The sequence below is a fragment of the Panicum virgatum genome, chromosome 8K, assembly GCF_016808335.1.
Source record: "Panicum virgatum strain AP13 chromosome 8K, P.virgatum_v5, whole genome shotgun sequence".
Taxonomy (NCBI): Eukaryota; Viridiplantae; Streptophyta; class Magnoliopsida; order Poales; family Poaceae; genus Panicum; species Panicum virgatum.
In genome coordinates this window covers 4,299,204-4,370,862 of record NC_053143.1, presented here as the reverse complement: position 1 = coordinate 4,370,862, position 71,659 = coordinate 4,299,204, and the positions used below count along the sequence as shown (strand labels likewise).

At 45.9% G+C, this 71,659-nt stretch overlaps 3 protein-coding genes, 1 long non-coding RNA gene and 1 pseudogene across 4 annotated transcripts; 3 read left to right on the top strand and 2 right to left on the bottom strand.

Moving 5' to 3' along the window:
- The first annotated feature begins 3,528 nt into the window (after positions 1-3,528).
- On the top strand, positions 3,529-4,450 carry LOC120646099. The gene is made up of 3 exons (XR_005664274.1): positions 3,529-4,020; positions 4,095-4,316; positions 4,421-4,450. It is a non-coding gene; the product is annotated as an uncharacterized LOC120646099 (long non-coding RNA).
- Positions 4,451-6,803: 2,353 nt separating this feature from the next.
- LOC120643625 (5'-3' exoribonuclease 3-like) lies at positions 6,804-17,560 on the top strand. Its single transcript, XM_039920034.1, has 24 exons — positions 6,804-7,114; positions 10,702-11,682; positions 11,762-11,867; positions 12,069-12,145; positions 12,256-12,447; positions 13,242-13,361; positions 13,450-13,512; positions 13,597-13,743; positions 13,812-13,976; positions 14,096-14,173; positions 14,259-14,369; positions 14,446-14,514; positions 14,605-14,691; positions 14,828-14,923; positions 14,986-15,081; positions 15,205-15,275; positions 15,490-15,618; positions 15,704-15,780; positions 15,861-15,901; positions 16,087-16,161; positions 16,244-16,380; positions 16,479-16,583; positions 16,668-16,743; positions 16,847-17,560. The coding sequence occupies exons 2-24, from the start codon at positions 11,479-11,481 to the stop codon at positions 17,213-17,215; spliced, it is 2,691 nt and encodes an 896-aa protein (XP_039775968.1). The 5' UTR covers positions 6,804-7,114; positions 10,702-11,478; the 3' UTR covers positions 17,216-17,560.
- A 10,595-nt stretch (positions 17,561-28,155) lies between these two features.
- LOC120643624 (protein SMAX1-LIKE 3-like) lies at positions 28,156-31,529 on the bottom strand. Its single transcript, XM_039920033.1, has 3 exons — positions 30,004-31,529; positions 29,687-29,873; positions 28,156-29,513 (listed from the first exon to the last, which is right to left on the bottom strand). Exons 1-3 carry the CDS (start codon positions 31,209-31,211, stop codon positions 28,434-28,436), a joined length of 2,475 nt encoding a protein of 824 aa, XP_039775967.1. The 5' UTR covers positions 31,212-31,529; the 3' UTR covers positions 28,156-28,433.
- A 22,432-nt stretch (positions 31,530-53,961) lies between these two features.
- On the bottom strand, positions 53,962-58,911 carry LOC120643623 (annotated as a pseudogene).
- A 4,686-nt stretch (positions 58,912-63,597) lies between these two features.
- LOC120646098 lies at positions 63,598-64,646 on the top strand. Its single transcript, XM_039922812.1, has one exon. It carries the CDS (start codon positions 63,760-63,762, stop codon positions 64,201-64,203), a length of 444 nt encoding a protein of 147 aa, XP_039778746.1. The 5' UTR covers positions 63,598-63,759; the 3' UTR covers positions 64,204-64,646.
- The last annotated feature ends 7,013 nt before the right edge of the window (positions 64,647-71,659 follow it).

The following is a 71,659-nucleotide window of genomic DNA, read 5'->3' as shown; positions in this document are numbered from 1 at the left end:
ATGATATCTGCTGCGAAGAAGTTCTTGCCCACAATCGCCCTCAACAATGTTTGAACAATGTGGGATATGCAAATCTAGTTCGGAAATTTTATGAACGAACCAAAAGGCCATACACTGAAGGGCAAATGAAGAACCGATGGGATGTACTGAAAAAAAAAGTATACACAATGGAAGACCTTAAACTTGAGAGCCACCGGATTGGGAAGGGATCCCAATACTGGTTGTATTGTTGCTGATGATGATTGGTGGAAGGAACAAGAAAATGTGAGCAAATTGTCTAATGAATGCATTAATATATTTTGTAGGCCATGCCAGGATGTACTTCTAATTTCAGATTTTTACCATTGGAGCATGAGGACCAAATGAGAATAATGTTTGAAGCTGTTATAGTTACAAATGAGACCTCTTATGTTCCAACTGGGCATGGCAATGATGATGAAATTGGGGAGGGTGATGTTGCCGGTAATGATGTTGCTGGTAATGATGATAGAGAGATAGGTGGGATTGGAACTAGTACAGAGAGGAGAGCAGAAAAAAGGGCTGCACATCACTCACCTAAGGGAAAGAAGAAGAAGACTTTCAGAGACCAATGCATGAAGCGTTTGGTTGAAGCATATGAGATTAAAGCTCAGAGTAGTAAACAGTCTGCTACTTCACAAGTTGTTGATCTTGTTAGAGATGAGATTGGAAGTATGTTGGAGCAAGTCATTAATGATGGGGCTGAGGAAGGGAGTGATGAACACTTCTATGCAGGAATGTTTTAATGGGCTTGTGGTGCACCTCAATCTTTTAGGCAATGCAGGAACAAGTTTCGTCGATCATTAGAAACTATTAGTAGAAAATTTGCACCAGTTCTCGATTCCATTATGAGATTAGCTTTTGATATTGTGAGGCCAAAAGATCCACATTTTGGTACAATCCATCCTAGACTGCAAGAAGCAAGGTTCTGGCCGCATTTTGAAGATTACATAGGTGCAATAGATGGTACTCATATACCGGTAACTGTGTCATTAAGTGAGCAACCCAAATACATTGGTCGCCATAAGTATGCCTCACAAAATGTGATGGCGGTATGTGACTTTGATATGCGGTTCATATTTGTTGTCACCGGTTGGCCTGGTTCTGTTCATGACACTCGTGTACTATTGGATACGCTAGTCACATACAAGGACCAGTTTCCGCATCCTCCTCATGGTAAGAACAAGTTGCGGGCAATTTATTTTTCGATCAATAATTCCTCATTGCTACGTAACATGACATAAATTTGATATACAGGAAAGTATTATCTTGTTGACTCTGGATACCCTAATAGAAAAGGATTTCTTGCACCCTACAAGGGACAAAGGTATCATGTTTCCGAATGGCGTCATGGTCACCAACCAGTGGGATTGAAAGAGGTGTTTAATCATGCACATTCATCCCTTAGAAATGTGATTGAGCGGTTATTTGGAGTTCTAAAGATGAAGTGGCGCATTCTCAAGAACTTGCCCAGTTATCCAGTTAACAAGCAGTCCAAGATTATAGTTGCTTGTATGGCCCTTCACAATTTCATTAGGGAATGTGACTTAGAAGATTCGCATTTCGAAGAAGACGTTGAAGATGATAGTCCTCATCCCACTTATGATGACGATGGTGGTACTGGAGATGATGTCGATATGAATGCATTTCGTGATGCGATCGCTACAGCTATGGTTTTGTGATTTAGTTTATAAATTAGTTGTATCCATCATTTATGTACTCAATGTTTAGAAATTAGTGTTGGTACATCTCTTGGGCTAATTGTGATATTAATCTATTTGACCTAATAGTTATATAATTATGTAGTCAAGATTGTAAAAAATTATAAGAATTATTGAATTCTACTCGTATTTAGCAAACAAATGAGATATCATCAGACTCAAGGGTATTTCAGACTTTATACCACTCAGCTCAGAGAACGGCTCAAAATAATCAGGATTGTCAAACACCCAGCTTATTCAGACAGCCGATTCTCCAGACAGCTGGCTTATCTCAGAATCCTGATTCTCAGAAAAGCGAAGTCCAGAAAAGCGGAAACAAACAGGGCCAATATTGTAAGTATAGACATATTTAGGGTCCGTCGGCTAATTAAATTAGTAAGGGAAATGAGGTTAGATAGATTGAATTTTTTATCAGTGAGTCAGATGATACGTATTTCTATCTCTATTCTTTTACTGTGTTTAGGCCACGACCACGAGTGAGCAGGCCTTGTATCTGGCGCTGTATTTTTCAGCCCGATAAGCCCTGCTATCCAGGCAAATGAGTCCCAAACTTAGCTGAGTAGCTGACGGCCAACCATAGTCGCTGATGGGTGCCGGCGGCTGGGGGATCTGCACGAACCAGTAGGCTGCGCGAGATCAAAGCGCTGAAGACTCCAGCAGATCAAGATGGAGATGCGATCGGGTGCGGCGGAGCGGCCTGCGTGGGCGCCCCACAGCCGGCGACGGCGGCGGCATCTTGGCGCCGGGGACCGCGGCCTCAGGGTCTGGTCTCGCCAGAGGCACCACCACCACGGCGCACCGTCCACTGGGAGCTCCGCCCGCCTGCTCTCGGCGCGCCGCCTTCCTGCCGGCCGGATTTGCTCGCCGTGCCACATCCCCTCCAGCCAGATCCGCCTCCTCCGTCTCTCTCCTCTTCTGTGGCAGGCTCGGCGCAAGGGGACAAAGCAGGCAGGAGTAGAATTTTTTTTTTATTTTTAACCTTTTTTTAATAATATTCTAAGTTTAACCCGTATTGGTTTTTATTTGCAGGGCGTATCCTGTTTGGTCGTGCCAGCCCACATGGCGCGACAGATAGCCTCTATCGTGCCAGTGCATGTGGCGCGACAGTGTGGCCACGCTGGCGGCCCGAGCCAGCGCTGCGCCGCGACGGCAATGACGTGGCCCTCCCTGTCGCGCCACATGCACTGGCGCGACAAGTCTGTCGCGCCATGCGGGCTGGCGCGACAAGGACAATGTCCAGGGCCCGCGCCGGCCTCTTCTCCCCCACCCTCCTTTTCTTTCCCTCACTCCTCCCCGACCAGAGCTGAAGGAAAGGCGATGCCGCCGGCCGCTGCCCCCCCCCCAAGGTCCTCCCAAATTCGGATTTTTTGAGGGGAAAAGTGGGGGGAATTGTTCCACATCCTTGTCCGAAGGTATTGCCCCTAATATCTCATCGTTTAACCGTGTGCATTAGTAGTTATTGGTGGTTTTTTTATTAGGGTTAGGTTTTTATATGAGAAATGGTGGTGTTGTTGATAATTTTCTCATGATTAGGGCTTTAGATGATACATAGATGATACTCTGCTCTTGATTTGGACGTGAGGTAGTACGTGCATGTATCGATTAATATGATTTCTAGAATTGAGTAGTGGGGATGTTAATATGAGTTACATGTAATTTTATTCCATAGTTTTACGAATCTACATATTCCATAATTTTATTCCATAAGTATTTTGTTTTTGTTTCCATAAGTATTTTGTTTCATTCACATGGCAATGAAATTTATTTATCTACAGTACACATGGCAATGAGCAATGCCCGGTACAAGCTGCTTGGTGGTGGACAGTACCCATCCGAGAGTGATGAGGATGCCCCAGTCCCTCCTGCCCTTCCAGTTCCATTCTGTCGATGTGAACCGGGCAATCAGGTGGCAGTAGTGAAGCAATCGAGGCATCCCAAGACGGCCGGTAGAGCATTCTACATATGCAAGTGGAATGATTCATTGAATCCTTGCCACTGTTTTTTCTTTCAATGGATCGATGGTCCGGATAAGTTCGATCGTAGAATTCGGCTGTTCCCTTATTATCAGTCAGAGTCGTGGGAGTACAATGAGTTTAGACGATGGGTCCCTCCCCCACCAAATCCACCACCTATGACAGAGGAAGAGAAGCAAGAAGCTGCTATATATCGTGTGAACAATCCTCCCAAATGTCACTGCGGTGTTCGTGCCAAACTTCAAAGGCTTAATATTGGTGTCCCTCCAAAGTTCACTCCCTTTTTTAGATGCTCGCTAAAGACTAGAGTAAGTGTCATGTAACGTAGAATTGATTCTTTAATTTTGCTGTAATTATGTGGCTAATGTTATGTGTCATGCAGGATGGATGGCCGGCATGTGAATTCAATGAGTATATTTAGGGTCATAGATCTCATTGGCCGACAGAAGAGGAAGTGCGAGAATTTGAGAGTGGGAAGAAGCCATGGCCATGTACAACTACTCCTAGTCTTCGATGCAAGTGTGGTATTCTGCCCACAAAAGGCGTAGTTCCTTCTGAGCTTGGCTACGGATATTACTGTGGCAATAGCTACGGAGAGTATTGGGTTCGTATATTAACCACAAAGTTGAAACTCTTTATGATTCTGTCATTGTGCTAGTACTTGGTATATTAACATTTCTGAATGTTTGGTTTTTAATAATTTTTCAGGAGGGAAGGACATGTGATTGTGAGTGGTTCCAAGGCCGGTATGAGCTAATGTTACAATTGGGCAGAACAAAAGAGCCTTGGAAATCTAGAGACACTATAAATAGAAAACTGAAGATAAGGAAGGATTACCAAGTTACTTTGCCCCTTGAGTCATTTCTGTCAGGGCCTGTACTCAAAGACCTATGGCGTGAGTATGGAAAGAAGGCAGCAGAAAAGGCAACTCTTGAGGATTGCATTGTTTATTGAAGGAGGAACCGAAGCAAGTACCCACGGCCCCTCACAGATAGGGAGCTTTTGGCAAATTATGAGAAGAAGGAGGAGGAGGAGGAGATGGAGAGGCAGAGGTTAAGGGAGGAAAGAGCAAAGAAAGGTTTTACTGTTGATACGGAAGCTAAATACTCAAAGGGTTCATGGGACTTTTGAAACAAAGTCCTCGAGCTCTACATGTCGTTATTAGGTGCGAGCATGGAAGGTGTAACAGCTGTGGTGTCATGCAAGTGCACTCGCCAGATCTGAGGTCCACTTTGTAATGGCGTCCTCCATGACTCTCTCCTCCTATATTTGTACCACCTGCACCTCTAACACTATAAATCATTCTTTCAGGGTCGTAAGGCGCTGCAAGTTAGTTCACCGATCTATCCTCAGCATCCTTCAGGTGTTCCTCCGCTATTAGTCCCCATTGTCCACCCTTATCCAACAAACTCCTGCCTTTACCCCATCTATCGACGAAGTACTCGTTCAACTTCTCGAAGGAGTACTCTACAATGCCTGCAACAGGTCATGATACCGTACTGCTTCCCCCATTCATCATAAGCAAGAGCCCATTTATCCTTGTCCACCATCTCACCTTTCAGCCACTCCATGGCCGTGTCATTCATTTCCTTTTCTAAATCAGCAAGTTTTTCTTCAAAAGCTTTCTCCGTGCGCATTGAACACAATAACTTTAGTTTCCTAATTAGTTCCTTCTTTTTCTGACGCCTCCACATGTTTGCTGCAAAATGTCGCATGCACCACCTATGCACAAGAGGGGAAAATCCATCCATGTGCTCTTTAACACAGTTTAAGAGGCCATGGTGCCGGTCAGAAATCATACAAACTTGTCTGGAGGGACCCAAGACATACTGCCTCACCAGCTTCATGTACCAGGACCAGCTATCGTTGTTTTCTCATTCGGTCAAAGCAAATGCTAACAGAACTAGTTGCCTCTCTGGATTCATGGCAACTGCCATCATTAGTGTCCCCTTGTATTTACACGTCAAGAATGTGGCATCCACGAGGATCACAAGTCGACAATGCTGGAATGATTCAGCACACTGGGGAAAGCACCAGAACACCCTTTGTAAAACATGTTTGTACACTCCATTGTGAGGAAGCATTATGTTTCCCGTGTGTATGAACCATGTAATCCCTGGATTGTATAGGGACATGCCCATCAAGACTCTGGGCACGCTTGCATATGACTCTAGCCAATCTCCCCAGCAAAGAGCTATAGCATACTGTTTTGCACGCCAAGCTTTCGAGTACTTCACCCGGTAAGAACACATGCTGAAAATTGACTCCATAAGCGGAGGAACGGATGTGTCGCTGTCCTTCCGAACAATACCAAGAATGCGATGTGCTAGGTAACGTGCCGTGCACTGTGCGTGAACTTGCTTCGGTCTGGAGGATGCACATGTGTGAGGCTGTCTGACTTTGGTGATTTTCCACTAACCCATGCCCCTAACAATCCGTGCCCATACACCCCATAGGCACCCCTACTTGCATAGCACATCGTACCGTACGCTCTTGTCCGAATGAACCACATTAAATGGACGATGATGGAGACTAATGTGTTTCTGATGATGGAGAGTAAAGGCTAGCTAGACCCATATCGGCCGACAAATTCTTCATCCGTCGGCTGTCGATGTGACTGACATGTTGACCCAATACTAATGCCAATGATGAATTAGGCTAATCCCAATGGGTGGTTTCATTTTGTTGTTTTCAAGAGTGTCACATCACCAAAACACAAATGAAACCATGGATGAAACTCACCCCCATAATGTATTGTTTAATATTTGCTATTTCATAGGCTCTCATCCTATTTAATTCTAAGATTCATCAAGTGTTGGTAACTGTGCATACATGGTTTCATCTAGATAAAACTCATTTTATCTCTCTCCTCATCAAATCAGTGCCACATCATCTAAAATGGTGACATGACATCCTACTTATTATGCATGAAACTCTCATAAAATCTTCATAATAAACACAAAACCGTTTTAACTGTTGGTTGGAAATGTAAAGAACCAAATCCACTAGCCTCTCTTTTCGATATAAGCGTGACCCGCGTTCCCTACCTCTAGCATAGATCTTCACCCTCCTGGCCTCCCTTTCCCCACCACAGCTGCTTTGCCAACTCGCCCACCATAGTCCATAGATCTTCCCCGTCGCCAAATAGAAGCCTTTGTTCTAACCCATCTACGACGAGAGAAGCCTCGCCCCTTGCTCCGTCTTCACCGCTTCAATCGTAGAACCGGTGGTGGTAGTAGTACACAACCACCTCTTTAACTCATCTCTGACACAACTTGTCTTGTTATCTTTGCTACTGCCGCCTTATTTGTGTCACCCTTGGTCTACCCCAAGCTCGAGCGTTCCACCTTGAACCCTTGCCGAAGATGATGGTGACTTCGCGCCGAAGAAGATGATTAGATGGTAAGCACAAATTACTACACTGATCTCATGGCTATAAATCCAGTTGGTATCATCATCCCTCGCCCGCCTACTATAAATCGAGAACATCAATTTCTATAATATACTATGGCAGGATAGCTTGATAAAAAGGAAAAAACTATGGCTGTATTTCTCCAAATTATCAACAAACAATTTGCACCTTAAGGAATCAAGAAAATGCTTTTTTTTTCACTGCATAAGAGTTCCTTGTCTATGCCCTAGAACTGTAAGATTTTTTTAGTGTATATATGCATGTGTTCTCACATGCATAGTGTGTAGTCTATAACTGGTCTCAGTTTTTACACCAAATGGTGTAAACCATCTCTAAAACACGAAAGGGCGTCCCAGCGCGAGCCATTCCTTGGCCTGGGAGCATGGCCACGTAGCGTGTGTTTCCCGGCCGTCTGATCGGCTATATGGATGGTTCAGATTGTTCGTTTCCAATAGTTTTGCAAAAAGCCCCTTAAACTTAGAGAAATCAACCCGCCATCCCGCTGCCTCGCGAGCTCACCGTCGTGCTCTCCGGTTGGCGGCTGCCGCTCCGCACGCCGGCCTTCACCTTTCGCTTCCCTCCTCGAGCTTAGCCATGCCGCTCGGTCCTTCGGCTGGCCGCGACGTCCCGACGCCTCCCGAGCCCGCCGTCCCGCCCTCCCGCCGGCCGCTCCCGGTTCACCCAGCCCAGCTACGCGTTGGCTCCCTCTGCTCCCTCTTCCGCGCACTGCGCCCCAGCGCGCAGAAGGCCGCGCGAGTGGCGAGAAGGCCTGCGGTGTCAGTTGCAAAGGCGCACAGGTGAGGTGACCAGCGACGGCGGCGTCCACTGCGAGCACGCGCGGGCGAGGCGGCCGTCGACCTCCATCTCCAAACAGACCAGCGGCCGCGTGCGGCGTCAGTTGCGAGGGCGCGCGGATGAGGCGACCAGAGACGACGGTGCCCGCTACAGGCATGAGCAGGCAACGCGGTCGTCAACCTCCACCTCCAAGCAGGCCGGCGCTGCGCTACGCACACATCCCATTCCACGCTTTTCCTAGGCTAGGGACGCAGAGAAGATTGTCAGCCAGCCTTAATCGCCACGCCTAGGCTAGCATGTTGAAATACAACACATTATTAGAGCCCAAAATCGAAGGGGAAAGTGGGAGAGATGGCAGTAGAACATCAGGGGGAGTAGCATAGAGATGGCATACTTCAAGATTTGCAGTTCCTGGAGGCCGATTTGGGCACTGGTAGTTGCTGTTCTATGTAGAACAGAGGACTGCTACGTGGGAGATGAAAGAGCACAAAAGAGTGATGTACTGATTTATCCGTCAGTGCCAAGAGAAAGAAACGATGAAGGAAAGAAGAGACACCTAATGTCTATGCTGTCAATAAGCATTGCAAGTATTAGCGCAGCCATCACTACCACCAGAAATTAGCTTCTCAAATTAATGTTTTTTTTGCGACCGTGCCTGAGCACGTTTTTCATTAAGAAGAAAGCAGTTACAGACACAATCTCGATGCGGCCCAGCAGAGCTTGACTAACACAAACGCACGAAGGACTAAAAAAAGAGAAACACTGAAAAAACGTACACACGAACAAAGAAACGCAAAACACCATGAACAGCAGCAAAGCAACACGGAGAAGACAACCCGCATCACCGGCCAGGACCCTACTACCGAACCTGCAAGCAGAAACAACAACGTCCAGGGTGCGAAGGTCAAAGACCTAAGAAAGTTGGCAAAGCATCCACCCGAACAACCATCCACAGCGGCAAAGCATCCGCTCGGAGCAAACTTCAACCAATCGCGACGACGGTGGCAAAGCATCCGCCAGACCGGAACGGCGGCAAAGCATCCGCCAGCAAACCGACGACCAAGCGCGACCCGAACGATGCAGAAGAAATGAAGCGACAGAAGGCGCAGAAACTCTCCGAGGAGAGCAGATGGCCACCACCAGCAAAGCTTCCAAGACAACGCCTCCAGGAAGGAAACGACGCCTCAGGCGTCGTCGTCGTCCGACCAACATGGTCTAGGTTTTCACCCGGAAAGCTAGCTGGAGAGGGAGGAAAAGGGCGGAAGAATGATACCTTCAAGAAGGTAAACGGCGCCCTAGGGCGTCGTCGTCATCGATCCGCAAGCGGACCCAAGGCTTTCGCCACCGCCCCTTTCCAACCCAAAGCCGACGGACGACAGAGCAAGCAGCGGCGCGACCACGGACCCCGACCACACCAAAGGCCGGTAGCGGCAGCCACGGCCAACGGCCACCGAGAGCGGCGAGGATCGGAGGCCGGCGGCCGGCCACCGGCCCCGACGATGACGGCGCGAGAAGAGGCCCGCCCAGGGCGGACGGCAGCGCGGCCACACGATGCGGCGGCAGTGCGGCCACGAGACCCCGGCCACCCGAGGCGAGGTCCGCCCAAGGCGAGCGGCACCGCGGCCACGGATGCGGGGGCGGCGCAGCCAGGAACCCCCGGGCACCCGAGGCGGGCGGTGTGGCCAGGGCCCCCGACCACCTGAGGCGGCGGCGGCGACGCGGCCATGGGCCCCGGCCACCGGAGGTGGCAAAGGCGCGGCCAAGCCCCCCCCCCCCCACACGAGGGTGGACGGACAGGGGCCCAAGGGCGGCGGCGTGCAGCGCGCCCCCACCCGAACCGGCAGCGGCGGCGCAACCGCACCAAGCCGGCGGTGGTGGCGCACCCCACCCGACGGCAGATCCGGCGAGGAACGGCGGAAGTGGGGCGGGGGGAGAAAGGAGGTGGGGGAGGGATGGGGGAAGACGAGGGGGTCGGCGCGGACGGAGTTGACTTCAGCTCGGCCACGGGCCGTCGCCGCCGAGGCAGACCGAGGTGGGGTGGTGGGCGGCGGCGTGGGGCGCCCCCCTGTTGCCAACGAGAGCGACGCGGGGGGATTTTTGTCATGAATAAAAAATATATAATTAGTGCACCAACCAATTCTTGACTACTACCCCTCAACATAACCACGCTGCCATAAAATAGGAAAACCCCTATGAGCGGCAGCAAGAAATGCACTAAACATCTTCCTCTTAATTAAAAACGTGGCTAGGCATGATCGTGAAAAAATGCACTAATGGTGTGTTTAGTTCGCGACAGGTACCGTAGAAAATTTTTTGGAAACTAAACAGGTCTAAACATTACTTAACAAAAGAAAAAGAACACATGGGTTCACAATTCAATATTAACATTAAAAATTTGAGAACAAAAACACGCGTGATAATCTTTTGTTATCAACATTTTATATAAAAAATTCGAGAAAGGGCCCTCAGGTGCGGCAATGCCGCACCATCTTTTCTAGTATAGGACACTAATTTAACTACCGTAATGCTACAGTACAGACGTCTAGAATTTTAAAAAAATCAGACGCTCCAACATATGTCGCAATAGTTAAACATCAATGTTGCAACTATTATTTATACATGTTTCACAATGAATGTTGCATGAAACATAGTATTCATATTGCGGCGGGAATTTTCTATCCTAGAGTTGAACGACATAGTTATTTTTAACATATCATTTTTTCATATTACAAATAGTGATATTTGATGTTGCACTAGTTAATTTTTAATGTTTTGTCGGAAGGTCTGATGGATCGGACGACGTCCGGGCGCTGCTAATACCAGGGGACTAGGGAGTGGTGAACTTTAAATCCTTATAAAGGATAGGATGTACTCTACACGTTTCTGAATCAGTTGATCTGATTAAAAGCAAAAAAATGGAAATGCAATGCAGCAAAGTATGCATGCAGACACAGCTTTTGCTATTGTATACACGGAAATAATATTTTCTTTATATATATGTGGCGCCACATCATATTTTCCATGTATATCTCTAGTTCCTGAGGTTGAGTGCAAGAGAGGGAGAAGAATATAAGTGCGTGTGCATGGCTTTTGCCCCCACATGCACTGCACACTTCACAAACACAAAAAGGGCAGGGCCTCGAGCCGGCACGCAAAGCTACCCCCTGCTAGCTCAGGTAGCCTCGTTGGCCATGCGAGGCGTCGGCGGCTAGCCGTGCACGCCTGCTCACGCGGCGGACGCATCGGGCCGCGCGCGGCTTGCCGTGCCATCTTCGTTTCACGGCCCGTTCCATCTCCCCACGCATGCGCACCCGATCAGATCGGCGACCAACCACCAAGCCGCCGCTTCGTCTTCTCTCGAACACCAAACCGCCAGCGGCCAGCGTGGAGTGGAGTACTACTAGTACGAGCAGTAGCTAGCTACCACCAGCAGCAGGAGTCACTTGCAAACGCAAGAGCGGCCGGTCAGATCGAGCGGTGGTGACCACCAGCGAGCGCGCGGTTCTCTGGAGCAGCTCGATCGATCGAGCGAGCTGGCTGTTTGCTGGTTGCTGCGGCCATGGGAGTGCCTTCGTTCTACAAGTGGCTCGTGGGCAAGTACCCTAGCATCGTCGTCCCCGCGAAGGAGGACGACGGCGGCGCCGGGGGTACGTCATCGCCGCCGCCGCCGGGGGATGCCGGCGGCGGACCCAATGGCGTCTACCACAACCTCTACCTCGACATGAACGGCATCATCCACCCCTGCTTCCACCCGGAGGACCAGGTACGTAGCACACACACATCTCCATCACCCTCAGCTGAATCGATCTCTTGATCGATAAATAATGCAATGGATACATCAGGTGTACCCGCCAACGACGTTCGACGAGGTGTTCCAGGCCATGTTCGAGTACATGGATCGTCTCTTCCGCATCGTCAGGCCTACCAAACTGCTGTACTTGGCAGTAGGTTCGTGTGTATACATACTACTCCGATCCCAACCGTATTGTCCTTTTCTTTTCGTTTTGTCTTGGAGTTTGATCTACACGACCATCTTTCTCTTGCAGCCGTGTGTTAGTTATTTTTCCCCCAATTTTCCTCCACGTCGACCTTTTTACAATTTTTGACCAGTAACATTTTGGATGCGTGCGTGTCTTTTTTAAACTGCAGATGGCGTTGCTCCCCGCGCCAAAATGAACCAGCAGAGATCCAGGCGCTTCAAGGCTGCCAAGGACGCCAAAGATGCGGTAAACCCCTTCACCGTCCTCTCTTCATGCCTTTGCTCGGAAATAATGAAGGAAAAGGAACACAAATCGTGTGCATGTTCGAGTTCGACTGTTCATGCTCTGATTTGCAGGAACTGGAGGAAAAACTTCTGAGAGAGAAATTCAGAGCTGAAGGGAGGGAGGTGCACCCGCGGGAGACAAATGAGCTTTCAGATCCTAATGTCATTACGCCAGGGACCGAGTTCATGGAGAAGCTCTCCATGGCGCTTGAGTACTACATCCGTGCTCGGCTGAATAATGACCCAGCATGGAAAGGCATCAAGGTTTGGTAGATAGGTCACTCTGTTTTAGTTAGTTCCACTCTAGCAGTAGTGTGTCGCCTTAAACTTAATCCTGACAATCTCAACATCACTGTTTCGTTGTGTAAAATACGCCTGCTGTTTTCAAATAATGGTTGGCATTCATCCTTACTATTCAACCTTATGACACATTGGTTTTGGATTATTTATTCTGTAAAAAATGGAACTGATATTGCTATATATCTGTCTTACAAGTGTTTGATGAAAATATTGCACGTCTACAACCATTTCCTGTTAAAGGGTAATTTTGCTTCCTACAAGTCAAAATTATAGGACGGTTCCCGGAAGGTTATCCTCTGAATGACAATAGAGTATAGATTTGTGCAAATATCTATGAAAATATGAAATTTTAAATAAATACAGGTAAATGTCATAGAAGTACTCTCATGACCAATCTAGATACATTTATCTTAAAAAGTTGATTAAGTTTGACTGGCAGTAAAGTCAAAATCTATTTTTTAACACTGACGTTTTTTATGAGGGGCTATTAAACCATGAATTTTACTGAAGTAACTGAATTTGATCAGCTTGATCATTCCCTTATAAGCTCTGCATACAGGTAAATATCATAGAAGTACTCTCATGACCAGTCTAGATACATTTATCTTACAAAGTTGATTAAGTTTGACTGACAGTAAAGTCAACACCTATTTTTTAACACTGACGTTTTTTTATGAGGGGCTATTTAACCATGAATTTTACCGAATTTGATCAGCTTGATCATTCCCTTATAAGCTCTGCATACACCTTTTTTGAAGGTAATACTATCTGATGCAAATGTACCTGGAGAAGGTGAGCACAAGATAATGTCTTTCATCCGGGCACAACGCACCAGGGAGAACTATGATCCAAATACACGTCACTGCTTGTATGGATTGGTAGGATGAACTAAATTTTTGAATTTTTCTGCAGTGCTGAATTTCTAAATATTATTACGTATGTCTCACATTTACTCTGATATTGCAGGATGCGGACCTGATAATGCTCGCTTTGGCATCTCACGAGCTTCACTTTTCAATTTTGCGTGAGGTCTGTTATTCTATTTGCGATGTTACCAAATGCAGAATTTTGTAATTACTGGATTCAAAATACCCCTTTTGTTAATTTGAGCAGGATGTGCTACAACAAAACCAACCAGAAAACTGTATCACTCTAGCTAAAGAATTGTTCAAAACTGAAGAGCTAAAAAAATGTAGAGGCTGGTTCCCCCGCACAACAGAAATGACTCCTAGGGTCAAGTCTCCTAAGAAACCTTATCAGGTTTGTTCATCAGAGATAATAATATGGCATTTCCATGTTATATTTTTTATAACACCATCTTCTTGCAGTTTTTGAACATATGGGTTCTGAGGGAGTATCTGGAGCTTGATCTGAAGATACCAAACCCAGTTGTCAAAACAGATATTGAGAGACTTATAGATGATTTCATATTTATTTGTTTCCTGACAGGAAATGATTTCATTCCACATATTCCTTCAGTAGAGATACATGAGGTATGCATATCTTATCATATTCTGATTGCTTAACAGGAAGCAGTAGTTGTGGCACATCTTTTCACATGTCCGACACTGCAAAAAAATGAATTTCCTCTGATTTATATTTAATGTGACAGTGTGCAGTTGATCTGTTATTGGAAGTGTACAAAAAAACCTTCAACAAAATGGGGGGCTATATTGTGAACACGGAAAAGGTGCCTGCAGAATCAAACTCTTAATTTCATTGATAATTATCTATTGAGTTATGTTTTGATATACTTTTGTTGCTGCTGGAAGCAGTTGAAAGACAAACATGCTGCGTATCTTAAAGTCTCAAGGTTAGAAAAGTTTTTTCATGAATTGTCCTTGTATGAAGAGAAAATTTTCCTCAAAAGATATGAGCTGCGAGAGGTACGTTATAAAAACCCTTCAATCCTGGTGTCAAAGTGTACACTAGTGCCTACTGGGACATGTTGATTACATGCAGAGGCTACAGCGCAATATACTGCGTCGAGCTGCAGAGAAGGAATGGAATGAAAGAAACTTTGACAATATGGTGAGGGCTGGATAGAGCTAAAAATTTTTGCTCTGATTAATGATTACATATATGCGCTTTTTTTTTAATATCAAGCTTTCTTCTACTCAGGAACAAAATCCTGATGGTCCAGGCTTGACAGTTGATTCATTATCAGCGCAATGCAGCATTTCCACCTGCAGCGGCGACAAGTCAGATGTAGGGAAGACTTGCCTATTTTCGTTACTTTTCTAGGAGAACTGGAAATACCTTATTAATTACGAACCTTGTCTCAAAGAAGCTGTACATATTATTTTGTTTTTTTTCTGTCTAATTTGACTCTTCTTTTGCTTAGATGACTTCAAATACCTTAGAGCTGAGGCGAAACTTAAAGGATACTCTCCGTAACAAGCAAGACCTTATAACAAGTGGAGCCTGTAAACCTGACACGGTTAGTAACACTTAACTCAACAGATATTTCGTATTTGCAATTTTTTGACATATCTATTGCAGATAAAACTGGGATTAGCTGGATGGAAATCTCGATTCTACAGGGAAAAGTTTGGTGTTGAAAGATTTAACGAAGCTGGGAATCTGAAGAATGACATGGTTATGGTTTTTCTTATGTTTTCTGTTCAAATAAATTTTCATACCAGTGGTCAGTGGCCAGTGGGCACGCTGAAGGGACAGCATCTTATTGTTTTAACTTTCTTTGTTACTTGCTTAATTCAGGTTCAAAAGTATCTTGAAGGACTTTGTTGGGTGCTTCTGTACTACTTTGCAGATGTGCCATCATGGAGCTGGTACGATTAACACTTTTATCATCGAAACTTTATTTTATACATTGCACTAGTATGCTTTCATTGTTTTAAAACTAATGATTAGTAGTCCAAATAATGGCTATTCTTGATAAATAGTGCCACAAATTATATGAATGCTAATGCTTATGGATATGTAATTGCTAACTTTTTCATTCTGTGTCATTATAGGCATAACGTGTCTGTTACTGTTCTGCAGGTACTATCCATTCTATTATGCTCCTTTTGCATCTGATCTGAAAGGACTATCTCAGTTTAAGATATCTTTTACCATGGACAAGCCACTAAGACCATTCAATCAGCTCATGGCAGTCCTTCCAAAAGAAAGGCAAGTTAACTGTTCTTTGTTTTATGATGCACATTCTTCATTGCAATTTCTTAATTAAATTTTCTGAGGTTACATTCTTTAACAGCTCTTTTGCATTACCGAAGTGTTACAGAAAACTGATGGAAAATGAAGAGTCTTCCATACAAAAATTCTATCCTTCAGGTATATTTACTACCCTGGAGTCATAATATAATCTGAATATCATATTACTGAAGTAAATGGGAATTTATTTTTCTCACCAGATCTGCAGATTGATACCCATGGGAAACGTTTCTTGTGGCAAGTAAGTCATTATTTCATATATTAACATTGATAATCTCAGGCTAGGTTACTCAAATTTTGATGCAAATTAGGTGGGTACTAGTGTAGCTAACCCTCACCATTCGACCTATATGTGTAGCCCCTCCACTAGTGGAAGTAAGAGCCTTCTTCACTCATGCAAGTTTTCTCCGAAATAAATTGTTTCAGGGTATTGCAAAGATGCCATTCATTGATGAAAAGCTACTGATTTCGGCTACCAAGACAGTGGAGAATGAACTCACAGTAAAAGAAATTGCCTATCTTTTATACAAATGGTCTTCTAAAATATGTAGCACATAGGCGGTTTACCTTGTTTATGTTTTAGGTGCATGAGATGAGTAGGAACACTGTTCGGCAAGAGAAGATCTTCGTGAGGAACTCAAATACTATGGCAAGCAATGCAGCCATTGGGCAAATATTTGATTGTTCATCGAAAAAGCTTCCAATAGATCCAGCAGCCAGGTATATCAAGTCTGTACTGATGCTACATTGATGCATTATGAAGCCTTTTCTTTTGTACTGAGCAATATTGTCAAAATGGTGCTAAATTTCACTCACAGTGAACTTGGTGGATGGATATCGCCTGTTGACGACAATGGTATAAGCTGTGGATTCTTCCGTTCACCCGTTAGAGATCTTGAGGACCTTAGGAATGTCCAGACAGTGTATGTTCTCTTGAACCTGTCATACTCGGTGCCTTCCTAAGAAAGAAATTATTTTTTTGTTTCATGACCTTGTGTTTGTTTCAGATCATTCATGTTCTTCAACCCAGAGCCAGTGAAGATCATTCCAAGACTACTTGAACATGTCAATAAACCTGAAAAGGTAGCCTCACACGTCTCTCTCCTGAGCTGCTCATTTCATTGGTGTTGGGGCATTTGCCATCGTAATCGCTATCCATCTCTGAAATGACTAATGTGTTCTGTAGACTTTAACTGAAGCTGACATTCCAACAAGGCCGATGTGGCACACCTACCCAGGTTCCCGCCCACCGGAAACCTTCACTGCCACAGAAGAGGTGCAGCCCAGGAATAGCAGCTTTGGCCGTGGGAGAGGGAGAGACATCAGGACCGAGACACCGCAGTTGGGCGGCAACTATGGGAGAGGTTTCCATGGGGCTGGCATGGCACAAAGCCGTGGTGGTGCGTACACTTTCCAGCCAGGCGGGAGAGATTGTGCAGGAAGTGGCACGTTGCAGAGGCAGCAGGTGGCATGGCGCCCAGTTGGGGCGTGGGCAAGAGGTGGAAGTGAGAATGGAGGCGGCCATGGCGGGAATGGGCAGCCCCGTGGTTGGTAGAACAGAACAGAGGTAGAGGGAATGCGATGCGATGATGAACCACCCTAGTTTTTGGTCTCGCGCGCCTCACCATATTTTGTCTGAAACTTTGCCGGTGCTATGCTGGTCAAGAATTGCGTCGTCTGTGATCTGTTAAACTAGAGTCTAGAGGTGCATTTTGTTTGAGACAAATGATGGATCATGATTGTTGTAGCTGCTAATCTTGGGTCTAACTGCTTGCTCGATTTCCCCCCGTTTGTGCCTGGCTTCTGTATAGCAATTCCACTGCGCTTGCTAGAGCATGTCTGTTCAGCTTTGTATTGCTAGATTGTTATGATTTGAAGGCTAGACTATGGTAATCCAGCATTGCAATGTGGGTGTCTGTTTGAGCTTGGGGCAAGTTGAAACAACACAGGCATATAAAATAAAAATAAAAATTCATGGATCACACTTTATCACTGATAATGGCCAATACTCCTGAAAACGAACAAATCAATTTATTTTGGTACGAAAATTGCAAGAGTAGTTTGAGGAAGCATACAAACTTTTCCTTTCCCCCCATGTTCTGAATGATTTTAAACATGACTCGTTACTTTTTAAATACCGAGCTGCCATTTCGTTCTGCGTTGAAACGGCTCTGCTTCGGACCATCATCAGGTCAATTGCGCGGGATTGTCTCTTTGAAATGACTCTGCTTCTTTTCTGTCCGATGGGCCGCCGGAAGTTCCATTGGGCCGTATCTCATTCCAACCTTTTCTTTGGATGTGCAGTCGGATAAGGCCACGGCCCAGGGCTTACCATTGAAGCTATATTGTCATTAGTTGCTCCAAAACAAAGCTATATTGTCATTAGGGGTGCTAATACACCCCCTAAAAATGAAAAAAAAAACAGAAACAGTGATAATATCCAAATTTTCACCATATTTATTTGTACCTCCATGACATAACCCTATTCACCCACAAGGCAACTGCACCCCCTTTCAATTTGCTCTAGCTTCGCCACTGTGTAGGAGTTGTAACCCACTTGTTAAAACTTAAAATATCGAATGACTTATTCAACATCAATAGGAACTGATGCAATTATTGGGAATTATATGCATATATACTTGGAGGCTAAGAGATTAGATAGATTACATGCCTATTGCCTAATAATGAGATACGGCCTTTCAATTAGCGAATAGGACAAGTAGAGAATAACAAACACGAATTTGTAGAGCTTGCTACTTGGAACCCCACAGGCTCTCGTGTTGTTGGTTTCCTAACCTACCAAGTGATAGATGACCACACTGAAATGCTTTAAGAAGCACCAATGAAATCTGTAGAGAATAGTTAGTTACAGATAGGATAAGAAAAATTTTATACTACCCCTTGCGTGATGTGTGCGTGTTTGAAGTTTCCTGCTAAGGTTAACCAGGCGAAAGGTGGCCTATCTTTGCGAAAGCACTTGTCTTGAGTTTGCAAAAAGTTGGCAGCACTTTGGAAAGGTATGGGGAGAAAAGGCAAGGTGTCATGAAAGTTGATACAGCCACACCATTATCTCCAAATTGTCCTGATCCCCTCCTAACCGTAAAATATTCGGAGTATGTGAGGTGCAAGTTAGGCCCTTTTGCCGTCAGTTTGATGTGGCTGCTGTCAGCACCCAGCATGTGCATGTGCGTGTAAGTGTAACTAAGCTCAGTAACTGGCCGTTTAATTACAAGTGTCAACGTGACTTTTTTTATGGGTGTCAATGTGACTTTAATTAGCTAAGCTCAGTAACTGGCCGTTTCCTGGCGAGAGAAATAGAATGTCAAGTCGCTCTATAATTATTGTCATCTTTGTACCACGGAAGCATGCACAAATGTGCGCCCCTTTTTCCCAATTCGTGGCACGTTAAAGAGGATGCGGGCCGGCACTTTTGTGACGTCTCACTTTATCGTTGGATTGGGCAAAACTCGAGGCCATCGTCGTGACAACACATGACAGCCACTAGCTTAGTTAGGCTGGCGAAAGGATAAGACACATATTTAGGAGCTAATAATTAATTAATTAATTAATTAATAAGCAGGCCCTTTGATTTTAAAGATATTAGCCTCATCAGGAGCTGCTACCTAGCTTTGTTGGGGACTAGGGGTAGCTGATCTGGTATGTAACCATATATAGAAAAGTAAAATTATCCGAGGAAAAGAGATGCATGCATGCCTACCCCGCCTAAAGAGAGTTGATGGATTGATCAAACAAGCATAACTAGTACACATCCTTTTTTCTAACAGAATCATACATATGGCGAGGGACCCTTCTCGTTCCTAATAGCTACCTTATTACTAAGAACAAAGCATAGTATTGTTTGACAGACACATGAAGGAAACAAAGCACCGAACTGATTTCTAATCTAGCTAGTATTGGTGGTATGCTCAGTTGCTCACAACATTTCTATGCTACTCACCTGTTTTAGGCCTTGTTTAGTTCCCTTCAAAATTCCGAAACTTTACAAGATTCCCCATCACATCGAATCTTTTAACGCATGCATGAAGTATTAAATGTAGCTAAATAAAATAACTAATTACACAGTTTGTCTATAATTTGCGAGACGTATCTTTTGAGTCTAGCTAACCCATGGCGGGACAATAATTACCAAATACAAACGAAAGTGCTACAGTGCTTTACATCCAAAACTTTATGCATCTAAACAAGGCCTTAATTTTAAAAATACACGATGTTTAGAACAAGACAATTAGTTCAACAATGAAACTTCTTACAGGCAGCTGGTATATACACCTTAAGGACAGTGAAATTAAACTACGTTCAATAAACATGGTTGCACTAAGCCCATGCTTAAGCATTTCAGAGCGGCCACACGTACGTGTAACCCTCCTCTCCAAGCTAGTGCAAGTCCCAGCATGGTTGCACTAAGCCCATGCCGTTTGCTTGTCCGGGGTGTGTGGTACCAACTAGCAAAGCCCCTCAAGATACACGGCGGTATGGCAAACCTTGGATTTGGCACTGTACGTGCCCACGAGATTCTAGGCCATGCATGCATATCCATCCATCTAAAAGGTCCTATCAGCTGTGACAGCGTACGTACGTATGGTAGAGAGCAGAGAGGGACATGCGTGGCTGCCTTTTTGGACCAGACGCGCATCACACATACAAACCTTTTGCCCCTGATGAACAAACCCTAGTACCTGCTGTACGCGGATGACATTTTCTTATTGTTTCTTTTTTTTTACACAAGCAATTTTAGCATGCAAAATATAGCTAAGAAAATATTGTTGGAATTGATCTCCACCAGTTGCCCCAACGGACAACTGGTCCCTTGACCTCGCGCCCTGATCGGGGGCCCAGCCCAAGACGAGGCTGGTGGGCCCCCGTCGCGCAGCCTATAAAGAGGAGGTGGGGACTGACTGCTTAGACAAGAGGTTCGTCTGCCGCCACTATTCCCCACCTCAAAACCCTAACCCGATCAGAGAGGGGGGCTGCAGCGGCGGGAAGCGCCACCACGCCATCGCCGGAGCGCCGGCGACCCTGCAACGGCCACTGCTCCGCGCCGCCACCACCCTTCCGTACCCGCGACGCTGCTGTACGGCGACATGGATGCGGTACAGGCTACGACCAATGTTTTTCCCCAATAGAAAGTGAGTTCTCCCATTTGATTTACACCCTAGTCGATCCAATTGATTTAACAATGGCATCAAGAGCCAATCTAGAGTGTAGATTGATTTTGGGAAGGATTCGTTTCACGAATCGAAAGAACCGGAGAAAGAAATCGATCTCGAATCGACAAAGTTAAGTAACGAAAGGAAAACCTAACCCTAGAACAGAAAAGAACGGGCGGATCAGAGAAGGGGCCTACATGGTTTCTTCTACCCATGGCCGTCCACCATCTCGGCGAGTGCTGGAGCTCCGCTCCGCCGCCGTAGAAAACCCCGGCCGAGCCGTGAGCTCGTGCCGGAGAGCACCGCCGCGGGCTCCAGAGCCTAACAGTAGAGAGTGATCGAGATTGGACAAAGAAATTCGATGCAAGTCGAACAAAGAAAGACCCGGACCCTAATTGATTCGGATTTGGGGAAAGAATCAAAGAGAAAGAATGAATACATCGATCTTGGATCGAAAACGACGTCAAACCCTAACCCTAGAGCAAAGGGAGGCGGGTACTCACCATCCGCCGCCAACACCGCCGGCCACTGCCGCGCGGAAAAGTCCTGCGCCGCCAACACCGCCGGCCACTGCCGCGCGGAAAAGTCCTGCGCCGCCGCTTGCCGGGGCGCGGCCCAGAGGGGCTCCGCCGCTCGCCGTCCAAGACGCCGGAGGTACGAGGGCGCGCGGGATCGGGGCACCGCCGCCAAGCCACTCGACGGCGGCGCGCTCCCGCATGGGCGGAGCGCACGCGCCGGCGAGGGGGTCGATGGCGGCGCCAGCCACGCCTCCTCCGCGGTCGCCATGGATGTCGTCTCCGTGGCCGCCGCTGTTTTGCGTGGAGAGAGAAAGGGGAGAGTGAAAATGTTCTAGGGTTTCGGGGGGCGCCGGCCGGGTTTTGATCTCGCGAGGGACGCGGCCGGCCGTCGGATCAGATCCGATGGCCAGGAGCGGTCGCCGCCGGTCGGGCCACATTCGGCCCAAGAGTGAGCCGAGCGCGGGCCGATTTTCCGGCCCAGGCCCACGCTGCGGCCTGGGCGCGGGGGAGGCGCGCGCCGCGGGCCAGTTTTCGCTTTTGGGCCGTCTCCACAGTGGTGATTTTCAATGTTTTTTCTATTTTTCAGAAGCATTTTCATAGTATTTTGAATGAATTACTTTATAGTTTGATCTCTATTCAATTTTGCACCAACTGTATATTGTTTAGAGATAAAAGTTCACAGTATTGCTTCTTAAAATAGAAATTTCTACATGTTTCCGCTGCAAAGTTTAAATAGTTGCTCTTTACTTTAATTCGAACCAACGAGACAATTAAAGTTTAAGAGCATGATTAAAGAGCTTATTTTGAGTAAGTTTTGTACAGTTTTATCTCTATTCAATTTTGAACCAACGAGATAAATTGTTTAGAGATAAAATGAGTACAAAGTATTGTTTCTGAAAAGAAAGAAAGATTTTCCGCTGCTACAATGATGCTATCTTTCAATTAAGTTGGAACCAACGAGAAGATTTAATTGGAAGAATAGTCGAAAAGTCTTAAATGATTTGTCTGTGGGTAAAAGATAGTAAAAGTTGAGTTTTGGCATTATTCTGCCATTTGAAGTCTCAAAGTTGAGCATTACTGGAATCACAAAGATATTTCTCATGGAAGAGAAATTTAAAATTAATTATGGTATTGTTATTTTCTGACCAACGTTGATGATAACATTATTATAATTTTTTCATGAATCATATCTTGAAGTTTAAGGTCTCTGGTAAATGTTGCATCAAAGTGACCATTTCAGAGAATAGCTAAAGAACTGCTCTCAAACTAGAGAAATGTATTTTCTAGTATGTGCCGCAATAAAGTTGATTATCCTCTAATTAAATTCGAACCAACGGGAGAATTTAATTTTGAGGAGCAGATATATGGTTTTAAAGTTTATTGAGTTTTCCATACATTAATTCTTTTCTACCCAACGGTGATATAGAATAGAACTTAAAGTATTGATTATTGACTTTTGAGACAAAGAGTTCTATGTTGTCCTTGAAGGACGAAAGACAATGAACTGGGTATTTGTGACTCAGAAAGAAAGAAGGTCATTACATAAGAGAATATATTCTCTATAAAGAACGGCTTGACAGGAAAAGTACTCAGGATATTTATCCAAGAAGAGTAGATAAAGCAATAAGAGTTCATTTTGAGAAATGTCTCTTATGTACTCTCTATCAAAAAGAATTCATTTTGAGTTCATTCAAAGTTGTGATAAGTCAATACATGTTTAATTTGACCAACGTCGGATTAAGCATGTGTGTCATGGAATATTCAGATTTATTTCTGAATTTGATATGAACCGATCCTGACATTTTTGTTAGGAAAATTATGAAATAACCCGCATGACGGGATAAAGTTGGCATAGTGCTAATCCTGCATGGCAGGAGAAAGTTGTGATGACTCATGTACTGGTTCATCCCACACTGGGAAAAAAGTTTGGAGTAGCTTTTGCTATTCTAGAATTGATCGGGCACTTCTATTGTGTCACAGAGATTAAGCACTCATTGAGTTTAATGAAAAATGGAAAGTTACATATGAACCTCAAGATAAGAAAGATTTGCGAGCGTGACTTGCTAAAGTACTGGTAATAGACTCTGTTGAGTTCGTGAAGTGAAATAAGGAAAAAGTACTGTCATATCGAATAAAGGACTCTATTGAGTTATCAAAATAAAGTGAATAAAAGGTACTCCCATACAAATTAAGAAAATACTTTGTTCTGCATAACATAATCATGTGAATGAAGTAATAAAAGTTTTCTCATTCACAAAGTTGTGAATAGTTTTCGAAATTGTGGCAGAAAAGTTCAAGCCACATTTCGAGGGGGAGAAATATGAGATAGTTAAGAAAGGTACTCCCCTGTAATGTGCATTGAAAGCAAGAGATGATCTATTAAAGAATGAATGTGACCGTCAGGGGGAGTACAACGGTCACTATAGTGATACCCCTATATAAAGAAATGGCTAAATTTCGGCATTCATGCTGGACGACCCTCCAAGATAGTAAGATGGCGCTTACAGAGCACATATAAAGTTTTTAATAGACATAAAGTTTTAACAGATAGAACCCAAACAAAGAGATTTATTGATACGCCATCTTTACAAAAGATGGCAAAATCTGGGGGAGCATGGTATGTAGAGATCTAAGACTTGAAGAGAAGTGGGAATGCGTGTCCACTTCGATGATTCGAGAACAGCAAATTTCTCATACGTGCTGATGTTGTATACAACACATGTTGTTAGCTCTTAAAGAAAATGAATAAAGTAAAGACGGATCTTGTTATGCAGGATCTCATTAGTCTATTGCCATTTGGCAAAAAGGAACAACAACAACAACCCTATATAAAGTAAAGAAAAGAAATGGAAGTTGATTCCACCTCATTTGAAGAAGTCACGAGAATTCTATGGGCTAAGTCCATGGAAAAGGAAAATAATTCCTAAAAGAGCCATCACAGTAGGTTATAATGGACCTACAAAAGGCAATGTGACTCCAGAGGGTATGTTGAAAGATATAAATCAAAATTTTTGATAAAAGTTTTAGTCAAAGAGAAGAAAGAACATACATGATACCACAATGGTAAATTCATTTATGGATTGAAGAAAGCCTCGAGACGGTGGTATCTAAAGTTTAAATAAAACAATATGAAATTTTGGGTTTAAAGAGATTGAGGAGGACAATAGTTTATAAAAGGAAGGGGTATTATGGTTACAACAAAGGCATACTTGGAAAAGATTCTAAAGAAATGAAGTATGCATATGAATAAACTCATGCCTGTTCCTATCGTCAAGGGTAATAGTTTTGGGAACCTTAGTGTTCCAGGAATCAATGTGAAATGGAAATAGTTCCAAATGCTTCAGCTGTTGGAAGCTTTATAGGCGCGCAAGTAAAGAACTTACCCTGACATATTTTGTTTATCCGGGTTATTTTGGCAAAAGTTCAATCCAGATATAGATCACTGGAATAAAATTAAGAATGTCGGCCTCATGCTAAGTTGGAAAGATCAAGTACTCTCAAAAGATTGTGAGTACAAATTAGAACATGTGAAATGTGTAGCGAAATCCACAATTGTCGCTAACTTTCACACTTGGAGGTTTTGTGTGGAAAAGCTCCAAAATGAAACAATTATCATCAATGTGATGCAAAGACATGGTATAGCATGATACGAGGCCGAGGGACAGGCAAAATGGTTAAGGGAACCTGAACCCGGAGTTTTATAATGGTTGACAACAGCGATAACCATTTAAGTAGTTTGCTCCTATGACAACGAGTCAAGTGTGGTGCCAAACACATTGACACAAAGTTATACATTGTAAAGGAGAAAGTCCGGAATTATGTTGAAATGCATTGAGTAAAAGAATGACAGACATGTGTTTGTGGATCCACTTATTAAAGGCTTGCCGCCCAGTGTGTACAAAGAACACACAGTCGACATGGGTTTATGGTATAGCCTATATTTTCCGGACAATAAAGGGCCCCAAAGTTAAAGTATCTATTTCAGAACAGAGACATGTATTGTAGCTGTTGAATCTATCGGCAACCGACCGTGACGATGAAACTGCTCTATACATTAATTTGTGATGAAATATGAAAAGAAGTAAAAGATATGAAGATGAAAATATAAGAGGAGATCAAGGGGGAGAATGTTGGAATTGATCTCCACCAGTTGCCCCAACGGACAACTGGTCCCTTGACCTCGCGCCCTGATCGGGGGCCCAGCCCAAGACGAGGCTGGTGGGCCCCCGTCGCGCAGCCTATAAAGAGGAGGTGGGGACTGACTGCTTAGACAAGAGGTTCGTCTGCCGCCACTATTCCCCACCTCAAAACCCTAACCCGATCAGAGAGGGGGGCTGCAGCGGCGGGAAGCGCCACCACGCCATCGCCGGAGCGCCGGCGACCCTGCAACGGCCACTGCTCCGCGCCGCCACCACCCTTCCGTACCCGCGACGCTGCTGTACGGCGACATGGATGCGGTACAGGCTACGACCAATGTTTTTCCCCAATAGAAAGTGAGTTCTCCCATTTGATTTACACCCTAGTCGATCCAATTGATTTAACAAATATTTCTGCATAATAACACTATTAATTATTAATTGTGTCCCACTACAATACTGTTTAGAAAGTATGTCGTATAGGCGTACGTATAGCTAGGGTGCAAAGATTTGTGCAGAAGCATGGCGTATACGTAATCAGCATGTTATGCTTTTGAGAAGAAAGCTAGTAGTATGGCACTTCTCCCCTTTTAAGACGTAACAAAGGAGTAAGACGGGAAGGGATAAATCCAAATGAGCATTATGGGATACACGTACGAAGTACATAATTTAAGTGTACAATGTGCTTGTCAAAAGAATAGAAGACCAGCATGCATGTGATAAAGATTAGAGGGACAACACATACACATGTAGCTAGGTTGTGCACCACAATCTCTCTCTCTCTCTCTCTCTCTCTCGATCAGGTTTCAACACAGATGTCGTCATTTTTTATCCAAGAAAAGTCGTACACGACAAATTCCCAACTTACACTTGTTCCGTCTATTTTAGTGAGACGCTGAGGGGTTGCTAGCAGGATATATTATCTTTCCAAGATTCTAAAGCACTATGCTTTATATTAGGGTCTAATGACCAAAGGATGCTGCTTATCTCTCTCTACCTAGTTTACCCTTTCTTTTTCCCTCATGTTAAGCTGCTAGCTTTTCACACACCCACTACTTTAAGATATATGGGAATGTGGATTTGTTTTGGAAATCTAAAGCACAGAAAGGGGCTCCTCTCTTTTTCTCAAATGGCATCACCATACACTAAAAGCATATACCTTTTGATCATCCGCGTAGTAAAGATTGCTCCTCTTGCCTTCTAAAGTGCATTCTCCTTTCTACAAACCCCAAAGTCTTTTAATCATGCATACTTATAATATAATTAATACCACAATAATGTTCTAAAACCTGTTTACCATAAATTTCATGGCTGTAAGTGTTGTGTCAATGTAGATAAGAGCAAGTATTATAACAAAACTGCAAGAAGACTAAATGCTGAGGTGGAGGAGAGAGAAGAGGAGAGAGAGGAGAGGTGGGCTGCAAGCTTGCAGCCAGCTTGGGCACAAGAACCAAGAAACTTTGTGAGAGAGACATGTGGGCCTTACATTAATGATGAAGGACTAAACTACTATACTAATTGGCTGAGAGGTAGGCTATAAGAATCCTTACAGCCAACAGTTGGTTGTATTATTAACCTTGCTCTAAGCATGCAGTGCTCGCTAGATGTAAATAATGGTTGTATCAGCGGGTGTGCCTACCATAGCTAGCGCAATTTAATTCTACAGTTATCTTAGGAATTGTGATTTGTGAGTAGGGGCAGTAATGGATCAAGATCCTAATTTAATATCCTTTCACAATGCATCTTGGCTCTTAATTATTTCTATCTTAAAAACTTATTGAATTTTAGCCTAGCCTTTTTTAGCTCAATCTTTAAATTTTCTACCTAGGCTAAATTTGAAGTCCATTTACCACCCCTAATAGCTCTAGTAAACGAGGTTGTTTGTTTTGCGGTCTAAAAAGCATAGCTTCGTTGGCCAGATGCCAATCCTTGGAAAATGCTTTTTGGGATGGGGACTCATCATTTCTATAGAATCCGTTTGCAGGAGTAACATCTCAACAACATACATTATTTTGTAGCTTTATGATAAATTCCGAGCGAATGAAGATACATGCATCGATCCACAGGCCTCAGCCTAGCAACATCTGTACCTAATTTGATCTCCACACGATAGCACCAAAACAATATAAATACATCGTGGTATGATATAATTGAATCGGTAAACACGAGCAATATATAATGATTATAATCAGGTGGCTAATAACGTGTACATGATTTATGTACTATTGTTGAAATAATAGTCAAAATGGGTGATGTCGTGGTAAGCACTTCCATTCTACACAGGGCTATCTACAACATAAAGGTGTCTTGGGTTTTATTCTCTAAAATGGCGGCTAATGGCTCCAGTAAGAATGTATCATTGCGTAGTAATAATAATGCCGTGACAACACTAGCATAAAGATTTGTTTCCACCTTGTGGGGAGCAGAACATTGCAGCATTTGTGGCTGGTGATTGCAATGCATGTTTCCACAAACCACATCAACATTAAACTATTCTCTCCATATATATATATATATATATATATATATATATATATATATATATATATATATATATATATATATATAAGGCATCAGTGTCCAACGCACTAGTGACATAACCAAATCGATGTCTCCATCCACCTTGTTGCTACATTATGTAAATTCATTAATCTCAACATGAAGGCCCAATAATAAAATAAAATTGGCAATGATTATTTGTCAAATAAAATGGAGCATTGTATAGCTTACCATCAATTTCATTTTGAAAACCCCAGATTTTTTTCCCCTTTCTTTCCTAGCTAGCTCCTGATTTCGACAATTTCATATGGTGCTTCATAACAGAATTAACACATATACATTACACGAAAGGCTATAAACGATCAGGATTAGCTAGCTAGAAAACTAGGACAAAAAAGTATTTAACTAACAGCTCTAGGCTAATTTGTTTGACCAAATGAAGCAGGACAATATCACAAATCTTCCATTAATTGGAAGAGGAACACACCATCCACAATGTTAAGGATCCTCACATTATCAGAAGCACTGTCTTCATCCTCTTCTCTGGCACATGCATTCAAATCCAAGGTAAAACTAGACGACTCCATCCCATTCTCTATGTTCATGCCATTTCCTTCCTTGCCACCATTATCAGTGAGCTTTTGCTTGAGCCGAGGGGAAGAAACATTAGATTTTGAATCGAGTGCTTCACAACTCAGTACTACAATGGCATCCTCCAAACTGATCTCATCACCATTGCAACCACTTATTCTTCCATTGGAGATTGCATTCCTGATACTGATTTCTGAGTCATAGTCCAGTTGTTCGATACCTTCAATCATTATCACCTGATGAGGGTTTTCTAGTATTGCTTCATACAATGTTTGAAAGCAGCCATGCCCAGTGTCCGGTGATCTTTGCCTCTTCAGGCTGGAGCTTGAATCAGAGTGAACCTGGGTGAACTCGGCTAGTGAGATGGAGGTGAACTTGCTGTAGGAACCAAAGACAAGCCTTGCAAGCTCCCGAGACACTGCTTTCTTGCCATCATCGTCCCCTCCTTGGAAGAGCAACCATGTCGCTGCGCTTGGCTTCTCCTGGCACCGTCTCATCCTCCTTGTCATGCCAGAGCGGCACTGGAGCACAACACTTGCAATGTCTGCAACCACATCCTTGTGACGCGGGGTCCGATTCTCGAGCGTGTTGCAAAGGATCTTGAGATTCTCAGCAGTGAGCTCCATGAATTTTGGCGACTCCGCTGAGCCACCTACGGATGAGTTGGACACTGAATAGGATTCTGGACTAGGGTTTGCCTGTAGTGGTTGATGATCATAAGACTTGACCGATGGATCGCCATGTTTATGGTTTGGCCAAGGTTGCATCAGCTTGAATTGCCATGGCTTGGAGCTCATCATCAGGTTGGCATTGAAGCTTGGGGTAAAGGCAGAGATGGAAGAAATGTCTGGAGAGTTAGTAGCCGGTGAGGAGAAGCTCAGTGTGAGCTCCGAGGTGTGGTGTGCTGCTGATCCATAGCAATTGGGGTTCCAATCTTGCAACTGCGTGCACAGGAGAAAGTTGGTAATTTTAGAAACAAATAAAATTGTCTTGATTATTACTTTCTAAACTTTCTAAACACTAATGCAGATGTAGCCCCCTCTTATTAATAAGTTGCTTATTAAACATGTTTTTTGGATTGACCCCCTCTCTAAAATTACTGCTAGCAATGTACCTGAAAACTGGCGCTGGGGTTCCCTGGTCTGTTCATATCTGAATCTTGGTGCCGGTGAAGCCATGGCGGTAGGCTTGGTGTCGTCATCGCGGCACAGGAAATGAGCTCGCTATCACCGGCTGCAGTTCCATTGACGACAAAGGGCCATTGCCTTCTTGATCTTTCCTGATTTGCTTGTTCAGCATCACTGGAAAACAAAAGCATTTACACATGTTATGTTAATCATAAAAAATTTAACTGCATTTGATAACCTGCTGATGCAATCTTGGCTTGTGATCAAACTAGACAGTTGATTAATATTAGTTGATTTTAAGCACCTGTCGCGGCTGAGGCTCAACGCGAGGCCGCCGTCGGGCACGACGACGGGGTGTAGCTCCCAGACGGCCTCGAGCGACGGCTGCCCTGCTCGGCACTTGATGTAAGCCTGGTTGTTCCCGGACCCTAGCAGCCAGAACCTGTCGAGGCCTCTGCCACCGCCGGCGGCGGCCACCAAGCTGCTCACTTCCATGACGGCGTGCTCGACGGGGCAGTAGCAATGGCCGGGCTCAAGGCCGCCGCGCCTCCTCCGCTCTGACGCGGCGGCCCATGCCTCGGCGGCGTACGCGAGGTCCTCGAGGACGAGCACGACGCCCTTCCCGGCGGCGCAGCCCTGCCGCACGAGCGCGCGGAGGTCGCCGGCCCTGGCCTCCACCTCCTCCCTCGGCATCCTCTGGAAGGACGCCGCCGAGAGGGGCACGAACTGGAGGTTCTTGAGCCGCTCGTGCCGCTGCTGCAGCTCCCCTTTGCTCACCCTGTCCATCACCGCCCTCACCACCACCTCCGCGGTGGCCGCGCTCTCGCCGACGACCACCACGCACCGCTTGCTCCCGCCCGCCATGCCGTCGAGCACGCGCATGGCGTCGTCGTCGGAGGCCCTGGCGTTGGGGCGCCGCGCGTGACCGGAACCTGGCGGCGGAGAGCTCGTCGCGTTCGGCGGCTGGTGTTCCGGTGACGACGAGACGGCCTTCTCGACGTTGGCCTTGACCTGGGAGCTGGAGAAGCCGGCCTCGCGCATGACGCGGCTGACGCTGGGGTCGTCGAGGATGGAGATGATGAGCTGCTCGATCTCGACCTTGGCGGCGAGCGGCGGCGGAGGCGGAGGCTGGCCGGCGCCCTCCACGGCGCCCCGGCGCTGGTGCGCCTGCGCGCGCTTGAACGCGGCGACGAGCGCGTTGGACAGCACGGGCGCGTGGTGCGCCGCCGCCCCGCCGCCGTGGTGGTGGTGGAACATGACGGCGGCGGCGGTGGGGAGGCGGTTGAGCGCGACGTTGAAGCAGAGCTCGAGGGCCTTGCACTGGAGCGGGTGGGAGTGGGAGCGGAGGCAGGCGGCGCGGAGGAGCCCCGCCGCCGAGAGCATGGCGCTGGCGACGTGGAGCGGGGTCACCTGCGCGTGGCCGCGCCGCCGGGCCAGGGCCACGGCCTGCCGCACCACGGCCGCCGCCTCCGCCGCCAGCGCCTGCTGCACGGCGCAGCCGCCGGCGCGCATCTCCTGAGCTTGCTTGCCGAGATCTCTTCTCTGCAATTTGCAAGCAACGTGCGGGCGCAACGAGTGTCTGGCAGTCCGGATCCTCTTGCTACCTGTGACGACCCCTTTTAGTAGTCAAGTGGAGTGAAGATGTCCCTTAATTGGTCACACACACCTGCAGATTATACTATGCAGGTTGTTACATGTAGCTCGCATAGCATCAATGAGAAATCATCCAACACGATGAAACTGAGAGAGGGTATGTTCCATGATATGCAGTATATGTCACTGCTACACGTACGGAGGCTGAAGTGCGGGTCCGGTCCCGGGCCCACATGTCATAGAGATATCGATGGCATATATATATATATGTGTGTGTGTGTGTGTGTGTGTGTGTGTGTGTGTGTGTGTGTGTGTGTGTGTGTGTGTGTGTGTGTGTGTGTGTAAACTTATAAGAGTGTGAGTTGGGCGAGACCAAGTAGTTTTGCCGATGTTCTCTTGCTTTGTGTAGGTTAGGGGCCCAGGGCAAGACAAATTGGCTGGTGGTGTGTCCTGCCCTTTGTGTTTGTGAAGCGTGCAGTGCATGTGGGGGCAAAAGCCATGCACACGCACTTATATTCTTCTCCCTCTCTTGCACTCAACCTCAGGAACTAGAGATATACATGGGAAACATGATGTGGCGCCACATATATAAAGAAAACATTATTTCCGTGTATACAATAGCAAAAGCTGTGTCTGCATGCATACTTTGCTGCATTGCATTTCCATTTTTTTTTGCTTTTAATCAGATCAACTGATTCAGAAACGTGTAGAGTACATCCTATCCTTTATAAGGATTTAAAGTTCACCACTCCCTAGTCCCCTGGTATTAGCAGCGCCCGGAGGTCGTCCGATCCATCAGACCTTCCGACGAAACATTAAAAATTAACTAGTGCAACATCAAATATCACTATTTGTAATATGAAAAAATGATATGTTAAAAATAACTATGTCGTTCAACTCTAGGATAGAAAATTCCCGCCGCAATATGAATATTATGTTTCATGCAACATTCATCGCGAAACATGTAGAAATAATAGTTGCAGCATTGATGTTTAACTATTGTGACATATGTCGGAGCGTTTGATTTAAAAAAAAAATCTAGACGTCTGTACTGTAGCATTACGGTAGTTGAATTAGTGTCCTATATGGTTTACACCATTAGGTGTAAAAACTGAGACCAGTTATAGACTACACACTATGCATGTGAGAACACATGCATATATATACACTAAAAAAATCTTACAGTTCTAGAGCATAAGACAAGGAACTCCTATGCGGTGAAAAAAAAAGCATTTTCTTGATTCCTTAAGGTGCAAATTGTTTGTTGATAATTTGGAGAAATACAGCCATAGTTTTTTCCTTTTTTTTTCAAGCTATCCAGCCATAGTATATTATAGAAATTGATATTCTCGATTTATAGTAGGCGGGCGAGGGATGACGATACCAACTGGATTTATAGCCATGAGATCAGTGTACTAATTTGTGCTTACCATCTAATCATCTTCTTCGGCGCGAAGTCACCATCATCTTAAGCAAGGGTTCAAGGTGGAACGCTCGAGCTTGGGGTAGACCAAGGGTGACACAAATAAGGCGGCAGTAGCAAAGATAACAAGTTGTGTCAGAGATGAGTTAAAGAGGTGGTTGTGTACGATCGGTTCTACGATCACCGGTTCTACGATCGAAGCGGTGAAGACGGAGCAAGGGGCGAGGCTTCTCTCGTCGTAGATGGGTTAGAACAAAGGCTTCTATTTGGCGACGGGGAAGATCTATGGACTATGGTGGGCGAGTTGGCAAAGCAGCTGTGTGGTGGGGAAAGGGAGGCCAGGAGGGTGAAGATCTATGCTAGAGGTAGGGAACGCGGGTCACGCTTATATCGAAAAGAGGCTAGTGGATTTGGTTCTTTACATTTCCAACCAACAGTTAAAACGGTTTTGTGTTTATTATGGAGATTTTATGAGAGTTTCATGCATAATAAATAGGATGTCATGTCACCATTTTAGATGATGTGGCACTGATTTGATGAGGAGAGAGATAAAATGAGTTTCATCTAGATGAAACCATGTATGCACAGTTACCAACACTTGATGAATCTTAGAATTAAATAGGATGAGAGCCTATGAAATAATAAATCCATGATTTCATTTGTATTTTGGTGATGTGACACTCTTGGAAACAACAAAATGAAACCACCCATTGGGATTAGCCTAATTCATCATTGGCATTAGTATTGGGTCCACATGTCAGTCACATCAACAGACGACGGATGAAGAATTTGTCGGCCGATATGGGTCTAGCTAGCCTTTACTCTCCATCATCAGAAACACATTAGTGTGTGTGTGTCTGTCCACTACTACAGAACAGGCCTTTGTTCCAGGCCATTTGTCCCGGCAGCCTTTGGGCCCGGTACAATATGTGGCTTTTATCCCGGGTCTAACGGCTAGCCGGGCCAGCGGGGGGGGGACATGGGCCTTTTGTCCCGGTTGGAGGCACCGACCGGGACAAAAAGGTGGCCTTTTATCCCGGTTGGTGGCTCCAACCGGGACAAAAGGCCCGCGCAGCCTTTTGTCCCGGTTGGAGCCACCAACCAGGATAAAAGGCCCCCCTTTTGTCCCGGTTGGTGTCTCCAACCGGGACAAAACTCCTTGGCCCCCTTATCCCCTTCCCTCTCCCCCCGCCCGAGCCATTCAGCTCACTTGTTCTTGTTGTTCTTGGCTCGGGAGAGAGGAGTTCTTGCTCATTTCTTCACCACATTTGTGAAGATCTTTGATTCCCCGTCCATCCATCGGCGCTAAAGTTTGGGGCTTGTTTTTCTCTTCTTCCTTGGCTTGTATAGCTCATTTCATGCTTTAGAAATAGAGAAAATGTGTAGCTAGCTCATTTCTTGGATATTTAGATTGCATATGTAGGTGTGATTTTCTTTTAGATTTAGATGAGTACGTGGATAGTAGAAATTTTTAGAATGAGTGTAGACACTTCATGTGATGTACTTGTATATATGACTATATTGTGGATTGTTGATTTTTGTATTCATGAATGAATTAATGAAATGAGTATATTAGAATTTTTTGTATTATGAATGGATTATTTTGACACTCTAGTGATGTGTTTATTCAGGCTCACATTGAAACCATCTAGAAGCTAAACAAATCTTTATTTCGAAACAAGTATACGTCGTTAATCTCCATCCAACGGTGATGGCACTACCTTTCGGGGATACACGATGCGCTATAAGGACGTCGCGAATCGGTTGGTCGCATCACCAGCACTTTCGATTGATAAGAAGACAGCATTTGACGCAGTCAGCATGACCGTTGTTGTACTGAGAGCATATCAACGAGCACGCTGCCTGTGCCAAGTGCTGTGCCTATTAATCGTAAATGTCGGTGCTGCAACTGGCCGATTGGTGACATTCTTGTACCGTACCGTGTCCCCCCGAAAGGCAGTGTCATCACCGCAGGGTTGAGGTTACTGCGCACCGTGTCCCCCCGAAAGGCAGTGTCATCACCGCAGGGTTGAGGTTACTGACATATACATTTTCAGAAATAAAGGTTTTTTTCTTCTTCTAGAGGGTTTCTGGATATTGAAAAGAGTGTACTCCTGGAACTGAATGGTGTCAAAGTAATTAGAAGTTATAGAGATTTCTTTCAATTAATTAGAGATTTCTTTCAATTAATGATACATTTCGTATTTTTTATATGATTTCATTGTTATTTGCAAGAGTTATTAATCTGATCATTGTAATTGTAATAGTAAATAATATTTGCAATGTAATGGTAAGAATTTATAATTTTGTGGAAAATAAAGGTATTTTTCAGTAAAATATGGCTTCAGCAGCTGGAGGGAGTAGCGCCGGTGTGGGTGATCGTTGTCCTTCTGGAGAGAATGGCACAACTCGAGTAGGTCGTCGGTCCAAAAAACCTAGTGCTTTTCATAGGGCAGCGCTCCGTTATTTGGAAAAAGAATATAGAGAATGCATGGCAAGGGGCGAGTAACCTCCGTTTGATCTTGAGGATTTATTGCGGTGTTACGGTTCGTCACCACCAAACTCAGAGGTTTCAGCTCCGCCATCTTCTTCTGCGCCAGCAAGAAATCCATTAGAGCATTCTGCGTTCCAACGCAAGGACGGTTGAAAACCTATATGTTGTTGTCCGAATTTTTAAGTTTCATATATAGTACTCCTTTGTTAAGTTCTGTAATGGATTAAGTACTCATTTTAATTAATCAAGATGTATGATGGATATTGCAGATCTTTTAATTATTCATGTTATGTTACATTTAGTTTAATTTAGGTTTGATATATTTTATTTATTCGATACATGTAAAGAATTCAAATCGATTTATTTAAAATGCAGATGGACCGGCAATGGATGTACAATGCTGACCGACGTTCAAAAGAATTCATTGATGGCCTGTATTATTTTTTGTCTGTGGCTGAGGCAAACAAGCAGAATGGTTTTATGTGCTACCCGTGTGTTCATTGCAACAATAACAAGGATTACACATCTTCAAGAATCCTGCACAGCCACATTTTCGCAAATGGTTTCATGGAGAAGTATGTTTGTTGGACGAAGCACGGAGAACAGGGGGTTACCATGGAAGACAATGAAGAATAAGATTTTGACGACCACTTTCCCGGGAATGCTGGAATCGGTGCATTCGATGACGATATTCCCATGGAAGAGCCCGAAGTAGATGTAGCAGAAAATGGTCCCAGCGACGATCTGGGGCAGGCATTGCACAATGTGCAGGCAGACTGTGAGAGTGAAACAGAGAGGTTGAAGTTCCAGAAGTTGTTAGAAGACCACCGTAAGTTGTTGTACCCAGATTGTCAAAATGTTTTGAAGAAACTTGGCACCACCTTAGAGTTGCTGCAATGGAAGGCGACAAATGGTGTATCCGACAAGGGATTTGGTGAATTACTCAAACTTGTTAAAAAAATGCTTCCTAAGGACAACGAATTGTCTACCACAACGTATGAAGCCAAACAACTTGTTTGCCTTTAGGATTGGAAGTGCAAAAGATACATGCATGCCCCAACGACTGCATCCTCTACCGAGGCGAGTACGAGAATTTGGATGCATGTCCCATATGCAGTGCATTGCGTTACAAGATTAGAAAAGATGATCCTGGAGATGTCGAGGGGGAGCCTCCCCAAAAGAGAGTTCCTGCGAAGGTCATGTGGTATTCGCCTATAATACCACGTTTGAAGCGTCTGTTCAGTAATAAAGATAATGCTAAGTTGATGTGATGGCACAAAGAGGAAAGCAAGAAACACTCGATGTTGAGACACCCCGCTGATGGGTCGCAGTGGAGAAAAATAGATAGAACGTACCCTAAATTTGATTTGGATGCGAGAAACATAAGGTTCAGTTTGAGTACGGATGGCATGAATCCTTTTGGTGAGATGAGCAGTGGTCATAGCACTTGTCCTGTGACTCTTTGTATGTACAATCTTCCACCATGGCTCTGCATGAAACGAAAGTTCATCATGATGCCAGTGCTTATCCCGGGTCCAAAGCAGCCCGAAAATGACATTGATGTGTACCTAAGACCATTGGTCGAAGAACTCTTATTGCTCTGGGGCGATGAAGGTGTACGGATGTGTGATGAATACAAACAGGAAAACTTCAACCTATGATCATTGCTGTTCATAACGATCAATGACTGGCCTGCTCTTAGTAACTTGTCAAGACATTCGAACAAGGGATACAAAGCATGCACACAGTGTTTAGATGATACCGATAATATATGGTTGACTCACTGTAAGAAGGTTGTATACATGGGTCATCGTCGGTTTCTTCCCATCAGGCATGCGGTACGAAAGAAGGGCAAGCATTTCAAAGGCCAAGCGGACCACCGAACAAAACCGATGCACCGTAGTGGTAAAGACATCTTCAACATGGTAAAAGATCTAGAAGTTATTTTTGGAAAGGGATCTGGTAGCCAACCTTTTCCGAACGAAAACGGAATGGCGCCCATGTGGAAGAAGAAATCTATATTTTGGGAGCTACCATATTGGGAAGTCTTAGATGTTCGTCATGCAATTGATGTGATGCACCTCACGAAGAATTTTTGCGTCAACCTGATAGCATTCTTGGGAGTGTACGGAAAGACAAAAGATACAGTAGAAGCACGTCAAAAATTGCAACGTATAGAAGAACGAGATGCCTTACATCCACAACAGCGAGATAATGAACGACAATACTTAAGTCCTGCCAGCTATACTCTTAGCAAGGAAGAGAAAGAAACTATGTTTGACTGCTTGAGCAGTATAAAGGTTCCATCTGGATACTCATCCAATATAAAAGGAATCTTAAATTTGGCAGAGAAGAAATTTACAAATCTCAAGTCCCATGACTGCCATGTGCTTATAACCGAACTTCTTCTGGTTGTGCTGCGGAGGATTCTGCCTGATAATGTCCGGTTAACCATCATGAAGCTATGTGCCTTCCTCAACGCAGTTTCTCGGAAGATAATTGACCCGAAGAATTTGATAAAGCTGCAAAACGATGTGGTGCAATGTCTTGTTGGCTTTGAGCTGACATTTCCACCATCTTTCTTCAACATCATGACACATTTTCTAGTGCACCTTGTGAAAGAGATTGATATCCTCGGACCAGTATTTCTACACAATATGTTCTCATTCGAAAGGTTAATGGGGGTACTCAAGAAATGTGTTCGTAATCGAGCTCGTCCAGAAGGAAGCATCGCCAGTGCCTACGGAACTGAGGAGGTCATTGACTTTTGTGTTGACTTTATTGATGACCTTAAACTGATTGGAGTCTCTGAATCACGATATGAGGGGAGTCTAACTGGAAAGGGTACATTAGGAAAGAAATCTTATGTCTGCAAAGATGATTTCTCATTCAAGAAAGAGCATTATACGGTTCTTCAACAATCATCCTTGGTTGACCCATATATTGAGGAACACAAGAAAATTCTGCTATCTAATTTCCCGGAAAAGTCTGAGGCATGGATTACACGTGAGCACATGAACACTTTCTGCAGCTGATTGCAGAAACATCTAATGCATAATATGGATATAAGTGAACAACTGTTCTTATTGGCTAGGGGGGCATCTTGGAATATCTTAACATACCAAGGGTACGAGATAAATGGAAACACATTTTATACGATAGCCCAAGATAAAAAGAGTACCAACCAAAACAGCGGTGTTCGTATGGATGCCACGGACAATAATGGAAAAAAGGATACATATTACGACTACATTGAATAGATATGGGAGCTGGATTACGGTCCCAATTTCAAGGTGGCTCTATTTCGTTGCCAATGAGTTAAGCTATCTGGAGGAGGGGTAACAAAAGATGAGTATGGGATGACAATAGTTGATCTCAACAATCTTGTGTATAGAGACGAGCCATTTGTCCTAGCCCAGGATGTCGCTCAGGTTTTCTACATTAAGGACATGTCCAGCAAGCCAAAGAAGGGGATAAACAAGCAAAAGCATGAGCCTAAGCAACACATAGTTCTATCAGGAAAGAGAAACATCGTTGGAGTGGAGGACAAGACAGACTTGTCATAAGAATATAATAATTTTGTTGCCATTCCATCTTTCGAAGTAAATGCTAATCCATGCATCCTGCTAGCCAATGATGATGCTCCATACTTGCGCCATGATCATAATCAAGGGACATTTGTGTCCTTCATGTACTTGAATCAATTTATATTATTGTATAAAAATGTAATCGCAATTCGAATACTTTGATTATATATGTACTGTACAATTATACTTTATGTGTTATATATATCATTTTTTATATTTTTCACTTAATTACCAGACTCAATTATAATTTTCATTCAATAATGGATTACTCAACTAATTTTATTTATTTCATGAAATTACATTCACATTAACACACTATGCTCTCTCATTAACACACACAATCTCACTAACACACACTATCTCTTAAACTCACACACTACTCATTAATATCATGAAATTGCTTAATTTTATGTAAAATTCACTTTTTAAATGTTAATATCGTGATAGAATCCACTTTCTGTCGAAAATCAACCGTTTTAAAAAATTTGTTCACCTAATATATTTTTTCATGGTCAAAATAACAAATATGATTTCAAAAAAGTTAGATATTTCGTTGACCCAATCACTTGAATGAAAATTAATTATTTTTGTTGCGTGTATCAAGTTTATATAGAGATAAGAAATTTTGTTCCATAATTTTTGGAATCATAATTTTATTAACTGAATTAACAAATGAAAGCCTATTTTAAAAGAGAAGTAAAAAGAAACAAAAACAAACATAAGATTTGGCGGGAATGAGAAAAAACGGGCCCCTTTTGTCCCGGGTGATAGATCTACTCGGGGACTAAAGGTGGGCCGCGGGCTGGAAATTTTCCCGGCCCGCCCAAAAACACCTTTTGTCCCGGGTGGTGGATTCACCCGGGACAAAAGCCCCCCCCCCCTTTTGTCCCAGGTAAGCCACGACCCGGGACAAAAGGGCCTTTTATCCCGGGTCGTGGCTTCACCCGGGACAAAAGGGGGCCCCCTATATATGTCCCTTAACCTCCGCCTTCCTTCCAACCGGGACAGACGACGCAACAACAAGACTTTGTTACATTTTTGAAAGAATCAAACCTGACGGCGGCTCAAATTGCAGGGGGAGAAGATATTCCAAAGGCCGATGTGGTCGTCAAATGGACGTATGAGCTGGGCAAATCTCTTGTACCAACCGAAGTAGTGTCTGTGCTTCCAACGCAAATGTATAAGCTGCACCAGCACTACATGCGTGCGATAGCCGATTGCATCTTCATGCAGGGCGCAAAGATTAAAGATAACGATTTCTTACGGGGGGAGGCCATTATATGGATAAACTGGGAAGAAATTTACCAACTATTCCATCAGGAGGACCTCGACATCTCTATGGTCGGCTTGTGGGTTCTGTAAATATTTTACTCTCCTTACGTATTGTTTTGCATGATCTTAACATACTGATCCCTTGATTTATTCGGTATCATGTAGAATGGAGATACAAACTTGCAGGAGAAAGGGATACTCTCACCTCGGCTTCATTGACCCAATTACTTGTAATTGGAGGATTCTACGCGACACTTCTGATGAGCTATTCCAAAACTTGTTCAAGTACATAAGCGTTCATCACAACAAGCAAATGATATTGTTTCCTTACAACTTTGTGTGAGTGATTCCTTCCGTTTAACTCTTTCTATTCTGTAATCGAATTGTTTAAACCTTAACTACCAAGAACTGCCTCCGTATAATCTTGCAGTGAACACTGGGTCCTAATTGTCATAATTCCTGAGAAGAGACTACTCATGGTTATGGACTCATTGAGGAGAAATCCAGAACAATACGAAAATCTTCTTAACATGATGAAAAAGTAATTCTACCACTACTCCGTCGATGACCGATAATTTGAATAACTTTGTTACTTGACTATAATTGTTCTAATCATACATAGAATTTGGAAACAATTCACTAAAAATCATTCAGGCAAATTTGACAAGGAATTGAAGATCAAGACAGATTTTGCGGTACGCACTTGGATGATTTGTTGCACGATTCATTAGTTTTATTATATATTCATGTAAATACATGATAATTTCTTCTCTCTTAAAGTGTATGAGGCAGAAACAAGGCACTAATTTATGCGCATACTATGTATGCGAGAACATCCATGGTCTGGTAGGTCCTCCAAGGGCCTGGACAGATTGGGAGGAGGAAGTAAGTAAAAAACTTGTTAATATTTGAACTCGTATTTTAATTAGTCGAAATTAATTATCTTCTTTTTCCATAGGTCGAGGAGATGCGCGATAAACTCATACCGGAGGAAAAGATTATGGCGATTCAAGAACAATTGTCTGAATTTATTGTTTAGCAAGTTCTCGATCCAAAAGGCGAATTCTACTTTGATGGACTATCTAATATTAACAATCGCAGCAAATATGATAATATACGCGTATATATGTAATTAAGAACGAATATACCTATGTAAATATATATGTGTGTGTATGTATTAAATTTCTATTTATGAGTATGTATGTATTATATATATAAGCACTCCAATAATATATATGTGTGTGTGTCTATATATATATATATAATATTGGTCCTAGACATTTTCATATATAAAGGAATTCACATGTATAGATATGTGTATACATATATATATAAGTAAATTAATTTATATATGAAAACTATCTAGGGCAAATATTATATAAGTAACAATATATATATGTATATATTAGTGGAGATCATACATATTGAATTCCAATACATAAGTTTAATTGAAATGCAAAAGTATAATTGAAATAGAAAAAAGAATTGAGAAAAGAAAAACAGGAAAAAAAAGGACCTTTTGTCCCGATTGGCCACGTGGCGCTGGTAGCACCTTTTGTCCCGGTTGCCAGACCCGGGACAAAATGACCCCCCCTGTCCCGGCCTGGCGTTCCCGGTTGGGAAACCGGGACAACAAGGGTTTCCCAACCGAGACAAATTAGCGAAACCCTACCGAGACAAATTAGTGTTTTTGTAGTAGTGGTCTATATATATATATATATTATACACACACGCGCGTCATGCAGCTTTGTTTCATTTTATTTGTTCATGCATACACACTTGCGTCGCGTGTGGACCTCAGCATCGATCTACGCTGTACATCTTGCACGCCTGCATGCGCGTATTTTTGGAGGTCCACTTGTAGTACGCGTGCGACACTGTTGATAACGATCGAGTGAAATTTCAAAAAAAAAAAAAAAGATAACGATCGAGTGACACACAACCGTATGCACGCCGGTAGCTCAAGCTCTAGCTCGGTCTCCGGCCATGGTTTGCCACGGCCACGAGATGGAGGCACACGCAGCTAGCATCCATCGGGAACTGCGTACGTGATCCATCGACCTTTGTCTGCTGCTCTCTCGATCGCTACGTACTCTGGATCCAAAGGAGTAGGCTGTCATCATGTCGATCCATCTCTGCCCGATGCATCAATCTCTCTCTTCCTTCTCATCAGTTCTTTCAGCTACCGTTTCATACATCCATTCCAAATTCCACGGCTGCCAGAGGAACTGCAAGCAAATTTGAAAGAACTAGTCGCCGGTTTTGGTTCACTGGTTCTTCCAATTTTTGTTTCGGCTTTAAAAATTTGTTTTCAATGAAAGGAGAAGTTAATACTACCTATGAAGATAAGAATTAGCGAGACCTACAAACAATTCAACTGATGCATACGGCCGCCATGGCGGTAAAAGTTTTGGTCAAAATCTCTGGCCCTGAAGCATTTTCAGTCAAAAGCCGCCATGGCCCGTCTCTTCGCCCTATATTTGGTCCAAAAGCCACACAAAAGACGGAGTTCATGATTAGAAACAAAGCAATTAAAAAACGCCAAGCAAACGCTACAAAAGAAGTGACTGGAGGAGAAAGAGGAAAAGAGGAGAGATGTGGGGAAAGCATCGGAAAAGCAGAAAAAAAAAAGAGGAGGATATATACTACTAGCAAAAGAAACCAGAGTCACATTTGTGTGTTTGCATATCCACAAGGCTAGTTTTTTGGGTGCAGTGATCGGCCATGGCAGGTTTAGAGGGGGAAAGGCTGTCTCTTTTAGTTTTAGCTGTTTCCCCCCTTTCATGATGGATGGAAGGCTTTAATTAGGTATGATATATCCATCTTTTCATAAAGCGAAGGAATATAGTCATGAAAAGCACTAATGTGGCATTTTCCTGACCAAACTGACAAAGAAAACAGCTAAAACTATATGATATGCATTGCTGTTTTTCCTTTTTCTATTTTTTTTCTTTGGAAAAAAAGTATGTTGCTTGTTTCAGGCACACCTTTTTTTTGATTCTGTGATACATTAGTAGCTAGCTAGCACTATTTATACCTGTGATAATCCAGCTCTTTAAATTATGTCCACTTCTGTCACACCCTGAAATTTTTGAATTTCAGGATGTGATTAAAATTAAAAATAAAACAACAATTTTCTCATAATTTTAAATATTTTCCAACATTTATTTTTTCTCCACAGAGAATTTAGTAAAAATAAATAATGATGGGTTGTTTTTATAAAATTTAGCGAAAATGTTTTGTTGTTGTCCATCCATGCTGCCTTGCATTTGTTTTATTGTTTGTGATTCAATTTTGAATTCAAATCTTTGAGTTTGAATTTGAATTGAATTTGTTTGTTTGGTTTTGAGAAAAGAAAAAGGAAAACGTTTTAGCCCAGCAATCTCAGCCCGACCCTTTTCCTTTCTTCTTTCCCGCAGCCCAAGCCTCGGCCCAACTTTTTCCCCTGGCCCGATGAGCGTGCCAGCCCGTCCCCGCGCCTCCCCCTCCTGCGTCGCCGACACGCGGGCCCTGCCCGTCGGATCCGTCTTCCCCCTCCTGCTCGCCTGCGTCGCTGCCGCTGGACCACCGGCCGCGCTGTTCTGCTCCTGGCCCCGCGCTCGCCCTCCGCCGCTGCCCACGGGCCTCCGCCCGAGCTAATCGACCCCGAGGCTCCCACTGCAGACCCACTGTGCGCACGCGCCGACCCGGACCCCGCACGAGCCGCAGCCGCACCGGACTCCAATTCGATTTCGACCGGGATTCGGCAACCGAATCCATGCTGGGCACGCCCCCCGCGGCCCCGGACCCACACGCCGAGGCGGCCTCGCGGCCCTTTAAATAGCGCCGCCGCACCCCCCTGGAACCCCAACCCTAGCAAGTCGCCGCCCTCGCCTGCGCCCAGAACCCTAGCCTCTGCCACGCCATCGCCGCCGCATCGGAGCTCCGCCCCGCCGCCGCAAGAGCTTGCTCCGCCGCGTCCTAGATGTTCAGAGGTTTCGCATCAAGGTGAGCACTGTCGCCGGCTGTTTTTCCCCTCCCCTTCACGCTCCTACGCGCACGCATGTGTTCGCCGACTCTGCTTCGCCGCCGCTCACCGCAGAGCCATCTCCCCGCCCTGCTCCGCCCGTGTAGAAGCCACAATCGAGTTCCTGGCATCGCGCGCAACCTTCCCGTGCAAAAACCCGAGACGAATCATGCCCGGAACGTGAGTTCGCGTTACTCCGGCGTGATCGCCGCCGCGCCCCGTTTGCCGCCGGTGTCGCGCGCCGCCGCCGCGTCCCCGACCTGATCCCGGCCGCCTGATCCGCTTTCTACGGTTTAGATTAGATTAGTTTCTCCGATCGATCCAAGCCGTTAGATCCAGATTCGACGCCCCAGAACCCTAGATACCGGTTCGTGTGGTTGTTTTGCAAAAGAGACCCTCGGTTTCATGCAAATCAACCCACGGTCCATGCTAGGTGAAAAGAATTTACAAACCAGTCCTTTCTTTTATGGTTTAACCCCTGAGTTTCTCCAAAATAGGACCCGCCATCCTTAGTGCGTTGTTTTGCAAGCTAGCCCCTGTATCTTAGGTTTAATCTCATTTTAGTCCCTGGTTTCTTTAGAGCTAGCCCCTGAAAGTTTAAATCTATTGCAAACAAGTCCCTAGAACCATGTTTTAGCCATAACTTCTTCGTTTTAGCTCCGTTTTCATCAAATCTTGCGCTCACGTGATCCTCGCAACGTGTGTAGTAGCCTTATTACTTTGTTATCCTTTGTGAGCACACTTTATTTTGCCTCACAAATCCTTTTTGCTAGCCTGTCACGTTTATAGTCAATCGCGACTAGGTCCCTGAAGCACAGTTTAATCCATAGATTTGTCGTTCTAGTTCTGTTTTCCGCGTTTCTTGCGCTCTCATAACCATAGCAACGAGCCCTATCCTTTAGTACGTTATTTTAAAGTCTTTCTCTTGTTATGGTGTAATGTTCTTAGTTTTATCTTTTTGTTTGCTTTGTATGTTTGCTCGATGATTGCTTCGAGTAGAAGAATCGCTGTTCGAAGATTGAAGAATCAAGATTTCCATGTGAGCCAGAGCGGAAGAGCAGTAAGAATAGTTTTTCGTTGGAGAAAGGCAAGTGACCCTAGCCATACTTCTATCTATGCTTATTTATAAGAGTATTGTGATTTAATTGGAACATGGAGAACCACCCAAGAAAACAGTACAACCACAATATCATATGGCTCTGGTCTTGGCTAATTAATTAGAGACTCTATCATGTGACAATCTTACCGAAAGGTCAAGAGGGGACGCATCGATGGGGTATAGCTCGGTCCTCTTGGGGCAATTGGTACCACCTCATTAGGACAGTGTTATGACCACTTTGACTTGAAACCTTAGCGGATTGTCATATGTTAGGGAATCTTTGTAAAGGCCTCGTAGCGTCCCTATGCAATCACAACTCGGAAGTGTGGTATTGTGCCTAGCTAGCATATTGCGTGGTTGGGTTCAAAGTTCTTCGGAACTTTTACACGAATTGTGGTGAAAGTGTACAACATCTGCAGAGTGTAAAACTGATATATCAGCCGTGCCCACGGTCACGAGCGGCTTGGACCCTCACATGATTAATAAACTTAAAGATGGATATAAATCACATTCTGGTTATTTCTTGTGGCCTTGCTGAGTACCAACCATAAGTGTACTCACCCTTACTTACTGCTGCTCAGAAGGAGAAAGTTGTGGTGAAGTCTTTTGAAGATGTTGCTGAGTTCTAGGCATGCGCAACCCCCAGTCGATTGCCTGTGAAGTTTGGAGTCTCCTTTTCTAGGATAAGCTGTATAACTCTGATAGTCTTTTATTTGTTTTAGTTCATTTTTACGTGATACTGTTGCTGATTATTCACTTATAATGTCTCTATATGTATGAAACTTGATCTTGGCATACATATAGCTATGCATTCGGTTTTGTCCTTAAAACCGGGTGTGACAACTTCGGATTATCACATCAGAACAAATAAAAGCCCAAAAGATGAAGATATACAGCTGCATCAGTAAGCACCAAAATCGTTCAGTTCCAACAGGTTCAGTAGAAGCTGAAGACAGACATGTCTCTCAGATACATTGGTAATCAGTCACATACTACTGGTGACGAACAATAAATTGTCAGCATATAGAACTTTACAAAGCAGACCCTTGCTATTCGTCAAATATCCTCTTATCACAATTATACTAATAATGTTATAAGATATGAATGTTTCTCGACTTACAGATTCCCGATCCACGACTTACAGATTCCCGATTGAGGGACCGAAGCCGGCGACCAGAGGGGGGTGAATGGGAGCCGATCAAAATTTCTTTCGAAATTCAACCAGTCGGCCTATATCCCAAAATCAACCAAACCCTCAAGCGTTCTGACCAAAGTTCGAAGTAGCTATTGAAAAACTAAACCAACACAAAAGGCCTCGAACGAGCGAGCGAAACCACGAAGCAGATCGGAAGGGAATCGGAAAAACTGCAGAACTGATCTGCCTGGACCGGTCTGACCGGTGCACAGGACCGGTCTGACTGGTCGAGTCTGTTCAAAAACTAGCAGACCGGTCTTGCCTACCGGTCTGACCGGTGGAACCCAGAAAACCCCCGAAAACTTGGATTCAAATGATGAATCTCAACCAAACGACCACGAAAATCGATGAAACTTGGGGGATTGCTTCGCCCCTACCCCGTGAACATATCCCCAAGAGATCTCGTCCTAAAGATCAAAGAATCTCGAGAATTCGAGGGGAGATCAAGAATGATTGGAGTTTTCTCAAAAACTCAAGAAATCCAATTCAAAAGAGCTCGTGATTCCAGAGGGTTTGGGACAGGATCAGAAGCACGAGAATCACAACAAAGAGCTCGTAGAATCCTAGCAATCATGTGCACCAAAAACGAAATAGAAATCCATCACACAAGGGCACAAAAACTAGGGAATTGGATTGATTCAAAAGCCTAGAGGGCACAAGGAGGATGGGGCCTCCTTTCCCAATCAAATCCAATACAAAGTCTCACAACTCCATAATCAAAACCTACTCTAAAGAGAGGAACAGAGGGAGAGGAACACAGGGGCGGCGGCCTGGAGAACAGAGGAGTCCACGAATAGATTACAAAAGCCGCAATTAACCTAACACAAGTGAAGGGGTATTTATACCCGCGGGACCGGTCAGACCGGTACGCTGGACCGGTCAGACCGGTTGGCCTGCAGCACCCCTGTACACGATCTCATCCGACGGCCGAGGTTCTTTCTTCGAAACGAAGTCTTCTCTGCGATGCCGCCATCTTGATGAAGATCAAGTCCGCGGTTTTGGAGGGTCCGCGAAACCTGGGTAGGTGGCCGGTTTTGAGAAAACCGCCAAAACCTCACGCGCGGGAAGATTCCCGCCTCCACGTCGTGGCCCTAGACGCCATTCCCGCCTCGGCCTTCTGACGGCCCTAGACGCCGCCCGACGCCCGTCACCTCCTCGCCCGCAGCGAGGCCCTAGACGTCGTCGACGCCTGTCGCCTCCGTCAGTCCCGAGACCGACGCCCGTGCCTCCACGACTTGGCGTCTTCGACCGCCGTCCGCCTCCTTGGTTTTGTGGCGCAAACTAAGAAACCCGCCTTCCGTCGCCGCTTGCGCCCTCGATCCAGGAGTGGACGCCACAGCTGCCGCCCGGTCCGAGCTCCGGTCCCGGCTGCCCTTCACCGCCGTCCACCGCACGGTCCATCGGCCACAGCACCTCCATGGCAGCTCCCCGTCGACACTCGACGCCCGTGTACCTGCAATCCAAAGACCAAGCGCACGATCACACCGCACGGTTGACAATTCACTCATCACAAGCAGGATAGAGTACTCAACATTCCTCAATCTCCCCCTTGATGAGTGCATTGTCAACACACCACCTGAAAACAGAGAAGTGATAAAAAGAGAAGCATATCCCGAAAGCTCCCCCTTTCCGTTTCAGTCATGCACAGCCTTGCCCGGGTTCTCACAAGTGCAAAGTGAGCCGTCCCGAAAGCTCGATCAGTGCGACAAGCAATCCCACCTGGATCTTTTCAATCCATTTCAAGAACAGTTCAAGCAATTTTATCAGATTTAGATCATTTCAAGTATGAATTGCTAAATGAGAAGGCTATACTAGCATGAATAAGATAGCAAAGCATATCAACACGCCCTAACATGCTAGTAGCCAAAACAGGGTGATCATGTTTTCATATTTTCAAATCAAAATAGCTTAACTCAGATGATGTCATATACACAATGGAGCAAGCTATACATGATCAAGTTTATCAACTCACACTAGCAGGCACTAGAAGATCATAGCAATGTATACAAGAATGCTAGTGCAAGTGAGACAATGCAAAATGCAAACATGTACAATGTATATGCACAATGCAACTAACCAAGCTAAAACTAAGATAAGGACAAAGAAAAAACAAAAGCTAAGCAACTGACGAACTCAGCAAATACAACGGCTCAAAGACACACAGGACTAGGCCAAATGAATCCAACTGAGTACCATGGAAAATGCAACAATCAGAAAACCACCAGTCCATCCTGAGAGGAAAACATACAAGCTGAACGCTCACATACCTCGATGAAGATCCCGCTGGACCTAGAGCATAGCAAGCTCAAGGTCACCTCCCCTGCGTCCTCAGCGGGTCCACCTTCTGCTCGAACAGGTTCTTGTAGAGGTGAACGATCGAAGTGGAAGTAGTGGTACTGGATCGTCCTCCTGAGCTGAGGTAGTCGAAACAGAAGGGGCCGGAGCCTGCAGCCGGCGCAGTAACTCCGGATCATCATCGGCAACTGAGGTAGAGCTCCCCCTCAACAAGTGATACCTAGCACAAGAGAAGCTAGGACACAAGAAAATAGCAAACACCAAAAATCCAGAGCAAAACTCAAGCAAACGATTAGGTGTTAGTCAAGATACATGCAAAAGTATACCAAAAGACACTCTAGAACATATCAAGACAAAAGATATTCCTAGAAAAGTCTAAAGGCACTCAACAACATGAACCAAGGCAGCAAGACTATATGAAGAAGATACTTGAGCTAGCAACCAGACCTAAGGAGCACAAGCTACACAAGCATGAGGGGAACTGAACAAAGCACACACCCTGAGCTAGCAAGAGTCATGACAATATGAAAACCACAAAAACTAGCATACAGAGTGACTAGTCCACCATAGCACAAGTACAGACCTAGCAAGCAAAGCAAGTATGAGATAAAGAATCTACAACAAGTCACAAGCAGAAAGTGTACAAAGAACTCAAAACGCAAACTCAAATGTACATATGATACACAAACCACCACGGGCTATCCATCAGCCTTGGAGAACCATCAAGTCTTGATCAAGCCTGCATAAGACCAAGATCCATGGAGCACTTGTTCTCCAAGCCACCAACCTGCATCACCAACGAGACATAGGGGGAGCAAACGTCTCGACACTGGGGTTAGCAAAGTGAGAAGCAAACCGGTGACGAGCCATTTGCTCTACAGAAGGGTAACCAAAGTCAGGCAAGGCGTATCCCCTGTCCCGTCTACCGCGAGGCCGACGATCACAACCGCGAGGAAAGCGTGGAGCATCGAAACCTCCTCCAAAGCCTCGGTCCCGTGGTCCATAGCCGTACTGAAAACGACCAGGAGCACGACCGGCAAAGCGACCACCCGCTGGAGCACGGTAACCACCACCGTCTCCCTGACCTCCACCTACACGGTGCGCCCTAGCATCTTGCCTACCACCACGCCGAGAAGGACAATGCACCCGAGCAGAGTACATGTCCGCATTCCGTCTCTCTTGCTCTCGCCTCACACCCGCTTCCTCCTGAAGCAAAACTCCTCCAGGTGACCTTCCCTGTCACAGAACTCGCAGTGATACCTCACCTCACGCTCGGGAGGTGGAGGCCTAGCCTGCGGACGGGGAGGAGCAGCCCTCTTCTTCTGGGCAACCTGGGCTGTGGCAACAGGGAGTGTGTCGAGGGGATTCCTCAGCACATTGGGCTTTGGAACCCAAACCTGCTTCTGCGGAGGTGCTTTCGGTGGTTCTTTAAGCACACCATCTGCGGGGTCAACAAGCGAAGGCTGCGTGCTCGTGCTAGCAGTGTTTCCAGCAGCCTTGCCAATCTTACCATACAACCTGTCAAAGTCTGACTTCGTGTATGTGTAACCGACCCCAAACCCATCACAACGCTTGAACTGTTTAATCATCATGCCCAACTACGGCTCACTGCTAGAAACCCAACTCAGAATCGCCCTAAGATAGGTATTCTCATTCTCTAAGTTGGCTTTCTCTACCGCAAGACTATCTAAATCAGCAATCAAACTAGGGCAAACAGAGCAGTCAATAGGTGGGCTAGACTCTACGACCTTAGTCTTTCCAAAAGACTTGATCAAAGCGTTCTTCTCATCTAGCTCCGACCTAAGCGTGGGACAAAGCTTACAAGCGCCAAGCAAAGCAGGCCTAGATCTAAGCTCCTCTAGTTCACACACAACAGTAGCAAACTTGGACTGCAAAGAAGCTAGATTAGACTTGAAGATAGGACACTCATCGCATTCAAGCACATCACTAACAATGGGAGCGTCCTTGACAAGTTCAAGCTCATGCTTGGCCTTGGCTAGCTCATGAGACACGTCAGAAAGCGAAGTCTTAGCAACATCTAAGTTCGCGACGTTCTCATCATGCTTGGCACGGAGAGCAACAAGATCATTCATGTGAGATATGCAGCCAGCGCACTCATCCTCACTAGATTTCTCCCTAGCACAAGCCAGCTCAGCCCTAAGCTTTCTACGCTCTCTAGCTGCTTCCTTAAGCAGCCTCTTCTGGTTGTCGAGAGCGGCGTACAACTCCCTAACCTCTGTATCAAGCAGGTCGATCGTGGAGTTTGCCTCTGAATCGCTCTCGGATCCCGGAGAAGAGCCGGAGTGCGTCGGTGTAGCATGTCCACCCGAAGACGCACGAGCACCATCGGCTTCGCCCGCCATGGTGCAGAAGCTCTTGCGCCGACCGGCCGCCAAGCAAAGGCCGATGAAGCTGGTGGCTTCCTTGTCCCGCTTCTTCTTCTTCTTGTCGTCGTCGTCGGAGGTCGGTGAAGAAGAGCGGTCGGTGTCGGAGCTCTTGTCGAGGTCGCTGAGCTGCGCCAGGAAGGCCTTCTCCCGCTTCTTGGCCTTGTACTGGAAGCGCTTCTTGAGCGACTCCTTGTCGAAGCGTCCCCCCGGTCACGACTGCGGTGCTTGTGGCGCCGACGCTCCTTGTTGGAGCCTCCCTCGTCGCGGTCGCGGTGGCGGTAGTAGTCGAAGGAGTTGTTCTGGCCACCGCCGGACTTCTTGGGGAAATCGGCGATGAAGTGGTTCAGATCACCGCAGTTGTAGCACCCGGGGTTCTTCTTCCTCTGCCTGTTGTGGTAGACGCGCTGGAACTTGTTGATGAGGAGGCACAAGTCGTCGTCGCCCAGTGTCTCCAGTTGCTCATCTGAAACAGAAGGCAAAGAGGCAAGAGAAAAGCCAAGAGCAGAGTTAGCGTTAGAGCTCGATCCACCACCTGGACCAGTCACAAGAGCGATGCTCTTGGAAGGAGGGGCACCATTGAGCTTGGCTCGTGTCTGGTTATCCACCTCCGTGGCCTTGAGCTTGCTGAAAAGCTCGTTCACGGTCAGAGTCTCATAGCCTGCAGACTCAATGATCGTGTTCACCTTGAGATCCCACACAGAGCGGTCAAGTGCGTAGAGCAACTTGAGAGCCTTCTCATACTCTGTGTACTCAAGGGCACTAGCAGATCTGTTCGCATTGACTTTGTTCACAATCGACTGAAAACGACTGAACATCAAGTCAATGCTCTCACCCGGCTCCTGTGTGAAGTTCTCGTACTCAAGCCGGTGAGTCTTGAACAGTCTGGCCTTCACCTGAGGTGTACCCTCGTGGTAGTTCTCAAGGCACGTCCAAATCTTGTGGGCTTCCTGAAAACCTTGGACGCGTGAGAACTCCGCACGAGAAACGCCAGCGAACAAGGCATTGACGGCCTTGGCGTTAGCCTCGTGCTGGGTCACCTGAAGAGGTGTGGTCCGAACAGCAAGCACCTCGTAAAGCTGGTTCGTGGTAATTTCCCAGACATCGGCTCCCATGCTCTGCAGGAAGGCTCTCATGCGAACCTTCCAGTAGGCATAATCCTCGCCGGAAAACATCGGGATCTTACCAAGACTCGTCATGGTCGCCAAGTGGTTTTCGAACCGGTTAAGGTATTGAAAACCTCAACCGAGCTCTGATACCAATTGAGGGACCGAAGCCGGCGACCAGAGGGGGGTGAATGGGAGCCGATCAAAATTTCTTTCGAAATTCAACCAGTCGGCCTATATCCCAAAATCACCCAAACCCTCAAGCGTTCTGACCAAAGTTCGGAGTAGCTATTGAAAAACTAAACCAACACAAAAGGCCTCGAACGAGCGAGCGAAACCACGAAGCAGATCGGAAGCGAATCGGAAAAACTGCAGAACTGATCTGCCTGGACCAGTCTGACCGGTCGAGTCTGTTCAAAAACTAGCAGACCGGTCTGACCGGTCTTGCCTACCGGTCTGACCGGTGGCACCCAGAAACCCCCCGAAAACTTGGATTCAAACGATGAATCTCAACCAAACGACCACGAAAATCGATGAAACTTGGGGGATTGCTTCGCCCCTACCCCGTGAACATATCCCCAAGAGATCTCGTCCTAAAGATCAAAGAATCTCGAGAATTCGAGGAGAGATCAAGAAGGATTGGGATTTTCTCAAAAACTCAAGAAATCCAATTCAAAAGAGCTCATGATTCCAGAGGGTTTGGGACAGGATCAGAAGCACGAGAATCACAACAAAGAGCTCGTAGAATCCTAGCAATCATGTGCACCAAAAACGAAATAGAAATCCATCACACAAGGGCACAAAAACTAGGGAATTGGATTGATTCAAAAGCCTAGAGGGCACAAGGAGGATGGGGCCTCCTTTCCCAATCAAATCCAATACAAAATCTCACAACTCCATAATCAAAACCTACTCTAAAGAGAGGAACAGAGGGAGAGGAACATAGGGGCGGCGGCCTGGAGAACAGAGGAGTCCACGAATAGATTACAAAAGCCGCAATTAACCTAACACAAGTGAAGGGGTATTTATACCCGCGGGACCGGTCAGACCGGTACGCTGGACCGGTCAGACCGGTTGGTTAGACCGGTCATACCGGTGCCAGGGACCGGTCAGACCGGTTGGCCTGTAGCACCCCTGTACACGATCTCATCCGACGGCCGAGGTTCTTTCTTCGAAACGAAGTCTTCTTCGCGATGCCGCCATCTTGATGAAGATCAGGTCCGTGGTTTTGGAGGGTCCGCGAAACCCGGGTAGGTGGCCGGTTTTGAGAAAACCGCCAAAACCTCACGCGCGGGAAGATTCCCGCCTCCACGCCGTGGCCCTAGACGCCGTTCCCGCCTCGGCCTTCTGACGGCCCTAGACGCCGCCCGACGCCCGTCACCTCCTCGCCCGCAGCGAGGCCCTAGACGCCGTCGACGCCCGTCGTCTCCGTCAGTCCCGAGACCGACGCTCGTGCCTCCACGACTTGGCGTCTTCGACCGCCGTCCGCCTCCTTGGTTTTGTGGCGCAAACCAAGAAACCCGCCTTCCGTCGCCGCTTGCGCCCTCGATCGAGGAGTGGACGCCACAGCTGCCGCCCGGTCCGAGCTCCGGTCCCGGCTGCCCTTCACCTCCGTCCACCACACGGTCCATCGGCCACAGCACCTCCACGGCAGCTCCCCGTCGACACTCGACGCCTGTGTACCTGCAATCCAAAGACCAAGCGCACGATCACACCGCACGGTTGACAATTCACTCATCACAAGCAGGATAAAGTACTCAACATTCCTCACCGATCCACTAATATGCAAACAGCTTGACATGGGGAACTGATGAAGCACAAAGGACATACAATTCCTTCATCTTAGTCAATGTACAAACGGATTATATTCACACATGACTTTTGAGAAGTTTCATCTTCCGCACCGCACCATTTCAGGTTTGCGCCCAACTGCAGAAACTCCACGCCCAGCACATGGATATATTTACAATGGCAGAGCTCGTATTTTGTGTCGCTTTCAATACCACCCTCTAATTACCACAGGGAAATTCCTTCATATGCATCACATGAAAACTGGAGTTCTTCAATCCATCTTGGTGAATATGTATCCTATGGGTATGATTTTAGGATGCCACTGTACTTTATTTAACTGCCAATTGGTTGTGCAGGAAGTCTAAAACAGATAGGCGCTGAAAAATACAGAATCAAGCTTAGCTCACAAAGACACATAGGGGGAGCAGTGCAAGGATGGGAGGACATATGATGGGGATAAATAATAGTTACCCTTTGCTCAAGACTAGCTTGCTCAGGACCAAGCTTCAGTTTCTCAAGGCATTCAATTGCTTCCTTGACACCCTTGACTGCAGTGCTTTCATTCCCAAGGTTTCTATCAACATCCGCAACTTTTGCAAGAGAAGTTGCTAGATCAATTACCTATATCCAACAGATGTCAAATTATAAAATGATTGTATGTGCATCTTTAGTAAATACTATGAATCATCTATATGTTCTATGCAACATCTTAGCTCGAAGAGAAACAGTTAAAACTAAGTTGATTAAATTAAGCTTGACTGCTGAAACAAAACTAGTCTGAAAAGGTAAATTTATACATGAGCAATGGTACATTCTAATATAATATCAAAAGCAAGCACACAGAGGAATCAACATTTGACATTCTAGGACTGCAGTTTGTACAATATAAGTAGCCTTTGTATCCCATAGAAAGGTCAGGTTTCATAACAAAATCTGCAGGGAAGCTGATCTTTCATCAGCTTCAATTTGAATGATGTAAAAGTTAAATAATCAAGAGAATGTGTTAAGAAAATACAAAAGCTTGCTGTAATCTGACATGAACTTGCACTTTCTTCAGAAGTAAAGATACAAGTCTATCTTCCCCATGTTTCCTGATCATTATTCTGTTTCTCTTTGCAATCAATTCTTTTTTAGCATATGACAATTTAACTAGAGAATTATGCATGTTTCTCATCCTGAACATGCCCATTGGCAATGGTATCCTCAACTGGTTGTACAGATCTCCTTCATATAGTGATGCAGAAAGCTCAACAGCCAAGACCATTTGGATCAACGTCAAGATTCAAGAATCTCTACCAAGACAATAAGAAAAGCCAATATGTCAATCACCCACTATTGGCATCTCCTAACGACCCTGGATGACACTTTGGCCCACTTTGAGCAGCTGTTTTTAATTGAAACATTGATGCTCAAAAGGTTGCAAGGTTCCTTCTGTAAATGCACCTCAACATGGGGCAAAGCACCAGCCAGGGCTTCAGGTGATGGCTATAGTCCATTATCAACATAACCACCTTGGACAAGCACACAGCTATAGGACTCAAATATGCAACCCCCATCTCTTCATATCATCTTTCAAGAAATTGCCCATGCTGGTGCACGTGGCGTGGACCATGATGCTATTCTGACAAGAGGGTGTACTTGCCCAATGTGACAAGAACTGCCTCCACTTAGTGGAGTTCAACACCAAAAAAGGTCAAGCACAAAGGGAACTGAGCTGACTAGGTCACATAATCTACAGATGCCCTACCTTTTACTGCGAAATCAGCAGTTAGGCCATATAATTGCTTGTATACCCCAGTTATACCATACAATCACCAACAGGTGGGGTACCAATCACTGATTTTAGAATAATGTCAATAAGAAATGGCTGGTACTTTTCCAACGAGCAGGGACAAAAGGTAAGGATGCATAGTATTCCTTCCATTTCTTGATTAAGACAAAGAAATAATTATATTTAAGATTTGTGCTTAATCATAAGTGAGAGCTTAGAAATTACCTGGGAGGCCGCTGCTGAGTGTTCTTTCACTGCATTTCTGTGAAAATCCAATGAACGGGAATAATAACTTCGTGCAGATTGCAGGTCCCCATCATAGTAGCGAAGGTCGCCAATTTTATTAAGTGAAACTGAGAGAGTATGCACCAACTGTAGATGGATATATAAAACTAAATTAATAGAATGGATTTTTTAAGCTACCCCGCTCATAATAAATTGAATACAACCTCAAGATCCTTTACGGGTAATTTTGAGAGGAACTCAGCGCTTTCTTCATAGTAACTGATTGCTGAAGGAGAATCTCCCAAGGTCCGACTGAAAACATGGTACAGTTGTAAGGATACAGTGTGCCATGAGTTCAGTGATCAAAATAAACTAAGAAAAAAACAATGGGGGTAACAGCGATAAAGAGGGCTGATGCATACAAAACATGCTAAAACAGGTGCAACCCCAATTAGATGAATTTGTGGCTGACTGCTATAACAGATTGATAAGAATATTCAAAAGTAGACATGCATCAAGATTTTATTTCAGGAAAAACAAAAGACATGCATCAAGAAACAAGATACAGTATTTAGCAAACAGAACAGCAAGGGCATTGACTTCTCATTTCTTTTCAAAAAGAAAGGGCTACAGTATCAGTATTAATTCCACAAACTATTATTGATTTGCATGAACCTTCGATATACGGGTACAGTATTAGTATTAATTCCACGGGAGAGGTCTTGTTGATTTACCGATGCTGGCTTATACTACAATGGACCTTAGAAAAAAGAAACCTCACATTCCAGTACATACATAAAAACTGTTATCTTAATTAGAATTTTGCTCAATGCATGGTTAAAACATCAGCGGAAAGTTAGCACCTCTTGCAGTCTTGCTCATTACAATCTAAGACTGGAATGAGCCTGCAAGACTACTGGAATGGGCCTTTGCTCTTGGGACAGAAAGCACCGAGCCTCCAAATTCCAGAACATTATTCATTGTATACAAATTATATCCTTTTGGACATGGTGCACAAACTTAGTTCTATCATGAACAAATATATTTAGACTGCCAAGTGACAATGACACTAACAGGTTCTGCACCCAAAATACTTCATTGTACAATATTTCACAATTTATCCTGACATATTTCCCAAGAAATTTAGTAGTCAAAGTTGCCTCTTTTATAATACTCCATGTCCGAAATCATAATAACACGTTGATATACACAGGGAGTGCATAAAGCTAATAACTGATAAAGATTTAATGGGTTGAACCAGCAAAGCATTAATTCTTTTTTGAAATAAACAAAGAATTAATATTTCGCAGAATTCCTACCGGTAGTATGCTTAGTTCCCCAAAGTGGGGACAACTATTTAGGAGTAACATAGTCAAGAGAGAGGGCCGTACCAGCAATCCCCAAGCATTCCTAAAACAGCTCCAAGTTGAGAGCGCAGGTCTAGATTATCTTCTGAAGATTTCAACTCCTCCCTGATGTCTTCTGCACACATACTAAGCCTTGACTTCGCACTTCCAATGTTCTGAGCACGGAAAGCCTGGAAATGTAGAAGCAGCATGCATTGTTAAAACATCAAGATCATAAAAAATAGTAGTGCAGACCAAAGAATAATTAGCTATGCGAATTTGACAGGTTAAAAGATCAAATGATGAGGTAAAATGCAATTCATTTCACCACTGACCCTCATAGCTTGCTGCACCAGAAAAGCTCCTCTCTCCATTGAAACATCCTCATATATCACCTTGCTCTTGCCACCCAAACGATCGACGAGGGCCTGAAGTTCAGAATCGGGCTCAATGCCCTGTATACCAGCACCACACAACGGGCAGTCCTTAAAGCACAGGGGCGGAGCCAGGAAGTTGATTTTTTCATTATTAGAGGGGGCCAACCATACAAATTTATATAAAAATTTAATCAAAATTTAAATTTCTAATGTAAATTTGGGGACCATGCCCCCCCCCCCCCCCCCCCGTCCGTCTCCGCCCCTGTTAAAGCGCGATACACAAGCCCTGCAAGGAAGGAAATCCCGGTGACAAACTATTTTCAGGCGAGGAAGGGAATACAATGCTACAATGTGTATTGAATCTGGACCGGAAAGCGCAAGACGCACCTGCAGAACTTATGGGAGCAGGGGTTGCATCTGCTGCATTCGTGGAGCAGCGCCTGGCAGACCACGCAGCTGAGCGGGCCCAGCTTGAACGTGCCGGAGTCGTAGCCGAACGGGCACCTCGCCGGCACCAGCCGGGATCCGAGCTCCTTCCTTCATCAGCGCCGCTCGCGCCGCCCTGGTGCCCCGCGCCACCCTGGTTCTTCCCGGTGACGGGGCATGCGCCGCTGGCGCTGACGTTCCTGTCAGATTTCGCGGGGCACACACCGCCGCCGCTGCTCCTGTTGGATTTCATGGCGCATCCACTTCCAAGATCGATCCTTGGGCACTGAAGAACGAAGAACCTAACTGGATCATGGATGGGCGGATTTGAGATTAGCGGCCAACGAACCCGCCGCAGCTAATCGCACGGAGAGAAAGGAATATTCGGGCTTGATTGCTCGTAAATGGAACTAGTAACAAATACTAGTAGAAAACAAAAAGGTTCCAAATAAGGAATCGAAATCCTGGGACAGTCCGTCGTCCAAGCAAGCTCGGGTTACCTACCGGCAGCAGAAGAAATCGATGGAAGCCCGGATGGTGAGGATGAGGAAGGGAGCGACGACCCTCGACGAGGCAAGACAAGACGTGAGTGGGAAGAAAGACTTCTTTTTTCAAATAGCCCTTGGTGGTATGCAGAGACTCGGCTCGGCTGGCTCCACCCCCGCCGCCCACGGCGGTGAGGTCGCCGTCTCGCGGATGATGGTGAGAGGGTGAGGCCGGCGCGACCACCAATCCCGGCGGCGGTTGAATGGTTGGAGTCGGAGAGGAGAGAGGACGACCCGGGCAACGGCCAGTAGCAGCCAGCGGAGCGAGCAACGCGCCCAGCGTGACCGTGGGCCACAGGTGGGCCGGCAGTCTCAGCTTGAGCTGTTCGTGTCGAACACGATCAGGCCGAGGCCATGGATGGATCGGAGCAGGAAAAGATGGAGCTTGTCGTCTCCTTGCCCGCTTCTGCTACTTACAGACAAGAAGACGACTTCCCTCCCTCCCCTGCTCTCGTCTCGCCGCAGATTCAAAGGATGCCGGTGGCTCAGGGCAGCAGCTCTTTCTTCTGGGGGGGGGGGGGGGGGGGGGGGGGGGGGGGGAACGCCTCTGCTGCCAAAATGTTGGTCGTTTTTTTTTTTTTTTGACAAAGCCGCCGTCTGATTTCCCCCGGATGGCCGACCAACACGACGAGTGTTGCATGTCCGGCTTGTGCCACATGACCCACTATTTTCTACATGGAGTGTTTGAATGGGAGACACCGATCGTGAAATGCCACCAATCAAATAAAGCCGGTCCACACAGTACTGGTCTTGTTTGGTTGATCTAGCACACGATTTTCGAAAAGAGAATCTTAAGTCTATTTATAAAATCTTTTTAGGGATGAGTGTAATTTTTCGTGACAAATCTAATGACAGTAATTAGTCGATGATTGGCTACGGTGATGCTACAGTAAACATCCTCTAATCACGCGATCAAAGGTTTTATTAAATTCTTCAAGATTCTTAGCGCATGTTTCTGAAGTTGGTTTTGAAAACTGACTTAATTTAATACCTCTAATTAACGGTCAAAGTTGATACAAATCCTAGTATAGCACAAACCAAACAGGACCACTGATAATAAGCTAATAAATCGCTTAATTACCTTTCAGTTTTAGGACCGGAGTGCTATTTTAAATGCCAATTCTGAAAGACCTACTCTGGTCAAGTTTGGCCTGTCAATTAAGCCTCCAGATGGGAGTGCATTTAGTTAAGACTACTGCTACATCATTGTCACGGCTATCGCTTTCCGTCTTTCAAGCTGAAAAATGCGTAGCCTGGTACATACTTGTCGACCACATACATTTTCCACTACCGCTGCGGTATTTTAAAATAGGAAATCTTATGTGTTCTTTGCAAGCACATGTTTTATTACACCGCAGTGAGGTCGTAGTAGTAATTTCTATCATATTCCAAGGAGTCGATCTTCTGAGAAATTAGAATGCATGTCAGCCAAGAATAAGCATGGTGTCGGATACCATGATTAGGGGTACCCTAATCGGAGTACTAAGATCACCCTGAAAAATGCGAACACATGTTAGGAGACTGGGCCCGCGAAGGCCCACGGGCTCCTTCCAATCCGGAAGAAAGTAAAGGACTCAAAAAAGCTCAGCATGCGGCTCATTCGCATCCCCCTCGAACCCGCGGGGCAATCTCCGCCTCGCTCGAGGGCTCCCATCGAGACCCTCGACTACGCCCCGCATCTCCGCCTCGCTCGAGGGTAGCGAACCTACCCTCGAGCGGGCAAATCATCTCCGCCTCGCTCGAGGCCACCCCTCGGCGTAAGGGACAAACGGCCATGCCGCTCCCCCGCCCGTCGTACGGAGACATTAAAAGCCAACCACTCCTCCACAGCGCCCAGGACAGATGGCGTCAGGCCGTCATTCCCCACAGTGGCTGTGACCGGAGTCCCGTCCGCCAACTCCAGTCACTGCTCCGCCATCCCGGGTGCTGTGGCAACACTATGAGACCTGCGACGCGGGACGAGACGCGCTCGGCACTGCTCCCGGACTCCACCTCATCACACGTATGGCCCCGGACCCACCACCTGCTTGGGAAGGGGTCCGACGACGCCACGTGCCCCTCCAGGAGGGACGCTCAGCACACGCAGCCGGAGTCCCGGACCTCCCCCCTCGAGGGGTCCGGAACCTCCACGCAACCCTCGGACCTCCTTAGTGCGCACACCGGCACTTTATCCAGGGGGGTCCGGGACCGCCGCGTGCCCCGCCACCGCTGGAGCACACAGGATTCTGACCTGTAGGGCCCACGGAACGCCACATCTGGAGGACTAAACATCCTACAGCGACGACCACGCCGCCTGCTGGGGTTGGCAGGACGCCAGCGCGATCTCCGCGAGGTCAAGGACGATGCCCAGGACGACCACCACGCTCGACGCCATACCCCACAGTGTACTTCCCACAGTACTCGACTATTGTATCCCCGCAACTCGGAGAGAAACGACGACCTCCGCGATCCCCTGTACATGTACCCGTCCCTCCTTGTGTCTATAAAAGGAGGAGGCGGGCATCCCTTAAGGGGGTCGATGGGCTCTCTAGGCATTACACCGCTCAGAGCACACGCAGTCGCTTCTAGCCCCAGCATCGCTATTCGCCATGCTCAACCCCTCTTCTAGCAGAGACTTGGGAGCCTCCCTCCCTCTCTCGCCTCGCTTGTACCCCCTACTACAAGCACTCCGAGTGCAAGATAATACAGTGCCCTCGCACACCCCTTTGCTGGACGTACGGCCCCGTGGCCGGAACCAGGATAAAACCGTGTGTTACTGTGTTCCTCTTGCATCAAAATCTGAGACGAGGAAACACGCAGCATTTACTAGTTGAGATCCGGACCCCCGGATCAGGGCACCGACACATGGTTATTTTTACTACAAATTATTGAAGGCGCCTTTTTATTTTAGAACGAGAATATCCGCTGCACAGAGTCCCTCTCCAAAGGAAAAGAACATGTATGACCAGCCAGGTCATATACGTTGACCAATTTTTTTTTCTAGCTGAACCGTCCATAATTTTACCTCCACCATCCAAGCACGCAGTTTGTGGATATTGCCCACAAACTTCTTTCACTACTGAATACTCAAATTGGGAAATATCATGCGGCTTTTGAATCAAAATATCGCCCATCCAAGCAGACCGACACGGCGACACAGTACATACTGCACCATCAAGGTAAGCCATCTTAGAAGATTGTTCAAGTTCTGATGATAATAAGCACACCAGCAACTAGTTCGGCTTTTTAGGCCTTCTCCAGCGGTGGGTTCCTTTGGTAGGCATTGAATCCCATTTGGGCTTCGATTCTTGTCTCAAGGTCAGGGTGCGGTTTGCTCCAGTGGTAAGGGTGCGGTTTTGGTCTGACAGCTCATTCCAGGGTGCGGCTACTAAAAGGTCTTATATCCTGCAGCATCCAATTTGGGACTTGGGAGTGGCATTAAATGACTGCCTACTTTATCTATCTACGTGAAGTAGAAGTATTAAATTTGCAAACAAGTGCTGAGTTGAATGGGTGTTTGCATTGGCTCCCATTTTGTAGGGGGCTTGTTATGAAAAAAAAAGGCAATCATCGTTCATAACTTTGCAAATCCACAAGCGAAAATGCTGACCACATCTTATATCCCTGACCACAACCTCTCAAGTCACCCTAGTCAGGCTCATGGAGTCGTTGTAGTGATAGTCACCAAATGTAGCAATCATGGGCGTTTGATCCCACGGAAGGCGGTTAGAAGTTGCTTTACCTCTTGTTGTCCAATTAAGCACTCGTTGGCTTCGTAGAGAGAGTAGCGTGTGCCCACGCACCTAACAAAACTGTTAATTTTTTTCTTGGCCATGTGGCCATCGCTTTCTTTTTGAGGAGCAACATGCAAATGCAGCTTGCGAGTACAGATCCCGGGCATTTTTCCACCATTATGGTACTTCAAAAATTTAAGTATTATGTGGTTCTTTTGCAAGTGAAGTTGCCACACCATCAAACAGCCCAGCAAAATTGTACTACGTTCAATGAACTTTTACATGAAATTTTATAATTACTATATATCAACAATTGTTCCTTATCCTCAGACCTCAGTGAAGATAATTCTATATGTATAGTTGATGCATGTAACCACATTTTAATTTTTTCTGGTGTGTTTTTTAAGTGTTTTTGGTTAAGCTAGCTTCATTTTCATTTTCATTTCAGGTAACAGTCGCTCTCTTCTCAAGGAAAACGTCTGTATTACTTTATGGATATTGCCCACAAACATCTTTCGCTACTAGAACACTTGAATTGGGAAATATCATGTGGGTTTTGCAAGTACGGCAAGATCATTCTTAGCAAACAAACATTTGCACTTTCTGATGAAAAGTCACCGTGCTTTTTTATTTACATAATTTTTTCCTAAATAAAGTCATCAACGGTCATACGACCACCCAGCATACGCCACATGTAATTTTAGACAGCGCGTAAATCTCACTTTACAATTCGGTATTCATGGGTGTCGTAGAAACCTACATCTCCCCATGCTCAATCTTTTACCCAAGACTACCGGTTTCATCTTTATCCCTTCTTCCTTATTTTGAAATCCAGATTAGTCACACAATTTAATAAGTTTTGGATCAATCTCGAAAAAAGCCAGACTAAAATTTATTCAGAAATTTAGAATCTATTTTGCATTTTTGCTCATTCCCAAAAGAAAACTCATTTTACTTGATCAATCAGCTGGGATTGTCCAAGAAGGAGAAACAGAACTAGCCGTGGCCGTGCTGACTTGGACCCAACAATTATTGCGGGTCCCACCACCCAGCGTCGTCGCTCACGTCGAGCGGCCCGTCGGAAAATTCCATTCCCGTCGCCCACCCTGTTTCCCCGGATTTCTCTCGGTCTAAAAAATGCCTCCACCCGCCGCCCACTGCCGTCTGGGCCCCACCCCGCGAGCATTTCGCCACCTTTTTTTTAAACAAAAAACTGCACGTTTATGTTCATTCATTCGTGGACTCTTTCTCCCTCCCCCCCAATAGGAAGCCTCCTCTCTCCTTCACCGCGCGACGACGAGCTCCTCATGCTCGCGCGCGCCAGCTGAATCGACCAACCATCAACCCGCCGCTCTATTTTCATCATCCGATTCGCCCGCGTCGTTCCTGGCGATCGTGCCGTCCGTCATCCCATGGTGACGGCGGTGGTGGAGTCGCCGCTGCGGCAGAGACAGAGGCTCCGGTCGCCGCTCGCCGGCAGCGGCGGCGACTTCGAGTTCCGGCACCGGCGCCCCGTGAAGCGCGTGTCCGGGATGCGGCGGCGGTGGGCGCCGCCGGATATCGAGATCCCGAACGGCCACTGCCTGGGCGGCGGGCGCGGGGCGTACACCAGCCTGCGCGACATCATGTCGTCGCCCGAGTACGCCAAGGACAGCTCCCCCGACGAGCCCAGCGGGGGCGGCGGCGTGCACACGATCCGGCACCCGCTGGTGAAGCACGCGGCGTACGCGTACCTCCAGCTGACGCCGTCGGCGCTGGAGGAGAAGGAGCGGGCTAGGCGGCGGCGCGGGCGCGGCCCGCTCTGCCGCCTCCTCGCCGGCTGCCTCGGCTTCCTCGGGGCGCTCTTCCGGCGGTGACGGCAACGCCGCCGGGAACCAGCTGACAGTTTTGAGCTTTTGCATTTGTTCCTCTGTTTTTCTTTTCTTGGTCTGTTCCCATGCCTTCTTCTCCGTTGCTTTCTCGCTCCTTTTCGGTGCATTTAGGACAGAGAAGAAGAATCGACTGTTCCTGTTTTTGCTGGGGATCGGATGTAGCTTTTTTTTTCTTTCTCTTTGTAAATACAGTAATTCGGTAGGGATTAGAAACAACAGAAGAAACAGATGACACCAGGAATCATGAACTCATGATGTACAGCAACATGAGAGGACAAATCATGTGCATGGCGCGCACAAGAGGGTGGAATAGAAACAAGGCAAAGCAGCAGGGTTCCTTTGATCACCACATCATGCCGGCCTGTTGGCATTCTGTTGCTTGAGTTGAGTTCGCCATGTGCTCTGTTCAAAAGACGTTTCTCTTTTCAGCCGATCGTTTCCCCTGAACTGAATCCCTGCCTGCTCATCGAGTCGAGTCATCGTGCCGTGGCCGCGGCCGGCGGCGGCGCGTGTCTGGTGGCGCGGGGGCTCCACCCCTCCACCCACCCGGATTGGCTACCTGTAGTTGTGTTGGATGGTTGCGTCGTATCCTCCCCTGGCGCACATGCCCGCCGCGGTGGTGGGGTGGGAGGGGAGGGCACAACGAGGGCCCGGCCAATCATTGGCGGCGCCCGCGTCCACGTCGTCTGATTGGCACTAGCGCGTCGCCGGGATTCGTGCGCGTCGCCGGTGGGCTCGAGGCCGTGTCGTGCTCCCGCTCTCCTCCCCGGAACATGAGGCCGGCCGGCCGGCACGGCGCGTCGTGCGCACGGCGACGCCCAGGCACACCACAGCGGCCGGCCGGGGACCGACATGAGAGGGTCTCGCTCGCGGCCGGGAGCGATCGAGAGCAGTGAGAACGGAAGCGAATCGCCGGAGAGCGACCTTTTTGACTTGGGCGGATGCATGTCACGGGGGCACGGATGGCGGCGGGGGCAGCGACTTGCCGACTTGGCCCTATTGACCTCTGACCGGAATCGTGGGGGCGATCACGAGAACCCGTTGGGCGCCCATCGGCAGTTGGTGGTGCTGTCGCTGAGCGGTGATGCGGATGTCTCCGGTATCGAGTTTGCGAACCACGATCCGGAGTAGGCACGACCGGGAGGAGTTCCGTCCGGCGTGTATAGTAAGAGAAAGGCGAAGGTTCCCCATCTCTAGGCACGCGCAGAATTTGTTTGGGGTGGGCCGTGGGGGGTAGGCATCCGCCGGCGCCGCTTTCCTCGTCTCGCTCGCCTAGTCAACGACGACGGCGGACGCAAGGGCAAGTATCCATGGGCCGCTACGTGTTAAGGCGAGTAAATCTTGCAGGGCCAGGGACAATCGACGCGGTTTTTTTATTTTTATATTTTTTATTTTCGTTTTTTACAAAAATATATTTTCGATTTGAAAATTTACAGGAATATACCCAGGCCGCTCGGCTGCTGGGCGGCCGGGACCTGGCCGCCCGACAGCGGGGCGGCAGGGGCTTTTGTGAAAAAAATTTCGCGGACAAAATTGCGCAGAGGTCCCTAGGGGCCGGTCGCCCGGCAGCGGGGTGGCCGGCCCTGGCCGTCCGGCTGCAGGGCGACCGGATCTCCCACCCTTATATAAGGGTTGGCTGGTCCCCCCACCCCTCATTTGCATCACTAAAATTCCAGAAATCATGAAAAAAGAGGGAGGGAGGGACAGAGGCGAAGCCCTGCCGGATTTTCGAGCCAGCGACTGCAGGTAAGCAAAATTCTTCTACGCTTTACTAATAGATTATGTTGTAATTATTTTTATTGAAATAGTAGATTAGTAATCAATTTAATATCATGATTGTGTGTCCAGATATGTCGAGCAAGCTTCGTTTTCAAGTTCATTATGGTGACGGATATATTTCTCATGATGCGTATGGAGTAGATCTATCAGCTTTTCAACGAAGAGAGTGCGGAATAGATAAACCCTTAGACAGGAGTTTTGGTTCCATACGCAAATGGCTTCACGAGATATTCAATGTGAATCCAAAGACACATTTCCTAACCGTTCAGACTGTGACGAATTGGGGAACTGAAGGGGATTTTTGGGAGTTGATGCTTATAGCAAACACCGAAGAATGGCGGACTTACATGCAAGCAGCTCTTGACTGCGGGTGGCCTCTTGTAATGCTAATTCAGATTCACCAGAAGGCAGCCCATTTCGGTGAAGGGTCAACAAGTACATCATCTCATATGAACCAAGCAGTGGAACAAGAAAATGAAGATCAGAACATGCATGTCACAGAACCTGAGCCGCAAGGTATGGCTGATCAGGTAGGAGAAAAAAAAGATCAGAACGTGCATGTCATTCAACCTGAGCCGCAAGGTTTAGCTGATGAGGGGGAGCGGATACCTGAAATAGTGGAAGCTGTACATAATGAAACTCAAGATGCTCGAATGATGGAAGAATGTGTGGACTCATCAGACGATGAGGACTACCCATTGCTAGGTGAATGACGAGACAAGGGTTTTGGAAATCCAGTGATACAGGATATTAGGAGTAATGAGTACGAATATAGAGAGAATGAGGTTGTGCAGGGGGGTAAAGTATCCTAGCATTGAAGCTGTGAAAGATGCTGTGAAGTTTTGGGCTATATCGTTGATGAAGGAATTCAGAGTTGTGAAGTCTAGCAGCAAAGAATATGAGGTGAAGTGTGTCAATGACGACTGTACATGGCGAGTACATATCTACAAGGGCAAGTACAAGACACACTGGGAGTGTTCAATTGTTACACCACATACATGTAGATTAACTGCTATTGCGCAAACTCACCGTAACATCACATCCATTTTCGTGGCCAAGAAAATGTATGGGGTGATTCTGGACAAAATTGATTATGAGCCAAAATTAATAATTAGGGACATCGACGACCATTTTTAATACAAAATCAGCTATGCAAAGGTTTGGCGGGCAAAACAAAAGGTGTTTGAGATGAGATTCGGCACATATGAGGCATCATATGATAACCTGCCTCACATGCTGTCAGCAATTGTGCAGAAAAATCTTGTAAGCGCGGCTGATACCTACATTATACCGAGTTTAGATGGGGGACCTGGGTTTCTGCTTCGTGCCTTCTTCTGCCTTGGTGCATGTGTGAGGACATTTATGTATTGTCTTCCTGTTTTATGTATTGACGGCGCATTCTTAACAGCAAAATATAAGGGGACAATACTGACAGCGATTGGAATTGATTGCAACAAATAGGTGGTTCCCATCGCCTTTTCTTCTGTTGAGAATGAGAACACAGAGAGCTGGTACTGGTTCCTTGAACGTGTGAAGATTCACGTTGTTGCTAGAAGGCCTGATGTTTGCCTCATCAGTGACAGACATGCTGGTCTTCTAGCAGCAATAAGGCAACTACATGAAGGAAGTCGAGAATAGCCTCCTCTATAGCCAGATGTTGTGAGTAGGTGGTGCATAAGGCATATGGGTGCAAACTTTTATGAGCGCTTCAAGAATAAGGAACTTATGAATTTATTCAAGAGATTGTGCACTCAGAATCAGCAGCGGAAGTTTGATGTATTGTGGCAGGTGCTAGATAACATGTGCGCCGAGCTGCTAAAGGAACAGCCCTCAACCTCCAGCCGGAGACGTTCCGGCGGCGGACCTTTCACACAGTGGATTAATGATGCACCTCCAGTCGTCGATATGGGATCGAGACAACCAACCACGCAGAGTGTTACAATATGGTAATGCTTTATGTTCGTGGATTTTCTCTTGTTGGCATAGTTGAGTTCATCATGTACGGATGCACAAGGTACTTCAGAGAGCGGTAGCAGGCAGCTGCTGTCTTACTTAATGATCCAGGAGTGATTTTTTGTAATAGGGTCACTAACTATATGAAAGAAAAGATTGAAAAGACTCAATATCAAAGAGTGGTCTCCATGGGCACAAAGGATCAAAGGTTTGAGGTTTCATGCAATGACAGGATAGGGCAGGGTGTCCGCAGACAAAGGGTCGTTCATGATTGCTTAATAATGCCGGAAGGCAAGGTTTTTTCCAGATGCAAGAAGCCACAGCTTCTTCACTTACCATGCTCCCATGTCATTGCGACATGTTCAGAATCTAGGTTGGATCCTGGGGTTTTTGTTTCACAATATTACAGAAAAGAAACCGCTGTGCACACTTGGGGCCATGAGATATATGGCATAGACAGTCTGGGATCATTCACTACACCAAATATCTCTCCAATGTACATTACCAATCCAGATGCTAGGAGAGGGGTAGGTCGACGGCAGACACTTCGTATTCGTAACAGAATGGATGAGTCTGAGGCAGGAAAGAAGAAAAAAGATGCAACCTGTGTGGAACAGATGGTCACACTTACAAAAAGTGCCCAAAATGCAAGAAGATAATGCTGGTGCTGAGGTTGGACCTTCTTGAAATCCCACCGATAGATTGCCTCCGGATTTTGGAGCCCATCGCGTCTAGATTTCGTTATGTGTGCATATGTATTTGAACCAGATGTATGGATATGTATTCCGACCTGTATGTGATAATTATATTTCGTTATGTATGGATATGTATTTGCACCAGATTGTAGCATGTAGTATTACGAATGTATTTGTGTAGTAAAATTTCTTGGTTGTAGTTCTAAATATGTAGGTTGGTTCAATTAGATTGCTCACTGAATGTAGTTACTGAAAATAGAAGGGTAGTTACGAATCATAAATTTTCGGTTTGCAATACTGTTTTTTAAATAATACTACGATTACAAAGCAGAGGCCTAAGGCGTTCGTACTACTAGGTACTTGAACAATAAAAAGCATGGCATGTGCAACACGATAACCTCGTGTTGTGAGTAAATCTAAAATGCCTTAGGAAATGTAAAATGCCGGGATTACATGGTAGTGCTTTACTGAGTGCACCGGGAATATTTCCCCTTTCTAATAGCTTCAGACCCTACTTCCTTAGCACGACGGGCCCTCTCTCGCTTCCTCTCCCTATCAGCTTCACGTTCCTCTGCCTTTTGACGTTCCACTTCTGCAATTCTCTTCTGAATCTCTTTCTGGTTTTTCTTGCGCTTCTTCTCCATCTGTTCTTCATGTAGCATTCTTTGCCACCTTTGTGCAACCCACCTTGCTTGACGCTCCACATGGTCCTTATCCTGCTGAGATCGCTCGGTGTCTAACCACTGCAAGAAATCACATAAAGGCGGTGGAGTCTTTCCCCAAATCATGTTAGACGTCATTACTAGATCTGAAAGTGACAAACTCTGATAGTGTTTTGTAGTAATTTTGCCCGGTCCTTGCCGTAATGTTTGGGCGGGTCGTACTCGAAATTCTCTCACATGAAGAATCTCTTGACAAAGTTGTCCCCCAAAACCCTTGATTTCATTAGTTTGCACAAGGATCCGCAAAAACACATAGGCACCTGAACTCGTTGGGGGACTGTTTTCGTCACCTTACTCCATGGAATGTACGTGGATCCTGAGGATGCCATGGTGTTGAGCCCTGTCAATCACAAGTGAGCAATCAGATTGCTAATATACTATATCAACGCTAATCATTATCAGTAACTACACATAAATATACCACTAATCACTCCTAATAATAATTAAATTGATTGCTAAACTACTGTTTCAACAAAATATTTTCTACAATTTTCTAACATTTTCTAAAAAGTTTTAATATTATCTTCCAATTTTAAGACTTTCTATTACTTAATCTAACACTGAATGTACTGTATCAACGCTAATCATTACAAGTAACTGCACTTAAATGTACCACCAATCACTACTAACAATAATTAAATTGATTGCTAATCTACTATTTCAACAAAAATAATTACAACATAATCTATTTGTAAAGCGTAGAAGAATTTTGGTTACCTGCAGTCGCCGGCTCGAAAATCCGGCAGGGCTTCGCCGCTCTCCCTCCCTCCCTCTTTTTTCTTGGCTTCTAGAATTTTAGTGATGCAAATGAGGAGTGGGGGCCAGTCAACCCTTATATATGGGTGGGAGAGCCGGCCACCCAACTGCCGGGTGGCCCGGGGGGGCCGGCCGCCCCTCTGCCGGGCGATCGGCCCTAGGGACCTCCGTGCAATTATTTGAGTAAAAGGTTTTGCACAAAAGCCCCTGCCGCCCCGCTGCCGGGCGGCCAGGTCCCGGCCGCCCGGCAGCGGGGCGGCCGGGGTATATTCCTGTAATTTTCCAAATCGAAAATATATTTTTGTAAAAAATAAAAAAAAAACCGCGACGTTTGGCCATTGGGCTCCCCGGCTCCCCCTAGGGGTGGTAATGGGCCATGGCCCTAGTGGCCTCTTCACAGTCCAATAAAGCCCTTAAAATTTTTAGTTCAAAAATACATATGTTTAGAGCCCGGCCCTTTTAGGGCCCGATCCTTAGATTTTCTAGTTCAAAATGTTGGGCCCTTTACCACCCCTAGCTCCCCCTCTCTGGCCTTGTGTTGGGAGGCTAGGCCGCCGAGTGCATTGGCTGGGTTACTTTTTTATTCGAGAGGAAATTAGCTAGCTGGGCTACTAAGCCCATTGCAGTGACCATGGGCTGAAAATCACCTGGCCCATTCTGTCCATGGTCGCACGTCATGAAGAAGATCAGAAAAGCCTCTCTGGCTTCCTCAGTTCTGGCGTCTGCCGTGCAGTGCTGCCCCCAATGATCCAGGGCCTCCAGGCCAGCCGCCTGCCCCCAATTCAGTCACCATGAATGACCGCCCGCCAACGCCAATGCAATTTCATTCACGGTAGGAGACAGGAGTACTACCAAATAGGAGTCCTCTTTTTTTGAATGATACTACCAAATACGTATTCTGCTGCTAGCCTATGCATTTACCAGTTACTAAAACGGATGCTAACAACCCTGACCGACCGGCACTTACCAGTTTTGCCAAGCTTTTATGGCCGGCAGTGTGCCAGTGCCACCCATGGTAAAAAAAAAACTACCATTCATTTGGCGCGCAACGATAGTTCCCATTCTCAGCCTCCCCATCCACTACAAAGTCATCCATCATCTCTTTCCCTGAACATTTCCCCTGTACCTAGTACAGATGCGGTGACAATTGATTCGACCCATGTTCCTGCGCTGCGATTCTGCAAAAATGTGCGCCTGGAATCGACGCTCTGAACCAAAAGATGAGCCCCTACGTACCACAGGTTCAGGTAGGAATCTTTCTTTTACTGCTCCACCCAGGGCCGGTGCAGAAATCAACGCCTGGTTATTCATATTATTAAACCCCAGATTCAGAAGGGAAAAAAAATCTATTGGTTCTAATCGAAGATTGCAGGAAAACAATGCGCGCGCCCAGAGCTCGACGGATCAGATCGCTGCGCACACAGCACACGGCGGTCGTTGAGGCGATGGAGAGACACCCATTACTAGCTTCGGCATTCAAGAGTAGTATAGCAGGGCAGCGAAGGATGAAACAGTGCTGTGCCAGGGTAAATGCGG

What these genes read in the sequence shown, in the direction of transcription:
- LOC120643625 (XM_039920034.1), top strand. Translation starts at nt 11,479, where the DNA reads ATGGGAGTGCCTTCGTTCTACAAGTGGCTCGTGGGCAAGTACCCTAGC. An exon ending in CCAAGGACGCCAAAGATGCG is followed by an intron (nt 12,146 to 12,255) that starts GTAAACCCCTTC and finishes TCTGATTTGCAG; the next exon opens with GAACTGGAGGAAAAACTTCT. An exon ending in ACTTTTCAATTTTGCGTGAG is followed by an intron (nt 13,513 to 13,596) that starts GTCTGTTATTCT and finishes TAATTTGAGCAG; the next exon opens with GATGTGCTACAACAAAACCA.
- LOC120643624 (XM_039920033.1), bottom strand. Translation starts at nt 31,211, where the DNA reads ATGCGCGCCGGCGGCTGCGCCGTGCAGCAGGCGCTGGCGGCGGAGGCG. An exon ending in TTGAGCCTCAGCCGCGACAG is followed by an intron (nt 29,874 to 30,003) that starts GTGCTTAAAATC and finishes TTTGTTTTCCAG; the next exon opens with TGATGCTGAACAAGCAAATC. An exon ending in ACCCCAGCGCCAGTTTTCAG is followed by an intron (nt 29,514 to 29,686) that starts GTACATTGCTAG and finishes CTGTGCACGCAG; the next exon opens with TTGCAAGATTGGAACCCCAA.
- LOC120646098 (XM_039922812.1), top strand. Translation starts at nt 63,760, where the DNA reads ATGGTGACGGCGGTGGTGGAGTCGCCGCTGCGGCAGAGACAGAGGCTC.